Source organism: Mustela erminea, chromosome 1 (genome assembly GCF_009829155.1).
Source record: "Mustela erminea isolate mMusErm1 chromosome 1, mMusErm1.Pri, whole genome shotgun sequence".
NCBI lineage: Eukaryota > Metazoa > Chordata > Mammalia > Carnivora > Mustelidae > Mustela > Mustela erminea.
Genome location: NC_045614.1, coordinates 2,317,523 through 2,382,572, shown reverse-complemented (window position 1 = coordinate 2,382,572; position 65,050 = coordinate 2,317,523). Strand labels below are relative to the sequence as shown.

Sequence of the window (65,050 nt, the reverse complement as noted above, 5' to 3'; positions counted from 1 at the left end):
GGGTGATCACGGGCGCCCTCTGGTGGCCGCAGTAGGACGGACAGACTTTGGGGTGGGGGCGGGTAAGAGAATTAGCAGGGTTTGGGGCGGAAGGGACTTCGCTGGTCCGGGCAGGGGCGGGGGGCGGTGACGGAGGCTGGACCAAGTGGAGGTAGAGAAGGGGAGAGAAGTGGACAGGTTTGGGAAAGAATTTTGAAAGCAGCGGTGACAGGACTTGCTTATAGATTAGATGTGCAGAGAGCAAGCCAGGAAGAAGTCAAAGATAACATGGAGTATTTGGCCCCCGCCCCTGGAAGGATGGCACTGCCATGTGCTGAGATGCGGACGACATGGAGGAGCGGAATTCGGGACCGGACACCGTTCCGTCCTGAGGACCGTCCCCTTGGAGATGTCAGGTGGATTCTTGGATCACGGGCTGCGCTCATTGGAGGGTTTGGTGGGGGGCAGCCAGGCAGAGAAAGAGTAGGCCCTGGGATGAGGGCCTGGGGTTCTTTCTGGATCCTGTCCTCAGCACGCGCTCCGCAGTCCCCCCAGCGGCACAGGACCCTCCGTCCATCCGGGCCCTGGATCTGTCCACGACCCCCGGTGCTGAAGTTCTAGCTGCGCGCTGCAAACCCGCGGCTGGAGTCAAGTACTTGCTAGGGACTGAGCGCTCGAAGCCTATCCCTGGACTTCACCCGGGACGGCAATGCTCCTTCGGTGCTGTTGGTCTGAGCCGGTTTCTAATCCGGGCCCACGCCAACCTGCATTGTATAGACCTCCAAAGAGAGGCAGGTGTTTGTCACTCTAAGTTCCAGACTCCCTTCTCTATAGGTCGTCACTGTCCCTTTAAGGATTACTTAATGCGTCACTCACTCAGTCTAAAGACTGGCCCGAGTCCCGGATGAGGATTGGCTGAAGAGCTCATGAATATGTAGATTACCCACAGCCACCTCCCTCTGGTAGGCTCAGGAAAGAGAGGGGGCGGAGAGAAGGCGGGGCTGGGGGCGGGGCGCCGTGCTGGAAGCCCCCACGCGGTATTTTGTGCATTTTGATTCCTGCGGGGCCTCCAGTCCCTACCCAGTGTGCTGCATACAGCAGGTGCTCAATAAATCCTGTCGACGCCCGAATCCAGTAGGAGTGATGTCTGCGTTTTCGCTTTTCTGATTCGGGAGGAGGATCTGTCTTGTCTTAGTAGTATCACATTAAAATGGCCGCGGCTTTTATGTGCATTAATTAATCTCCCGTAGTCCTGCATGGTGCATATACCCTCACGAGCCCCATTTTACAGGTGAGGAAACTGAAGTTTGGAGAGAGAGAGGCTGCCAAGGACAAGCAGGCCTCGACTCCCCCCGCAGGTCCTGGGAACCAGAGGTGGGCGTGCCAGTCCACGTCCTTGGGGCCCGCGCGCCCCATGTCACCCTAGTTTGTCCGCCATGCACCCTGTTGGCGTCCTCTGAAGCTCTGAGGCCAAGCGGGCCAACGGACCCCTGTTCGTCCCTAGGACCTGGCTAATCCCTCGCTCTCCGCTTTGCCGGTGCTGTTCTCTGTGCTCGGAGCATCACGTGTGCCGCGGGCCCAGCCCAGCATCTTAGGATCCGGGGCGGGAGGGAGAGCCCAGGTCGGGCAGCCGGACCACATTCAGCCTGCAAAGGAGCAGGGCCAGACCGCAGGTGGGGCTGACCCCAATGGCTTTGAGGGGCAAGCTAAAAAATTTGGGCAGGGTAGCTTTGGAATCCCAGCAGAGAGTCCGGAGGTCCCTTCACCACCTCCCGCAGCCCCCAGAGCAGTGCGCTGCATACAGTGCGTGCTCAATAAATGCTTGTACCCTTTCGAGATGATGACGCCAGTCCTGAACAGAGGCGTGGGTCTTTGCTGCCCCCTGCTGGTGTCCTGGAATGAAGCCTTTGGAAAGGAAACGCAAAGGGATCGATTTTGACACTTGTGTATGTCTGACTCCAGGCTTTCTAAATATCAACTCGTCCTCCCCACAGCCGCCCTCAAAACCGGGTGCCCGGTTAGCTTCATTTTACAGAGTGCGGACACTGAGAGATCTGAGCCAAGGGACCGGCCTCTGTTCGGACAATCGTCATAACTGGGATTCAAACCCTAGGCTGAAGACCTCCAGACTTAACAATTGTGCTCTTGGGACATTCAGCCAACAGCCTCTATGTGCTGGGCTCTGGGGAGTAGGGAAGGAGATAAAACCCGCAGGCCTCCATGGCATGCTGATTAGGGAACCGTGCCCGGCAGGTAACGTGCCCAATGACCAGCCATTCGTTTTGGCACATTCTGGGCTGGCTTCCCTTACAATTCAATCATCTGCCTGACTTTGAGAATCAGGTTGCCCAGTTCTTTGGAAGCTCTTGTGGGGATCTGGACTGGGTCGAAGTTCCCTTTAAGATTGGGAGTCTTAACCTTAGTGGCTTAAACCATTCATTATCTGAGTTTCTGTGGGTCAGGAATCTGAGAGTGCTCAGCTGGGTTTTCCGTCTGCTTCCGGGCCTCTCCTGGGCTGCACTCAAGGGCTTGGCCGGGCAGGGTCTCATCTGAAGGCTCGATGGGGGAAAGACCCCCTTCCAAACTTGTGTGGTTGTTGGTGGGACTCAGCTCCTCGCTGGGATCTGGACTTTGCCATGTGGAGCAGTTCTGTGAAATGTTGGCACTTTTCCCCAAATGCTGCCCATACCTGCCTTTTCCATTCTTGCATCTTTACAAACTGTATTTAAAATGATTTTTTAACTTCTTAAATGATGCTTGACTGTATTCAGCTTGTGAAGATCACAAGTGAGGCTCAACTGTTCGTCCTCTAGCCCCCCAGTTCCTCACTCCCCCAAAGTGTCCCCCTTCAGCATCCTGGTGGAATCGCTTCTAGTCCTCCTCATCCTTATGATCATAAACGCGCCTCCCACCCTGGCCCAGCCTTCAGATGAGGCAGCCCTAGGGGGACCTATGGGCTGACCACAATCTCATGAGAGACCCCGAGCCAGGACCGCCCAGCTACGTCTGCTCCTGTGGTCTGATTCCTGACCACAGAAACCACAAGATAACCAATGCATGTTGCTTTAAGCTACTAATTTGGATGCATTTGTTATACAGCAATTACTAACCGATACACCCCACATGTTACTTAGTCTAGCCCCCCTGGATGAATGCCAACATCGCGGCAGGGCTCAGCTGTGTCATGCACACTCCTGTTCACTCCATGGAGACACCCAGCCAGGACTACTGTATCGTAAGTGTGAACAGTCCAAATGTTCAGCAGCTCGGAGTTACATCTAAAAGCTTCACTTGGGGGTGCCTGGGTGGCTCAGTGGATTGAGCCTCTGCCTTGGGCTCAGGTCAGGATCCCAGGGTCCTGGGATCGAGCCCCACATCGGGCTCTCTGCTCAGCGGGCAGCCTGCTTCCCCCTCTCTCTCTGCTTGCCTCTCTGCCTACTTGTGATCTCTGTCTGTCAAATAAATAAATAAAATCTTTTTTAAAAAACTTCATTTGGAGTATTACAAATAATAGCTTGAACTACAGTCTAATATATTTGACTTTTAGCCACTGCATAGTACAGGGAAGCAGGTGAGAGCCAGCCAGAGGGCCAGAGTTCCCTTCCTATGGAGCTGCCTCAGGCAGGCACTTAGCCTCTCTGGGCCTCGGTTTAGTAGTAACTGCTAGACCGGGGCGGGGCTCTCATCAGGACCTCCCTAAGAGGGTGGTGGTGGGTTACATGAGTTGAGTCGCAGAAAAACACCGCACCGCACCCCTGCCCCACCCCATGCTGTCCCCAGGAACTTTGTGCAGTGGTGGATGTGAAGCTCTCGAGCCACTGAAATGGGGGTTCATTTGGCCAAGGAAGTGAATTTATAATTTCGTAGATTGATTTAACTGTCAACAGCCACATGCGGTCCGTGTATGACTCGGGCTTGAAACAATGCATGGCAAACCATAGGTGCTTAATAAATGCTTGGTAGGAATATTTCCCTGCCACATTATCTTCCAGCGTGCTGATCTGCATCCCAGCAGCAGCACAGAGGTCACCCCGGTGTCCTTCTCCAACGCCAGTCTGATGATGTCTGTCCCCTGCTCAAAGCCCTCCTGTGACTTCTCATTGTCCTTAAGATAATGGCCCAGACTGGTTAACCTCATTGCGGTTACAACTTTTAGCACACTTTGGAACTACTTTTTCCTGCAGGGCCGGGTTTTTGCCCACCTTCCTCCTTGCCTGGGGCCTTGGGAGAGTGGGGACAAGGTCTGGCACTTGGTAGTTGCTTAATCACCAGAGGCCCTCTGTAGGACCCTACACCTCTGTAGGGCCTACACCCTACATCTTCTCCAGCCAGTGCTGCGTCTTAGCTGGCCATCCAACCTCCACAACATCTCAGCCTCTGAGCCTTCGGCCAGGCTGTTCCTTCCATCCAGAAAACCCTTCCAGGCGGACTCAGACTCAGCTTTCCAGCTCCCACCCCAACTGGCCTCATTCTGCTTGAGGTGCTGGAGCAAGGTGCTTGCTGTCTCTGGGCCTCAGTTTCCTGAATCGCAAAATGGGATGAGTTATTGATAAGACTAAAAGATGTGGCTGTGCCCCAGTGGCCCACCGGGGATTAAGTGGCTCCCGGATGAGTGGTTGGTATCAGCATGGGCGTGGCTGTCCCCACCATTCAGAGCCCCGCCCAGCCAGACCCTGCTCAGGGGGCCAGTGTCTCCAGCCCCAGGTCTAATTTTTTTTTAGAACTTCAAGGCCCCCTCATGAGCTGCACACAGTGTCATTTTTTCAGCCACAGTCATGTCACCGCTCCAGTGTCACCTCCTTCAGGCCTCACCTCTTCGGGACACTGCTGGGTCCTCAGCTACTTCAGGTCCAATGGGGGACTCCGTCCCGCGTCGGCAGCATGGGTGGGGGTGCAGAGAACGCGGTGGCTCCATCGGCGGCCCGGCAGCCCCGCCCCCACGCCCCGCCCCAGAAAACGCAGGCAGGCGCTCACACAACACACCTGAGTAAAGTGGCGCGCTTTTGCAATGGCCAAAAGGTAGCGACACCCGAAATGTGCGGGGATGGATGAATGCATACACAAAACGTAGTCCATGCCCCCACGCGCACATCCCGCGGCCACGAACGAGGGGTGAGGCCCCCGGGCGGGGGTCGCAACCCCAGCCCACGACGCGCAGGGAAGGAACCAGACACAGGAGGTCACGCGGGGTGTGAGTCCACGCGTGTGACACGTCCAGACCAGGCTCCTCCACGGACACGAAGGGGCTCGTGGGGACTGGGCGGGGGGGGGGCGGAGGTGAGGGCTCATGGGGACGGGGTTGCTTTTGCGGGTCTGAATGTCCTGGAATTAAGCACACGTGGTGTCTGCACTACCTTGTAAATGTATTTAATGCCTCTGGATTGTACCTTTTAAAATGGTGTAATGGGGAATTTCATGTTCCGTGAATTCTACCTCGAATTAAAGAAAATGCATCTTTTAGAGTGTCTTTCTCCTCTGGGGGCCACCTCCGTGAGGGCAGAGCCGAGAGCCACCGCGGCCGGGCACACAGGAGGAGGCGGGTGGGTGTTTGGGGAACGGATGAGCGAGTGAACCCAGCGCCACAGGCACCTGCTCTCCTGGAGAAGGACAAGTCCCATCGCCTCTGCTTCTGGACGACTCAGAGGGAGTCTCGGTGTAGAAATAGTCCCAGAATATCTCCTCCTGCATCCCCTAACCTGAAATCCGGGTTCTTCTCTTGCCCAGGCAACTCAGTGGGGCCAGACACGCTCTATCCACGAGAGGCGGCGAATAAGGGAGGACCCGGTTCTTTAGCAAGTAAAACTTTTATTAAATAAACTTTCAGTTTCTCCAGACCAAAGAGAGGCATTTGGACATTGAAATGATGGTTGCAGCTTCTCACCTGAACACGCCACAGTGACAAGGACCTCTCCAGCCAGAAATCCAAACCAAGTCAACCCAAAGTTCCCTCTAAGTCCCTTTCTTGTATTCCTTTTCTGTGTGTGTATGTGTATGTATGTGTGTGTGTGTGTGTGTGTGTGTGTGGCGGTTTGTCTCCAAAAGTCGGTTTGCAAGTTGAAACTTCATGAAATTACTCGTAGCAGAAATAAAGTACATCGTACAAATCACGCAGGTCTTCGATGTGGAGTATAAAAATGGTATTTACAGCCAGTAAACATGGGCCAGAGGGACACACGCCACTGCACACCCACACGCACTCCCAAGCAGGCCCGGCGGAGGGCTTGGCGGGTGCCGGGGACACGCACGAGGCCCCCTCGTGGCCCCTGGGCACGCGCACGCAGACGCACGGGACACAGGCACGCTAGAGTGTCTCGGAACAATTATCAAACTCTGGAATATCGAAACAAGTTGGTCATTAAGACTTTTTTTTCTTTTCTTTTTTTTTTTTTTTTTTGCAATGTGTTCTTTTTTGTTTTTTTTTGTTTTTGTTTTTTTCTGGGTCAGTCAACACATTTTGGTAGAAACAAAAGGGAATGCTTTTTTTTTTTTTTTACAAATTTTTTTTCTTGAGCTTATTAAGTTCTTCGGCGCCTCACTTGGCAAGAGGCCCCAATGACGTCCAACGAACTTGACTCTGTGCTTCAAAGTGGGTTTTCACGGTTTGAGTAGCTATACAGAGATGCCCCGAAAGGACTTCCCTCCCCGCCCCGACTAGGAAACAAAAATCCAGTCATCTGATTTTTTTTTTCCCCATTTTGTTCTCTTTTCTTCTTTGTATCTGCTCAGAAAGACCAAAATTAAAAAAAAAAATTATCTGTAGAGGTATTTCTGGTAAAGGGGTGCTGGGACGGTGCAGGTTGGCTTGTCCAACGCGCTTGGCAATCTTGGTCATGAGATCGTGAACTCCAGGCTGGTGATCCGAAGGCAGGGAGGGTGGCTGCCTGCCCTTGGGAGGGGGCAGGAGGGGCGGGGGGGCGCCCCGGCCCCTGTCTGCCCCTGACGGAAAGCTAAGGGCTATTGGTCACATGAGTAAGGCTATGACGGGGGTGGGGGGGGTGGAGAAGGTGGGGGGGGTCTCTTTTGTGCCTACGTCGGGGAAGGCAGGGCCCTGGGGTGAGGGAGGGGTTAGGGGGTCCGGAAGCTGCAGCTAAGACCAGGGACCCTCGAGCTGGCTGAGCCCAAAGGCCTGCGAGAGCCGTCGGCAGCAGGGGCCCAAAGTCCTGGAGGTGTATCGCGTTGGCAGCTGATTCCCAGTGCTTCTCGGCGCCCTGGTCTGACATGACAGCGGGAGATGGGGAGACACTGGGCGGCCCGGTCATCCTCAGCCCTTCTTATGTCCCTGCTGAGTGACCGGGCCAGGGTCACCATCTCTTGGATGGGAGGAAGTCGGAAAAGTTTGGTCCCATGATCTATACTCAAAAAATATATATACTGTCTATAGCTCTATATATATATGCATATATATATATAGGAAAAGTTGTGATTTAGTTTGGGGAGCCACCAAGGAGGGGGCAGTGAACCTCCTGGCCCCCAACTCAGAAGCCCCCTCCCCCAGCACTGGGGCAGATCACAAAGCCCCTCCCCGCTCCATGTGGCCTTTGTAGTGTTTCACATTAAGGGGGGTGGGCAAGGGCGACGGGAGAGGGCAGGGAGGGCTGGTGTCCAAACTCGGTTGTAATTTACGGAAAAGTCCGGGATCGGTTGGAAGCGGGAAGCCCTCCTGGGGTGGGAAGGCCCCTCACCTGGCGGAGAAGGGAGGGGCGTTAGGGTGGGGTGATGGGGGGCCTACGACATCGCCTCCCACCTACACCCCCTGCCCTGGCCAGGCTGGCTTCTGGGGACCCAAGGGCCCCTGTCCTTTCACAGAGAGTCCATTTCCAGATCCGGAGGCCAACAAACCGCCTGGGAAGGGACGTGGGGCCGCTGAGCCCATTTCCTCCCGCAACCCGGGGCCAAGAGTTGGGTTTATTCTGGTCTCCCCTGCCCCCTCGCTGCCACTGAAGCTCCACGGGGGCAGCTCCGCCCCCCAAGCCCCGCCCCGTGTCAGGTCATTCACCACTGGGGTGTGGCCCCAAGCGCGGGGAAGAGCGCCTAGCGCTTAGTAGGTGCTCAGTAAGGACTTGCTGTCCCGGAGCGTTCAGGTGCAGGGGGCATTAGTCGCCTGATCCCGTGACCGGATACCCGCGAATCTGGGGGTGCTGACTTGACAGTCGGAAAAGCATGCCCAGCCCCTAACTGAGCACCTACTTGGCGCCAGACCCCAGGCGCGGCGCTTTGATGACCACGGCGCTTATGATGGAGAAAAGAAAACCGAAATGAATGGTCAAGAGCTTTCCAGGTGGCGGGTCCTGGGCTTGGTGGGGAAAACACCGCATCCCCAAGCGGATCCTCCCTGTCTCGGGAGGCGACTTCCACGAACCCATTCCACGGATGAGGCTCGTCAAGGCTTGCGGTCAGTTACGTTTCCCCACTGGCCCCTTAGGCTCACTGTTCCTTCCCCAGAGAAGGTGTTTAGTTGTTGATAAAGTTGTTCTCTCTGATGGCAAAATCCACTCTTGGGGGTGTGTCTGGGGGTACCTTTTTCGGGGGGGGGGGGGGCAGGCTGGTGAGCAGGGCAAACATTCCGCTTTCTCACCAGCCCACAAAGCAGGAACCAGAGAAGAGTTACGACCCCAGCCCAGCTGCGAGACTCACAGGTCAGGACAGAATACCCTCCCCACAGCCCACCCCACCCCAGACCAAACCTGGCCTCTCAGTGAACTTCTATTCATCCTTCAAAGCCTTCTTCTGGAAGGATTCCCCAACCACCCCCGGACCCTAGTTCCACCTTCCGTCCCAGCCCTGACCGAAGGGGGGATGGGGGTGATCTAGTCTAGCTCTGTCCACAGCGACCCAAGCTGGGGACCCCTCATGGCCTCCAGCAGCATCCCCGGGGGCTGGGGAGGGCTCAGAGAATGAGGGGGTGTTTGGCCAAAACGGGGTGGGGGTGGGGGTGGGGGTGGGTGGGGCCGCCTGGCGGCTCACCTGGGCCAGGCCCGCAGCCTCCGGGCGGCTGTGGGCGCGGTCAGTAGGGGTGTCCCGGGTCTTTGGGCCGCTTCAGCTGCACCTTGAGCCTCTTCATGCCAATCTGAAAGCCGTTCATGGCCTGGATGGCGGTCTGTGCGCTGGCCGGGTTGTCAAAGCTCACGAAGCCTGCGGAGACCGGGGCGGACCCGCCATGGTGGGCAACGCGGGCGTCCTCCGCTTCCTGCAGTGCTGCGGCCCCGGCATCCCGGCTCGCGGGGTCCTGGGGGCGGGGGGGTGCGCTCGCAGGGGCAAGTGGGCCCGGGGAGGCAGGAGGGCGCACCAGGGCACGCACAGCAGCCCGGCGCCTGGCTCTGACACCCTCTAGACTTGCATGCCTCCGGGGATGGGGTGCTTGCTTCCTTACCCGGGGTCTGCTCTGCTGAGACTTCCCACAGGTGGAGGGAACAGGTGAGGCCCATGGGGGGGGGTCCCATGAGGGCCACTTTCTCCCTCCCTCCCCATCCTGGCTGCCTGCCTCCTTCCAGGCCCTGGATGCTGACCCTCTGCCCTCCCGACACTGCTGTCCATCTGGGATCTTGACTGTGGATCAGAGACTGTCTCTGCGTGAGTGTCCTGGTGTCGCTTCTCTCTGTTCTTCTCGCCCTCTTCCTCTCTCTGCCTGTTATCTCGTTCTCTGTCTCTGTCTCTGTCTCTCTACCCCCATATCCCCCGCAACCCTGCCCCACGCCCCACAGGCCATCAGAAACATCCTGCTCGGCCGCTCCTCAACCTTCCACCAGCCCCTGCCACCCCGGGCCACCCTGCCCCACTCCTGCCCCTCACCGCTCGGTCTTAGCAGGCTTCCCGGGAGGCTGTGGAGGCCACAGGGGCCAGGAGCCCTTTGGGGTGAGGGACTGCATGCCCAAGTATTTGAGGTGGGGATCCCCGAGCTCTGGGTGAGAGGCTGGGTGGGGGGTCAGGTGGAGAGAGAGTGGGGGCAGGGTTGATCGGTCCTGCAGAGGCCCACTGGGGAGCCAGCGGGGAAGGTGGAGCTGGGGGGCATAAGGTCTTCACGTCTACCAGCTGCCCTAACACCTGTCCCCCCGCTACACTGATCAGGAAACCGAGGCTCAGGGAAGGCACAGGACTCCTCACTGTTGAGAGGGATTGAGTGGGTTTTCCCCCACACGCCGCCTTCTTCGTCCCGCAAGTGGGATGCTGAGGAGGGGCCTGGGCACCGGCAGAGGACCCTGATCCAGGTGACCTCGAGTGCGCTGTTTGACCGCCCTGTGCCTCTCCTTCCTCCCGGGGTAAAATGGGGCCGCTCTTCCCTTTCATGGTTGGATACTGAGTATATACGGAACGCCCTGGCTAAATAGGCAAGACTTGGCCTTTGGAATACAACAGAGTGAGATTACGAGTCCACACTTCAGAGTCAAACGGACTGGTTCCGATCTGGGTTCTGCCTCTTTGCTGCTGTGTGAACTTGGAGGCCAAGGCCCTGTAGGACCGCCCCGTCCCCTCCCTGGCCTTCCCTCCTCCCACCTTCCCCCTCTCTCTGCTCCAGCCACGAGGGCCTCCTGGCTGGCCCTCCAACACACCAGGCACAGCTCTGCCCCAGGACCTTTGCATGTGTCGCTCCCTCTGCCCTGGAACCCTGTACCCCAGACATCCTGGGGCTGGGAAATCTCAACGTTTGAGTCTCAGCTGAAACATTACGTCCCACACACTGGCTTCTGGGTCCTTAGGAGCAGATGGTGACGGTGTTCTTCCCGCCATTCATAACCCCCTGACGGACGCCCTGCCTTGTTTATTTCCACCTCCCACCCGTAAGCCTGTGTTTTTCAACTCCGCAGTCGCTGACCAGGGGCGGTCATTTAGATCTGGATTCCTTAAAACTAAAACTTTTATCTCTTTCTCTATCTCTGTCTCTCTACCCCATCTCCCCCACCCCCATCGTGCCCTGCTCCCCCCAGGCCATCAGAAACATCCTGCCGGTTGAACTGCCCCTCTCGAGGTGCCTGGCAGCCACGCGGTGCTCATAGCTCAGACAGCAGAGGCAAGAAGAACATCTCTGCCAGTGGAGAAAATTCTGTGGGGCAGTGCGGCAAGACTGCAAGCTTTGGAGGGCAGGAATTTTGTTGGCTTCCTTTGCTGCCCTGACCAGCACCCAGCAGCATGCCTGGCACACAGCAGGTGCTTAATAAGTGCTCACTGCAACTTCTAAATGTGATTCTCTTGGACCACACCTGCCTCCTAGCTGACCACGCCAACCACGCCCTCCCACGTCCGTGTTCCTGGCAGCACGCGGATCAGGGGGACAGGGCTGGCCAGCAGGAAGGGGTGCCCGAAGCAGGTACTCACCAAAACATTTGCTCTGGTTGGTGGCCCGATCCATAAACACCTTGGAGGAGATGATATTGCCGAAGGGCAGGAACATCTGCGTCAGCTCCGTGTCTCCAAACTCCTGGGGGAGGTGGTAGATAAACAGGTTACAGCCTTCGGGACCTGCAGGTAGGGGAGAGAAAGACATAAAGCCCCCAAGGAGAGGAGGCGGACCCCCCCCCGGGGGGAGGGGCGCGGGACCGGAGCCCACCTCTGGCATCTCCAGCTGTTGGGGGAGGGCGCCCGTGACACAGGGCGTGGAGACGGCGCGGGGGAGGGGAGGCAGGGCGCCCTTACCCTGGCCTTTCTAATCCCACACTTGGGTACCCTGAACCTCTGATTATCCTCATGCCCCAGATAATTTACAAAACTCAGATGGTCCCTCCCCGCAAAACTGACATAAATCCCTCAATGCCAGACCCTGGGTAGTCCCCAAATTCCAGACAACCGGAAACCCCGGAAAGAAATCCCTAAACCCGGAAACGCCAGACCATTTATGACAGCGGATGCATTGTACGTGGGGTATGCGGACACTTTGTATATCTCTGCACTAATTCTGTAAATCTACAACTGGTTTTAAAATACGATGTTCATATCTTACAAGTCCGATGATCACAGAATAAGACAAGTCATTCCCCGGTCCCAAACTCCAAATATCGAGATAGTCTTCAAAACCGTGGATAATCCTCCAAGCCTTGAATAATTTTCAAGACTCAGATGACACACATAAAAAAAACCTCAATTAAGATAAAAAAAATTCTGTAGTCCCCAAGCCACCTGGTAATTTTATTACATTTTTATTTATTTTTAAGTAGGCTCCACGCCCAGTGTAGGGCTTCAACTCAGAACTCCGAGATGGAGAGTTGTGTTGTCCACCACTGAGCCCGCCAGGCAGCCCTCCCCGCCCCACCTCCACGTGCCCACCTGGGAATTTTAACATGATATACTACACCAACCAAGAATAACTTCTTAAAGGCACAGCTAACTCTCAAAACCATCCCCTCCCCAAAGAATCCCCAATGGAGAGATTACGTAACAGCTACAAATAACAATGAAATTTTAAAACCTTCGTTATCTGAAGCCATGAACAGTCACCAAAACCTGCCCCTCATCCCAAACCAACAGATGACCTTCGCCCATGCCCCCCAAAACCACGAACCCCCAAACCACCAAAAATCCCCCTCGGTCCAGAAGTGAGTATTCTCCATCCCAGGAAATAAAGATCCGGGATTGCCCACGGACATCCAACCCTTCTCCTCCTGGTTAGGACCACAGTCCCAAGAACGCTTGTTTTTAAAATGCAAGCGAGTTGCAACGTGATCGTCGTGACTGATGTGGACGGCGTGATCTCGACCGCCGCACAAACGTTACAGCCGCCAGAGCGCGATCCCATCTCCGAGAAACACGGGGTGAAGGCGGAAAGCCGCACCCAGCTGAGGGCACCCCGTGAGAAGACAACGCATGCGCACACACTCCCCACAGCACACAGCGGGACCACCGACCACTCCCTGGGCTCCCCACGTGTGTCTGAGCCACGCGCATCCCCGTGTGGGGTTGCGACTCCCCCTCTGACTTCAGACACGTCTCTCCCTGCGCGTGACAGCAGCCACACCCGCCACCCTTCCCTTCAATGCCACGTCCACGTGCAAGCTTGAGGTCTTTGCCGGGATAAAGGGCCATCCTGACCGTATTTTTTTAACCTGCCCGTGGGCATGACGCTGTCTACCATTTTTTATCAGGGCTCTAGCTTGTCTTTTGCTTTGATGTGTCGCGGACAAAGGTCTAGAATGGTGCGAGCGGGAGTCTTGTACATTGTTCCCCGAGGTGGGGACTCTCCAAAATGCTCATGGCGAGTGACAGCAGGGCTTATCACCACTGCCCTAGCTCTGACCGCCTCAGCCCTGGTGGAGGGAAGTTGGAGCAGGGATCAGGGAGACACCCAGGTCCGAGCCATCCACAGAACAGTGACCTGAGGCAGCTGGGCCGTGCTGGCCCGCCCTGGGTCACGGGGTGCAGGGGGTGTTGGGAGGTCGCTGAAAGTCGCACTGGAGCTGCCAGCACTGTCAAATCCTCATGCCTGCCGTCTGTGACTTTACCCACTGAGCCGCCAGAGGAATAAAATCTGACGGAGGACAGAGTAGCGGCTGGTTGGCCCAGCTGGGGACCGTTCAGCCTAGAGTTTGTCTCCAAAGCTCAGCTCGTTTCCTGGCAGTGGCCCCCTGCCACGGGTCAAGGGCAAGGGCCAAGTGGAGCAGAACCTCAAAGAATTCAGTTTGCAGGCCAGGACATCCACAGTGCTCCCCAGCCATGGGGCCAGTGGGTCACCTCCCCCTGACCCCTACTAGCTGGATGGACAAGGGAAAGGGCCTTCCTGGTGCTGAGCCACACTGTGCGTCAGGAACGGCCTTGCCTCCTTCCCAGTGACGCCTCTTGACCCAGATGGTCGCTCCTGTTGCAGAGGAGGAAACTGAGGCACGGGCAGTGAGTGCTTTCCTTACCATGCACAGCCACAACTGGGTGGACCTGAATCCTGGTCTGTCCGACCCCAGAATCTAACTCCTTCCTCCTTCCGCTTTACTGGGGAGCCTCAGTTCACCCGAGATATCCCACCACCACCCGCCGCCCGCGCCCGACCTCAAGATGAGCGTCCTTCCCCAAAATTCAGAGGCTTGTCCAGTCCTGGGAAGGGTGGCTGGTGGTGGCTGGGTCACCCCTAGGCCCGCTAGTCCTATGGTTCCAACTTTCCAGAGGAGCGAGCCGAGGCTCCGAGAGGGTGATGAGGTTCCCCCAGAGCACCCAGGGGCCGCGTCAGAACTCGAACCCAGGTCTGTCCCGCAGGCCGTGCTCTTGGCCGCGGTTCCCCGAGGTCCCGCGCCACGCCAGACCAGGCCAGGGGTCCTGGAGGTCGAGGGGGCGGTCAGAGGGCGGGGCTGGCGCCCAGGGGAGGTCGCGGCCCCCTCACCTTCTCGCTGCTGCTGCTGCAGGAGGGGCGGCGGCTGGGGGACGCTGTGCGCGATGGGCGTGATGGCCGCGGTGGGGTACATGGCTGCGGAGACCGGGAGCGAGACAGGGCGGAGGCGGGTGTGAGGCCGGTGGGCGGCGCGGGGAGGGCGGGGGCGGGGCCACGTTGGTCTTGGGAGGGAGGCGGGGCGTGCCCGCGGCGGAGGGCGGGCCTAGGGGAGGGGCCAAGGCACAGGGAAGAGTGAGGCGGAGCCATGGCTCGAGGGGGTGGGGCCAACGTCTGGAATGAGGGAGGGGGAGTGACCACAGCCGAGGGCGGGCCTGAAGGAGGGGCCAAGGCCGCACAAGATCAGAGTGGGTGGGACCAGAGTGTGAGGGGCAGGGCCAAGGCTGAGGGCAGGGCCCTGGAGGACTCGGGACAGGATTTGAGGGGCGGGACCAGACGCTGCGAGGGCCGAGAGGGGTGGGGCCAAAACCTGGGAAAGGACAGGGCCAGAAGTAGGAGGCGTGGCTAGGTACAAGAGAGAAGGCCAAACGAAAGGGCGGCCCCTGGGAGGCGGGGCCAGAACTGGGGTGCTGCCAGGGGGCGGGGCCAGACAGGAAGAAAGGCGGGGCAGAGGGGCGGGGCCACGCCCGAGAGTGGGCCGGACTGCCCGCGTACCTGTGTACTGCTGGACTCCGGAGAAGGCGGGATGGAGGGTCTCGGCTACCGTCGGGCTCTGAGCTGCGGGGTAGACGGAAGGGCTGAGTGGGACGGGGGCGGCAGATCTTCCATCCACCCCTGATCCTTAGCGCCCGGAAGGAGAGCAACAAACATCCGCCCAGCTTCATCTCTACATAAACGTTTTACAGGTATGGTCCCCATTTTACAGGTAGGAAAACTGAGGTTCAGAGAGGTGAAGCAACCAGCGCAGGGCCACTCAGATAGGAAATGGTAGAAGTCGAACAGGGCTCCAGAGAGGTTTAACCCCATCTCTCTGTCCCCATCAGGACCCCCTCGCTCTTCCCCTTTATTCTCCGGATTCTCCAGGACTTCAGGCCTCTGTTCCTGACCACCCCCTACCCCCATCCATTTCCCTCTCTCCCATCCCAAGCCTCACTCATCAGACACCTCGCGGATCCCCCAGGTGGCTGTGACCTCCTGGCTGCTCTCAGGGCAGGAAGTAAGGGGAGGAGAGAGGTTGTCCAGACCACTAGAGCTGCTGCATCAGGGGGAAATTTCAGCCAAAAGATTCAGCTCGAATGGAGAGAGGTTACTACAGGATGCGTGTGTGTGTGTGTGTGTGGGGGGTGACCATAAAGGGGTCACATGAATGAATCACCCCCCGGAGATGGAGCATTGTGGTGGTGGTTACACACATCTCTGCCGGTGAGAACATGGCACAGACCCCCACACACACACATGCACGGGTGCACACACAACGTGGTAGTGTCCATAAGGTGTCCAGCTCCCGTCGAGGTCATTGTACTGTACCAGTGTCAGCCTCCTGGTTTCAACAATGTGCTTTGTTATGTAAGCTGTTAGCATGGGTGGCGGGCTGGGCTGGAGGGACCAGGACCTCTCCGTACTTCTGAAACTCTCTGTGAGTTCCAGTCATTTCAAAATAAAAACAAATTCTCCTCAATGGTGGATATGCAGATGACTTACTTCACCCAAGCAAGGTGTTGGAGGAGGCTTGCCTGGGGACTGTGGTACAGAATGGGGAGAGCTGGGACCTCGGCTCTGCAAAGGCAGGGCCCAGCCAAATTCGGTGCATGGCGAATACTGCATGGCTGGATGTAGGAGTGGATATGGGTCCTGATATCTTCCTCAATAGTGACGGTTAATAATTAAGATTGATGGTGCTGTTCTTGGTACAGACAGTGTGCCAAGCATTCAACATGCTAATTTCGTCAGTGCAACCTCCTGAGATGACTGATGGCATCAGACCCATTTCCCGGGTAAGGACACTGAGGTCCAGGGACTCACAGAGACCACCCAGGACAACCGAACTGAAGCTTGACCCCAGATATATCTGGATATAAAGTTCCCATGTTTTAACCACCCTGCTATAGTCTCTTTCTCTGTGCCCACAGCTCATGTCTGTTGAGCTGACAGTCCCTCTGGTTCCCAGGGACCATGGCATGGGAACGCCTGCTTGTCCCAGAGACGCCCTCCCCCCCCACCCCCCCATAGGTCCCAGGGGACCACTCCAGTTACCTGGGTAGGGCACAAGGCCATTGGCATACACGGTCTCTAGGGCAGGGTGCCCCCCAGGGAAGGGCACAACCCCTGCGAAGCCATTGGTGATGGGAGCCACGAGCCCAGGCACGGCCGTGGTGCCAAGCAGCGGGGGTGAGTGCAGTCCTGCAGAATGGAGGAGCACCATGGGGAGCCTGAGCCTGGCCCTGGCCCTGGCCCTGCCCTGCCCACCCATCCTTAGGCCCCTGGCGGACTCTCACCAGAGGCAGGGGCGATGGGCGTGGCAGGCAGCCCGTTAAGGCTGACGGCGCCAATCTGCTGGATGTGGCAGGGTGAGAAGGCCACGCCGGGGCTCAGGTAGCTGCCCGACGTGGACAGGACCGTTGTCTGCTGCTGCATGAGCTGGGGGTGGAAAGGAGTCAGTGTGCACAATGGGGATGGCACCTGCCCTGAGGTCATGACTCGTGGGAGGAGGCCTGGTCCTCAAGTGACTTGAGTAGGGGAGGGGGTCAGCCTGGCTCTCTTGGCTCAGGCTGGGGTCAGGGCTTAGCTAGGAATTGGGGCTCAGTGTGGGATCAAGGGTCTGTCTAGGATCAGGGCTGAGTCAGGAATTTGGACTCCTCTGGGATTGGGGATCAGCCAACACTGAGCTCAGCCAGGGCTGGGTCTCAGTGTGAAGTCAGCCTCGATTTAGAGGCTCCTTTTGTCTTGGAGGCCCCGCCTAGACTTAGGGCCTAAGCATGGAGTCGTGTCAGCCCAGAGTTGGGGTTCAGCTCGGGCCTCAGTTCATGGCTGGGGGCTCAGCTGGGGTGGGGGGGGCTCAGGAATCAGCCTGGATCTGGGGACTCAACCATGACCAGGATAGGACCATGAGTCAGAAAGTAGGAAGAGACAGAAAGATGAGCAGAGAGGCAGAACCCCCAACAGAGCATGCATGGAGAGAGAGAGACTGAGCCGGACCCCCCCGAGTGGTGTGGGGAGCCCTGCTGGAGACGGAAGTGCAGCCGCTGCGGTCACTCACAGCCTGGGCGTAGGCACTGTAGGGGCTGAAGGGCAGGGTGAGGGACGGCGTCAGGATGCCCAGCTGCCCCACCATCTGCTGCATGCGCCGCAGGGTCCGCTCCTTGTCCGTGTCGGCGAACTTGACCACCAGGCTGGAGGAGGCACCCTGCAGGGGCAGCGGCAAGCAAGGAGGGAAAGAAGGAGGGAGGTAGCCAGGACTTTGGGGTTCATGGAACCACGCCAGCTCTGGCCCTTGGGGGAGCACAGCGGCCAGTCCTGCCCGTGGGCGCCGAGCTGCAGGACACGGACCTCACAGCGAGAACAGCTCAGAGATCAGCATCCTGGGTCTCGCACTTGACCGTGTACAGCTGCCTGTGGGCACAGGTGGGGCCTCCCCGCCCAGGGGGCCGCGTCTGGGACCCAGCAGAGGACCCTGACTATCAGCCACGCTCTCAAAAATGGAGAGTCCAACTGGTGGGACCCGGGTGAAGGACCCTAGAGCTGTCACTCACACCTGAGGACAGGTGAGACCCCAACCGGAGAGGGGACATGCCCCCTTTGCTGGAGAGCTCGCTCCCCGATGCGCCCCATCACTGGTCAGCTGCGAGCGTGGGAGAAAGCCTGACCTCCTGGTGAGCCCGAATCTTGCCTCCAGGGGCTACGACTGAGGCCCGAGTGCCCAGCGTGCGAGGCCTGGAGGCTCTGACGCTGCCCTGCTCCTCACTCCCATTTGAGTGCAGCTCAGAAGGGGGATGGTTCTCTAGCGCCTGTACCCACTGTGGCAGATCCGGCCTTTTCTGTACCGCGACTGTGGCTCCTGGCCCCTCCCCCAGGGGGCGGGGCTACTCCCAGCGCTGAGCCTGTCCTCCTCCGCCTCTCCCCGCCTCTCCGCGCCGCAGGCCTGCCCCCTACCCATCCGCGTTCTGGCCCAGGGGACATTTCCAACCGACCTGGCCCCTTCCCTGCGCTGTCAAAACCTTCCATGGCTCCTCATGACCCCGAGAACCCCGTGCTCCTCGGCCGAAGGCTGCAGCCCCTCCCGCCCTCTCCCCCGCTCCTCTGCGCGCCCCACCCCCATCCTTGTTGTCACAGCCCCGCGCCCCACGTTCCCCTGCTGGCCTTCACAAAGCCACACCCCTCAGGTCCCGCCATCCAGGACACCCTCTTGTACACTCATACACACATGCACACACACTCACACAAACTCACTCAGACACGAAGAGTCCGAAATGTGTGCACACATTTGCACGCACCATGCACGTCACACAGAGTTGCACACACGCACTCACACGGTGCGTTCAGGGGCCCATATCACACGTGTACACATGCAATCACATACACGCATATTCACACACACCCCCGCCCATCCACACACAGTCACATACGTGCCCTCACAGATGCCCACAGAAGCCTGCTGCGCTCGTTCCCGCCACATCAGCCAGGCAGATCCACACACTCACGTGCAGTCAGTACACACATGTAGAAACACACATGTGCACACACCTACATGCACGCTGCACAAGCCACTCACACAAACACACCCATTCGACACACTTACACGTGCAGCAGCACACACGTATCCATATTCCCACATATACACACCTCATTTGCACGTTAAGTCACCTACTAACAACCACACACACTCACATATCCTCTCTTACACACACACGCAGCCACATACTGGCAGTACCTCCAGGCACACTCCCACACGGACTTGCTCACACACGCGTATGCTCCACACACGCACAATCGCACACTCACCTGCATACCTGTGCCCACACCACCATCAGGGACTCCGCCTCTCTCTCCGCCTGTGCCTTACTGATGAACAGCAAGTGGCTACGGGATGGCGGGAATGGTAGAGAGAGGTTTTGTCCCTGTCCCCTCCCCCCTTCCGCACGCCCAGCTCCGTGGCCCAGGGCGGTCCCCACTCACCGGCATGGTCTGGCTGCCGTGCAGGGCGTGGATGGCTGCCTGGGCCTCGGTGTGGGAGGAGAACTTCACAAAGGCACAGCCTGGCCCAAGACAAGGAGCACGCGTGAGGGGTAATAGGGTCTTTCTGGGTGGGGAGGGGCCACAGGTTAGGGCACTGGGAGCCCCGCGCGGCGGGTCAGACGGTCAGAACAGACAGCCAGCCAGGCAGCTGGACAATAAAGGCAGTAAGAAGAGCACACAGAGTATGATGTCAGCCCGGTGGCCTCTCATTCGCTCAGAAAGCCACCAGCTTCACAGGTGGTGGGGCTCGCATGGCCGGACAGGCACTGTGAGGCAGTGCGCAGTCCGGGGGAGGGGCAGGTCCTGCCCGCTGGAACAAGTGAAGGGCACGGGCTTAGGGAACACCCCCCAGCCACCAGCCGCTGACACGGTGAGACCGAGTTGTAATCAGATATGCAGAGAGAAGGTGACAAACGTTCAGACAGAGGCACTGGGATACAGTCCTGTGGGCACACTCAGGCACAGATACATTCAGACCTAGACACGTAGGCCCATGTGACCAGAGTTGGAAAGATGGGGACAGAAAATAAATAAATAAATACCAGACATGTCAGACCCAGCGGCTGGCCACACAGGAAGAAATCAGAAATCACGCAGCCAAGGCAGCCAGGGACCATGAGACACAGGCAAATTCGGAGACAGAGTCATAAGAGAGGCTACTAGGTGTAGTTCCAGACGGGCATATTGTGGAAGAGCCAGGCCGACTGGGGGTGGGGTAGGACAATGGAATGTTCTAGAATTAGAGAGTGGCAATGGTTGCACAATTTCTTAAACATACTGGAAAGCACTTAGCTGTACGCTTTCCAAAGGTAGATTTTTCAGTATGTAAATATCAATTAAAAAAGAAAAGAAGGGTTCCTGGCTGGCTCAGTCAGTAGAGTATGCTACTCTTGATCTTAGAGTCGTGAGTTTGAGCCCCACATTTGGTGTAGAGATGATTAAATAAACTTTAAAAAACATTTAGAAATAAAAATAATTAAAGAGAGAGAGAGAGAGACAAGCAACTAGGGACCACGGGATACATTCTGTCCTTAGAAGATAAAAAGTTTCCAGGGCCAGAGACAGGCAAGGCAACAGTTGGTGCCTGACAGGTGAACCCCAAAAGGTAGGACAGGTAGACAGACAAAGAGCTCCAGACACACGAAGAGCTAGGCAGAAATAGTCATTTAGACACTAAGGCAGAAAAAGTCAGAGACTAAAGACGCAGGTGGAGAGATGCCCTTCGCAGGCACAGTCACGTGGGCAGACAGGGAAACAGGTCTCTGTGGACCACGAAAGTCTTTTCCAGATGCTCAGCCAGGATCATAGAAGACAGTCCACGGGAAACTGTCCCACAGTTAGGTGGGCACAGGCGGCGCGCGGGCCGGACCCGGCGGGAAAGGACGGTCTCCGCCCACACAGCCCACGCCTCCTGGAGCCAACCCCGCCTTCTCAAGCGCCCCCGCCCGTCCCCGGAAGCCAAACCCCGCCCCCACGTGCCCCGCCCCTCCCCAGAAGCTAGTCCCGCCTTCTCAAGCGCCTGGCCCCGCCCCGGGAGCCAACCCCCCCCCCCGTACCCGCCCTGCCCCAGAAGCAAACCCCACCTCTCACGAGCCCTGCCGGGACCGCAGGAGCCAAACCCGCTTGCTTGCTTGCTTGCTTGCTTGCTTTTTTAAAAAAAATATTTTATTTATTTGTTTGAGAGAGACAGAGTGAGAAAGACCATGAGAGGGGAGGTCAGAGGGAGAAGCAGACTCTCCCCATGGAGCTGGGAGCCCGATGCGGGACTAGATCCCAGGACTCCGGGATCATGACCTGAGCCAAGGCAGGCGGCCAACCAACTGAGCCACCAGGTGCCCCCCAAACCCACTTTCTAAAGTGCTCGGCCCCACGCCCAGGAGCCAAACCCACCCTCCCACGTGGCCCGCCCCGCCCCAGAAGCCAACCTCACCTTCTCAAGTGTCTGGCCCCACCCCCAGGAGTCAGCTCCGCCCACCCACGTGACAGGCCCCTCCCCCAGGAGCCAACCCCGCCGGCCCACGTGCCCCGCCCCGCCCCAGAAGCCCATCTGGTTTTCTCAAGAGACAAACCCGCCCTCCCACATCCCCAGGCCGCCCCAGAAGCCAACCCCACCTTCTCGAGGGCTCGGCCCCGCCCCCAAAAGCCGAACCCCCACCCCCGTCCCAGGTGCCCCGCCCCGCCCCGGAAGGCAACCCCGCCTTCTCAAGGGTCTGGCCCCACCCCAGGAGGCAATCCCGCCTTCTCAAGCGCCGGGCCTCGCTCCGGGAACCAACCCCGCCCCGCCCCGTGCCAGGCCCCGCCCCCAGGAGCCGAACCCCTCCTCCCGCGCGCCCAGCCCCGCCCCCGGGCCAGCCCCGCCCCCGGCCGGTCACCTTTGCTGCTGCCGTCAGGCCCGCGCAGCACGGTGCATTCGTCGATGACCCCAAAGGGCTGGAACAGCCGCAGCACGTCCTCCTCCGACTGCTGCTTGTTCAGCATCCCCACGAACAGCTTCCGGTCTCCTGTGGGCGGAGACACCCCCTCAGCCGCGTCCTGGCCTCCGGGAATTTCTCGGTCCCTCCGGCAGAATGGAGGCAGCAGGGCGTGGGGGGAGCACGGCTGGCCCCTGCTCTGCCTGCGTGGGGGAGGACACAGGCGCGCGCTTCCCTGCTCTGGGCCTCTCCATCCTCCCACGTGCCATGCTCGGCTCATCTCCAGGCCTCGGCTCACGCGGCACCCCCTCCTGGACGCCCTCCCTTCAACCCTTCAGGGCCTCCGACCGCTTCCCGGCTCCCACCCTCCGGGCGGAGATGTCTCTCTCCTCGCTCGCGGAGAGCCCACACAGTACTAGTGTACGAACTGCCTGGCCTGGCCTGGGTCCCTGTCTGTCTGTCTGCCATCTAGATTTCCCAGTCGGGGTGAGCGCTGATGGCCCCTTTCCCCTCAGCAGGGGCCAGGCAGTCCATGTCTGCTGAATGAGTGAAGGCACCTGTGCGCACAGGAGCAGGTGCGGGAAGCCTGGAGCCCCCATCTGCTGGGGTGGGGGTGGGGGTCTGGCTGGAGGCCTGGCTGGCCAGCCTCTCCCGTGTGAGGCCCGAGAGTCCTCTCCCTCTGGTAACTGGGCTGCTCCCCTGTAATCAGGAACATGGCAGCTTCATCTCCCAGGGATGGTGAGCTGGGTTACTATGGAAACCTGTTCTCTGGCAGCTGTCACTCATGGGGACGGAAGAGAGAGGCATAGACGCAGAGAGACTGAGAGTCCGGGAAAGAGACAGAGACAGAGAGAGACAGGGAGAAACACAGAGACAGAGACAGAGAGTAAGAGACAAAGAGAGACATAAAGAGTAGAGAGAGAACCAGAGAGACAGAAGGAGAAAAGATGGGCGAGAAAGAGGTATGGAGAGGGAGAAAGAGAAGTTGAGACAGAGAGAGACAGAAAGACAGACAGAAGGAGGAGGAGGAGGAGGAGAAGAGGAATTAGTAAGAGTGAGAGAGAGACGAGAAGAGACGGAGACATGCAGACCCCCCCCCCCCGTCCCAATCCCTGACCTACACGAGCAGCCTGCTCCGAGACTGTGAAAACAGGTCCCAGCCCAGATGGGCTGTACCAGGCTCCTACACATACACAGGAGTCCTAACCGCCCTGCCCCACACACCACCCCCAAGGCTGGATGCTCCGCCTCAGCCCCCAATCCACCTGAAGTGGGGAGGGGGTAGGAAAATCTCCAAGAGGGCTAGACTTGGGTGCCACTGGGGACAGCCAAGCATACTCCTATGGTCACATCCCCAACACAGTCCAGACGTACGCAGACGCCAGGCCTCCAGCCCACATACCCACACGCCCAGTCCGGAACAGTCAGGCACTCACAATCCTACACACACGCCCACGCCCAGGCCAGGCGTGCACACGTGCACACGTGCACACAGGCCAGCAGGAAGCCCCACCACATAAGCTACAGAAACACACGTGCACATGCACCCTGCTCACACACATCTGCATACAGGCGTGCCAAGGTACGCATGCTCACATATACACAAACACGCACGTGCACACACACACAGAAATCCCCCTGAGGGGTCCCTTCAGGGATCCCAGCCCCTCTGCCTCAGAAGACCCTCCAGTATTGCACCCCACGGGGAGTGGGGCATTTTAAGATCTAGGGACAAGCAACTGGACCTAGCCACCTGCCCCCCAACTCCTTCACTCCTAGGCCTGTGGCACTGTGGTTTGGAAGAGGGGACACCCCCGCCCCCCGCTCTCCTGTGCCTACCCTAGCCAGGAGACTCTGCCTCTCCCACCACAATGAGGTATGTGAGTCTAGAGGGGACAGCTACAGCCTTCTGATCAGGGGTCCCCCCCTTCCCCCATTCTTCTGCCACCCCCCAGCCTGGTGGCCACGGAGAGATGACAACTACCTCCGCGGCTTTCGCTGTCCGCCGGCTTCACCTGGATTGGCCGCGCCATCTGTGGAGAGAGAGGGGAGGAGGAGGTCGAGGCTGACAGTGGGGACATCAGGGGTGAGGGCTTCACCTGAGCTCTGCCAGGCACCCTGTCCACCTCCCTGAGGCACAGCATCCCACCAACTTCCAGCAGCAAACCAGTCAAACAAGTGACACATGGTCCCACCGACGGGGCTTTGCTCATTGCTGTCTGGAAAACTCTTACTTTACATTCAAAACCCGTTCACAATATTTCCTGCTGTAGGAAGCCCCCTTGCATTCCCAGGTGTAGTAGGCTCTTTGCAAAGTTGTCCAACACCTCTAGTCTCTGCATATTTGACTTTGCAGTTTTTCTCATCAAAAACTGGAGCCTGTTTCCCCACCTTTCTGTATCTGGACTTGGCTATGTGACTTGCTCTGACCCGTGGAAGGTCATGGAAGGGAAGTGGTGGGAGTTCCAGGCTCTGGCCTTGAGAGACTTTGCAGCTTCCTCTTTTGGAAAGCTGACATTGGGACAAGCCCAGGTGACAAGCCCAAGCAGAACAGGAAGACAGACCTCATGCCCTGAGAGGTCCCACTGCCAAACAGCGCATGGGAGTGAGGCTGGCCAGTCCTAGCTCATCCCGGCAAGCCCTGTCCACCACTGCATGAATGACCCCAGGGGAAACCAGCAGAAGAGCCACCCAGCTGAGCCCAGGCTGAGCTTACTAACCTGCAGAATCAACAAATAAAATGGTTGAGGTGTTTGTCACCCAGCAGTAACTGATACGAGGGCAGGTACTCTCAGTCCGTTTTCTGAGCCCTGGGTGCGAGGACTGTCATACCTGAGTGGACCAGCTTTCAATCTGGACTTGTTCTGGACGCTTCTGTTCTCCAACCCCCTGCTCCCCCAGCACTGAAAATGATGTTTAATGGAAGAAATCCTCCTCTAATCCCCACCCCCAAACTGACCCAGCCATAGGGGTGAGCTAACGTGGGTATTTGAGAAAAACTCAAGGGATGTGGGAAATGCGTGACATTGCTTCTCCACTGGTTTGAGAACAGAATCTCTCTCCAAGCCTTGTGGCTCCTGGTGAACTCCTATTCATCCTTCAAAACCCAGCTCAAATGTCCCCAAGCAGGCCATCTTTCCACCCCGCTGGGTTCCTTCCTCCCTCTGCCTCAGGGCAGGAAGTGTCTACATCTTGCTTTCTCCGAGCAGGCAGTTCTCTTCACACCAGGCAGGGAGAATCCTAGAGGCTTGCCAAATTGAATTGACCAGAAAGAAGTGTCCGGCACACGCCAGCATGGAAGGGTGGCTGGGATGTCTGTGCCCGACCTGAGGTTGGAACGAGGGCCCACCTCAGACCCCCTCCCAGGTCAGACCATCCCCATGGCCATTCAGAAAAGGTGCTTGAGGGGTGTCAGCTTTCTAGACGCTGTACAGACACCCAGCAAGCTCCGGAGAGAGGCTCAGTTTTCACCCGGCTTTACAGATGTCAACATCAAGGCCCAGACTCTTTGTCCAAGGTCATGGTGGGCGAGTCAAGGCACTAAGCCTTCCTAGACTTAAAATTTAAGGATCTTTCTACCCAGTCCTATGAGTAGAGACCCCTCTCCGACTCTGAACCCCCAAATCTCCTTCCCCTTGTCTTTGACCCTATCTCAGTTCTGAGCCTCCCCACGCCATCGGAGGCCCCTCCCTCACTCTGCGCCCTCTTTCCCTGAGCCCCCTTTCCCTGAGCCCCCGCCCCCCCAGCTTCCCTACCCCACCTGCGCCCCTCCCATTCTGAGTGTTTGTTCCCCAGCTCCTAATGGGCTGCCTCAATCTGAACTCAGCCTTGGGAGCCCCAGAAGCAGAGAGGCCTTCGGGCGTCCCCGATGCCTGCCACCCAGCCACACCTTCAGAGGGACCCAGACCACCTGCGAAAGACCAAACCACGTCTCCCTTCCCCCACCACGTGTGCACGCACACGCACACGCACACACCCCCTCTCCACCTGGGTACCACACCCAGCTAGCTGGAGGCACGAGCGGGGATTATTTTAACCAGACGGACCCGTTTCTGGGCGGGGGGCAGACTGAGGTTGTGAAGGGAGCTGGGAGGAGCGGGGGCACCTGAGCTCCGGCCTCCGGTTCGCCCCCTCCCCGCCCGCCCCGCCTCCGCTGGCCCTCACCTCCTCCCTCCTCCCAGCACCTTGGGCAGATGAGGATGGGGTTGCCATGGCAACGCTGATTCACCACACGGAAGCTGGCAATTGTTGTTGCCATGGAAACCGCCTCTTAGGGGCGAGCCCAGCTCCTGCCTTGCACAAAAGAGATATTTAAATATAATCTTCTGGAGATGGATGAGCTGAGGAGGGAGCGAGGGAGGGGGCCACGGGGAGGGAACCTGTCCCCATCACCGCACCCTCCACCCCCGCCCCACTCTCGCGGCCTGGGTCCCTGCGCCCCATCTCCCCCGCCCGCTGCCGAGCCTGGGACCTTCCGCTGCCTCCTGGGAGACCCCTTCCCCCTCCCGGGTCAGCTCGGGCTCGGGCCGGAGAGTCCCGGTGCGGTCCCGAGAAGCCAGGCGGGCAGTCCCCACCTCCCCAGTCTCCCGCTCCAAAGCCGAGGCTCGGAGGCCTGGCCATCCGCACCCCGCGGCCCGCCTTACCCACCGGCCTGGAGACGCGCGCCAGGCTGGCCTCCACGTGCCGCCGCCCGCCCGGCCGGCCCTGGGCGCACAGGCGCGCACACGCCGCACGCACGCACCGGCCCCGCGCCTCGCTCCCCGCGCCCGAGCCCGACGCCCAGGCGGGCGCAGTCGATCCGCCCGCCAGAGGCCGGGAGGAGGCGTGCGGCGCGGGGCGCGGTGGGGGGGGGGCTAGTGGGGGGGAGGGAAGCTGGGTCTCCCCACACCCACCCCTCCTGTCGCCCCTGCCCGCCCATCTGGCTCTGCCCACCTCCTTCCGGCTCCCTCTCTCCATCTGTCCCACCGAGGTCTCTGCCTGGTGCCTCCCTCCCTGCTCCACCTTCTCTGGCTCCCCATGGCTGCATTCCTTCCCTGCCCCCCCTTCCTCCTTTCATTTAGTCAAGAACATTCCTGGTGTGCCCCGTGCTGAGTAATTTTGCAGCCCTAAGGAGGACCCTCTCATCTGGAACCAGGGGAGACAGAGGCAGATACAGACACTCCCAGACCCAAGCAGTCAGGATGGAGGCAGAGGTGGGGACAAGCCCCTGGGAAACCAGAGAGCATAGAGCAGTGGAGAGCCAAAGGCTATCCTGGGCTTCAGTGAAGATGGAAAGTCTGTAGGGGGTTTTGAAGTATGAGTAAGAGTTTGGTGGGGGGGGGTAGTTTCTCACGTTGGAGGAATACCTACCTCCACCGACTCATTTAATCTCTAAACAACGTCATGAGATGGAAGCCTTCTTACTCTACAGATGGGCAAATCAGAAAGGGAACGGAGAAAATCAAAGCAGAGGCCGAATCTCCTGGTTTCCTCCGGGTCCAGCCAACCCTCCAGCCAAGGGGCCTGTGGGCCGGGGCTCTGGGGGAGCATCTGTGTCTTTGGGGTGGGCATGTTAGGTAGATGAGACCCAGTCCTTGCTCTGCCTCCCAACCTTTGCTGGGTGACTTCAACCAAGCCACGCACCATCGAGAAACCAGGGTCCCTCATGTCTGAACTATGTATTATTACAGATGGGGAAACCGAGGCCGCTAGGGGAGGGATGGCAGGAGGTGTCTCCGGCGGTCAGGCTGGGGTCCCAAAGATGGTCCTTTAGAAGATGCAAAGTTGTGCCTTTAGAGGACGTGGGGGCCCAGCAGAGGCCCCCGCTAGGTCGTTTCCGGGCGGAAGGGGGGAGAAAGCAAGGTGATGCCGGCCACTGGCGCTGCCTCCCCTTCGCCCGCAGCCCCAGCGCCAACCCAGCCTCCCTGCCAAACAGACCACGCCGCTGTCCGGCTCTAGGTGCTGTTGTGGCTCCTCCTGGCCTGGGGCTGGCACCCCGGCCTTCCTCCCCACTGGCCCCGAGTCCTGCAGGCTCCGCGTGTCTGGGACAGTTCCTTCATTCACTCATTCCTTCCTTCGTTCAGCATGGATTTTCCAAGCTCCCACAGCGAGCTCAGCAACGCGCCTTGTGCCCTCACAGGAGCCTCAAAGCCCCTCTGCAACCCCATTTCACAGACGAAGAAACTGAGGCCGGGGAGGGTCAGAGCCCTGGACATTTGGCACCGGAGTCAGGTCATGGGATGTGGGACGGGGTCTTGCAAGGGGGCCACTTCAGAAATCCCTGTGCACATAGAAAGGGTTTTCAGGAGGGGTCTGTGGGGGGACCCCCAGACAGACAAACTTAGCCCTTTCTGGGGTGCAGGGCAGATGCCAGATCCAGGATGTCCTTTGCCCCTCAAGACCCTCCCGAAGAAAGAGACAGTACCCGCGCTAGTGGCACAGCCCCTCAGAGACAGGGCTGGACCGGCCACCTGCCCCCCGCCTCACTGTCCCCACGGGCCTGTGCCATCTCCAGGAACCTCATCCTGGGGTCTGACACCCCCACAAAAAGCCTCTGCTGCAATCTGAGTCCTCTGCCCAGCGTGGATTCCAGGGGCCTGCGGTCCGTTCTGGGTTCTATTCTGGGATTCTGTTATTCAATTTAGGATCCTATTCCAGAATGCCGAGATTTGATTAAACCACATCCCCCACGGACGCCGCTGTCACACTCAGACATGGGAGCTGGAACTCGCTTCAGAAGCAGCATTTGTGGAGGGGGCTTGCCTGTTCCCTGCACTGTGGGGGGAGCAAGGAGCCAGCAGATGACCCAGCTCACCCTCCCCTCCTGGTTTAGAGATAAAAAGACGCAGGTGTCCACTCCACCCCGTCCCCCCCCACAACACACACACATGCACGTGGGTTTTTGAGGGGAGGCAGGGGACAGGAAGGATGGTGGCTGCCTTGGTCTCTCGCATGACCCCACTGTGGCCCCCTAACTCCCCGGGGTCCCTGTGCGGGTGTGTGGGGGCACGTGAGCCGCCCGGGGTGGGGGCTCTTCCCACACGGGGCTCCCCTCATGTGGCTGCTGCTCCGTCTTCTGGCGGAGATGCCTGGGGGGGGGGTGCGCTCAGACATCCCTGCTCCGATGCGGCTGACATGCACGGGGGACTCCCCCCCCCCAGCAGCCCCTGCCCGCACTCTTGCCGCCAGCCACGAACGAGGCTCTGAGTGTGCTGATGGCAGATCTGTGGGTCCCCTCGGGGTCGGGGGGGGGGAGAGGAGGCTCCCCCGCAAGTCCGACCCCTTCACTAGGCAGGGGGCCGTCAGCTCCAGAAGCCGAAGGCACGTGTACTCGGGGTGGGAGCTCCCGGCTGCGGCCGGAGGAAGCATGGCACGTGCCCACCAGACACAAAGCGCAGACGAGGGTCTCTGTCACGGCAAAAGCTGGAAAGGACGCGGGTGTCCACCAACGGGAGGATGGACAAGTCAACTGTGGCTTCGTGCGGTGAAATGCCAGCCAGCCGCGAGAAGGCACCCGCGGCTGGGGCGCGGCACGACAGGGGATGCCGACCCTCTACAGCATCGCGCTAAGTGAAAGAAAAATGCAGACGGTAAAGACTCCGTCCGTGTACTGCGGGACGGTCCGTGTACTGCGGGACGGTCCGCGTACTGCGGGTCCGTCCACCGTGGGGAAAGAGCGAGTGGGGAAAAGCAGCCCAGGGTTTCAGAGATCTGGTCGTAAGTGCAGAGAATGTGAAAATCGGGGGTCAGTTACCACAGAGGTCAGGACGGTGACAGCACAGGCTTGGGGACGTGGCAGGGACGGTTTCTGGGTATTGTTGACAATTCATTCCTCCCCTCCGTCTCTCCAGCCATGAGCTGGTATCAAACTGAGACCCACAATCTAGACATAATAAGATGACACTGAATCGTGTTCCAGAGCCTAGAACATTCTAGGTCTGCACCAAGATGGTAGTGGATCCGTGGTCTAGAACATTCTACATCTGTGGTATCCAAGACAGTGGCTGACTCCTAGTTTAGGACATTCTAGGTCTGAACTTACCAATACAGTAGGTGACCCCCCAGTCTAGAACATTTGATATCCGCGGTCTAACCCAGTAGCTGACCCCTGATCTAGAACATTCTAGATTTGAGGTGTCCAGTGTGATAGCCACGAGCCACATGTGGCGGTTTAAGTTTAAATTTAACTCAAACAGCATTAGAAATTGTTCCTGAGGGGACACCTGGGGGGCTCAGTCCATGAAGTGCTTGCCTTCAGCTCAGGTCATGATCCTGAGGTCCTGGGATCGAGCCCCATGTCTGGCTCCCTGCTCAGTGGGGAGTCTGCTTGTCCCTCTGACCCTCCCTCTGCTCAAGTTTTTCCTGAATCACACTTGCCACATTTCAAAGGCTCAGTAGCCACACTAACCTAGCGGCCACCAAGTTGGACAGCAGAGACAGAACATTCCATCACTCTGGAAAATTCTATCGGACAGCAATGGCCTAGAATGGGGATCTGCCAATTCCATTACTGACACACAGCCACACTTACCCATTTCTGCATTGTTTGTGGTTTCTTTTATGTGATGCCACAGAGGGCCTAGAGCCCATGAGGCCAAAAATGGTCCCTCTCTGACCCTTTACAGAAGAAGTTTGCCGACTCTCGGCCTCGAACGTTTTTGCGGGATACTGTCCAACATGGTGGCCACCAGCGCATGTGGACATCAGACCCTTGAAATGTGGATTGTGTGACCGAGGAACAGAATTTTAAATTTTGTTTAGGGGCGCCTGGGTGGCTCAGTGGGTTAGAGCCTCTGCCTTCGGCTCGGGTCATGATCCCAGGGTGTTGGGATCGAGCCCCGCATCGGGCTCTCTGCTCGACAGGGAGCCTGCTTCTCTCTCTCTCTCTGCCTACTTGTGATCTCTGTCTGTCAAATAAATAAATAAAATCTTTAAAAAAATTTTTTTTTTAAAGTTTATTTATTTATTTATTTGACAGAGAGAGATGACAAGCAGGCAGAGAGGCAGGCAGAGAGAGGGGAGGAAGCAGGCTCCCTGCTGAGCAGAGAGCCCGGTGCGGGGCTCGATCCCAGGACCCTGGGATCATGACCTGAGCCGAAGGCAGCGGCTTAACCCACTGAGCCACCCAGGCGCCCCCAAAATTTTTTTTTGTTTAATTATAATTAATGTAAATATAAACTTACATGTAAAAACTGATTTCTGACTCCATTCTTGGAAAATCTCTTAAGTATTTTAGAGCAAGCAGGTGTGTGGACCTGCTTCTCCAACTCTCCGTTTTATAGAACGTAAACAGCAAAGGCAGATCGAGCATTTCTGATCACAACTGACTGTCTGAATTGAGATGGACCGAGGGGTGGGCCCACCTCCGAGGGACAAAGGGCTGTGAGCGCTCCTTAACTACGCCGACTACCTGCTGCACTGATGATATCTTGGAGAGGTGTTGGGTTAAGGGGAAATCTAGCATGACAATTTCACCTGTTTCTTTTTAATTTTTCGCTGTTGCTCCTAGAAAAGTGGGAATGCCACTTGTGGCTTGCGTTCTATGTCCCTTAGCATTTGCTCTAGAACATTCACCAGCTCCCTATTCTCCTGACCATTGGACGCCAGGCATCTCTCCCAGTCAAGACAATCACAAATGTCCCCAGATGTCGCCCAGGGTCATGTGGGGTGCAGAATCACCCCCCGGGGTTGGGACCCCCTTGTGACCTGATGTGAACTCCTCCGTGAGACAATGGAGGCTCTCGTGCGTTCCTGCACTCAAAAATGTGACTGGCAGCCTCCCAGTGCCGGCACACGCGGTCCCCACGCTGCCCCCACCTCCATCTGCCACAGCTTCCCCATCTCTCCAGACATGGCGCAAACGCTCCGTCCTGCAAGAAGGAGCCTTGTTTGCCCGTCACCAAGTCCTCGGCAGTGGGCCGGGCCCCCTGCTTCCCCTGGGTCCCCTCCCCGAGATGTTCCCCCCAGCTGCCTCATACCCGCTGTTCATTCTGTGGCTTGAATGGGGAGCCCCCTAAAACATGTCCAAGTCCTAATGCCCCAGAACCTGTGAATGGGACTATATTTGGAACAGATGTCCTTACAGATGTCAGTAAGTCATGGATCTCGAGATGGGGTCATCTTGGATTTCGGGTGAGCCCTAAACCCAGGGACAGTTGTCCTTACAGGAGAAAGGCAGAGGGAGAGCGGAGACGTATAGACCCACGATGACAGAGGCTGATGCCTCTACGAGCTGGAGAACAAGGATTACGGGAGCTCCTGGAAGCTGGAGAGACGCGGAGCAGAGTCCCCCCCAGAAACTCTAGAGGGAGCACGGCCCTGCTGACACCTTGATTTCAGACCTCGGGTCCCGGAATTGAGAGAGCGTAAGTCTCCATCGCGCTAAGCCCCCTAGTGTGCAGCCCCCCATTCACTCCTGCCCAGGAACCCTTGCTCCCAAGGCATCGCAAACCCCAGACCTCTACCTCCACGATCCCTGCCCCAGTCGCTTCCCAGGCAACCACATCGCCCTGCTGCCCCTCTGAGCCTCGCTCCCTGCACGGAGCCATGTCCCCAAGCATGCTGTCTGAACAGAACCTGCATCCAGAGTCTGAAAATCCCTCTGAGCGTCCCCCTGCTCCTCGGTTCCCTGTAGTTCCCATCACTGGATGCCCTCTCGCTGGGCCCCGCGCCGGCCAAAGAGCAGGTGCTCTGTGCGTGTCTGCTGGACGCACCACTGGGTGCTGACGACTCAGCCCAGCGTCTGCCCTGGAGGGGCCCCCGATCCCGGCTGCTGATGGAACCCAGAGCCCATCTTTGTCCCCAACACGGAGGGAGCCGGGGCTCAGGTCAGGGCAAGGGAGGCTGGTTTTGGGTCTCAGAGACTCCTTCAGGAAAATCATGTTAGAGCTGTTAGCACATCTCTGTGAGGGTAGGGATTGTTCTGGACAGAAGGGTCAGAGCTTCCAGCCCAAATCTGATCTCACACACACGCACGCACGCACACACACGCACACACAGGTCCAGTGGACGCAGAAGGACTGGGTGCCTGCACAGGGTCCGCGGTCAGATCCCCGTTCCGCTGTTTGCCAGCCGCCGACCTGGGACAGCACCCACTACAGCACTGGTTTGTTCCTCTGAGTGCCCAATGCCCCCGGGGCCCTGGCGCCTGGAGACCCAGGCCTGCTGAGCATCCTCCTTGTGTCCTGGGGGGACCCGACTGACCTCTCGACGGTGACGTCAGGAGAGACTCTGAGCCAGGACGGTGCTGCCAACCCACTCCCTAATTCCTGCCCCGGGGCCCCTGAGATAACTCATGCCGGATGTGGGATCATTGTTCGGCAGCAGGAGATAACTAAGAAGATCCACAGAACTCCACTGTCCCCCCTGCCCCCCAAGTGCTAACCTGTCCCCCAGTTCCGGCTTGGTGTGGGGAGATGCTGGCACCACGTCCACGGGAGGGAGAGCTGTGAATTCTCAGATGTCACCGCCTCAGTGAGGACTTCCTTGACCGTGTTCTCTACAGTTTCCTCTCTCCACTCCCCCCTGTTATACTCTTCCAGTGCCGAAGATCAGAGAGGTTGAGTCACTGGCTCATGGACACACAGCAAGGATTGCTGGGGACTAAGCAAGGAGTCCACGGATGTGGCCGCCACGCCACTCTACCCTTCTTGTCTCCACTCCACGTCCCCCTCGCCCAGAGAGGGGCACCTTAGTCTTCACTATGAGGCTGAGGCCAACCCCAGGACCATTTTCGGTGCTTTCAGCATCGAGCCAACCCCTGCCATGACCTCTCATGTTGCCGGCAGGTGTACCCCGATTACCCAGCTAACCAAACTGCACACGTATTCTCAGCATTTGTGGCTGCAGATGCCACCCAAGCCGCCCCCAAAAGCCTTTGATGCTGAAGAGTCCCCGAGAATCCCAGAGGGAAGGGTGGGCACCCCCGGAGGTCACGGGGTGCCATGGATCTCACTGTGGTTCCTTCAATTTCCATCTTGAGGCACTGCCTGGGCTCAGTTGGTTCAGGGGGACCACCTTCCCTTCACTGGGGACAGGGACCTCCGGCCCTCCGCAGGAAGGCAGGGCTGACAAGGACAGCCAGCAGGGACAGAGCCTGGGCCAGCCCTGTATGACCTGCCGGTCCCCTCCCTACACTCCCCTACTCTCTTGCTCCCTCTTGCTCCCTCTGCTCTAACCACACAGGCCTCCTTGCAGCTCCTCCAACACTCCAGGCACAGTCCTGCCTCAGGGCCTTTGCACGGCTACTCCATTTGCCTGCTAATGCTTCTTCATCCTTCAGGTCTCAGCACAACAACACTAACGTGCAGGGCCAGGTGCCCTTGTGCCGTGTACAACCTACACGACCCCACACAACCACTCTGGTGGGGAGTACCGAGCATAGCATGCAGTAGGCACTCAGTAAATGCTCTCTCTGATGATCGCTTCTGTCTGTCTGCACCTTGTACCTCTTTCTGAGTCCAGAGGCAAGTGGGCTCCGCCGCTGATCCCAGGAAGGGCCTCAGCCTTCCCCAGGCTGAGAGCAGCCCCCCTCCCAGACAGCACCCCGGACTCACCCCGGGCAAGGTCTTCTGTTCGTGCAGGGCAGTCTGAGCTTTGATGGCGGAGTCCCTGGCACAATAGGTGAGAAAGGCACAGCCTGGAAAGGAAAGAAACATGGGTGTTACGAGAAGGGGATGTGTAGACCCGTGTTCACAGTCACATTGACCCCAAAGGCCAGAAGGTGGAAACACCCCAAATGTCCTTCAGTGGAGGAAGGATAAACACAACCTGTCCTTCTGTCCCCACGCAGGAACACGGTCCAGCCTCAGGAAAGAAGGGACCCTGACCCCTGCCACAACACAGAGGACCTCGAGGACACGGGGCTCAGCGAGCGCAGCCAGACCCAGAAGGACCCGTCCCGCAGGACCCCACTCCCGGGAGGGCCCCAGAGGAGTCCCGTCCGCACAGAGAGGAGAGGGTGGGAGCCGGGGCTGGGGAGTCTGTGCTTCGCGGGGACAGAGTCTCCGTGTGGGGACATGGAAAGTTCTGGAGACGGGGGGGGGGGGGTGTTGCAGGACAGTGTGAGTGTGCTTCATGCCACCGAGCTGTGGGACGCCTGGGTGGCTCAGTGGGTTAAGCGTCTGCCTTCGGCTTAGGTCATGGTCTCAGGGACCAGGGATGGAGCCTCACATCCGGCTCTCTGCTCAGCGGGGAGCCTGCTTCTCCCTCTCCCTCTCCCCTCCACCCCCACCCCCACTCACACTCTCTGTCTCAAATAAATAAATAAATAAAATCTTAAAAAAAAAAAATCTAAAAAAAAATGCCACTGAGCTGTGCAGAGATGGTTAATATGATAAATTTAATGTTATGTGTATCTCACCACAATAAAAAAAAATTGGAAAAGAAGGAAAAATTGGTTAGGATGGTGGATTTTATGTTCTTTTTACTAGAGGTTAAAAATAAAAAAGAGAGCAGCCTACTTTTTTGGGGGGGCCGGCAGCAGACGTGCAGTCTCCCACCCCCCCAAACCGGTAAGATAGGGAAGGGGAGAGACGAGCCCCAGCTGTTAATTAAATCGTGGCTGAGGCTAGATGAAGAGCTACTGGGAAGGCTGGGTGAGGTGTGGCGGGGGCAGTGGGACAGCTGCTGCCGCAGGGAGGGGGTGGGCAGGGCACCAGCCGCCCCAAAGCTGCAGATGAGGGGCACCGTGGCTCTGCCGAGACCTGTCTCGTGGCCTCGGACGGCGCCTCTCTTCTCTGGGCCTGCGTTGCCGCCATCAGCGAGGGTGGTCCGAGTGCAGGGGGGCCAAGGGGCGGCGAGGGGTCTAGCGGGAGTGCGGCCCAGTGGCCAAGCGCAGAGCCAGTCAGGAGAGGGCGGGGAGGGCAGGCCCGCCGTGAAGTGGTCCAGAGCCAGGCTGTGTTTGACTGGACCGCGTCTTGGGGTGGGGGTGAGTTGGGGGGTGGGTTGCGAAGCGTGAGGCCCGCAGAGACGAGAGACATGGAGAGAGACAGAAGCCAGGAGTGAGAAGTCTCCAGAGACAGGCCAATGAGATCAAAGGTGTCGGAAAGACATTGCCGGAGGCCGGTGGGGGGGTTGGGGGGGTGTGGGTGGGATGCAGGCGGGAGTCAGGTCCCCTTGCATGGGCGCAGGGGACCAGGCCTCAGCCCTGGGCTTTGCCTCTAACCTCTGGGGGCCTCGTTTTCACCGCGTGTGGAATGAGACCGTCGTTGGCTGTTCGGATGCTGTGGGACCCTGTGTCCACCCCGCCGCCCACCTCCCTCCCTCTGCCTCCCCCCCCCCCCCCCCGCCAGGACCCCCTGCGGACCCCCTGCGCAGAAGCCCTGGGAACAGCTTTGTGGTGCCCATTCTCGCTCCAGACAGGAGCTAATTAAAGCGTTTCCTTCCTTCTGGGATGCGCTCACCGATCGCCCACAGGCCGGCCGGTTGCTGGGGAGGGGTCTGCCGCAGGCCTGACAGGCTCGCTGGGAGCCCTGGGGACGAGGGCACCGCGCCTAGCGGAGGATGGTTTCTAGCATTTAAAAGACATTTGTTGTGAGAATGTAAAATGGTGCAGCCCCTGTGGGGCTGTTTGGCGGCTCCTCAAAAAAAGTTAAACAGAATTACCATAGGATCCAGCAATTCCACTTCCGGGTCTGTCCCCGAAAGGACTGAAACCAGGGACTCGGAGAGATATCTTGAACAGACACTGCACACACTCACGGCGGCGTTGTTCACAACGGCCGGACGTGGAACAACACAGGGTCCATCGATGCATGCACCGATGGCAAGATGGGGTCCACTCACACACTGGAATATTATTCTGCCTTAAAAGGCGGGGAATTCTGGGGCGCCTGGGTGGCTCAGTGGGTTAAGCCGCTGCCTTCGGCTCAGGTCATGATCTCAGGGTCCTGGGATCGAGTCCCGCATCGGGCTCTCTGCTCAGCGGGGAGCCTGCTTCCCTTCCTCTCTCTGCCTACTTGTGATCTCTCTCTGTCAAATAAATAAATAAAATCTTTAAAAAAAAAAAAAAGCGGGGAATTCTGACCCGTGTCACCACGTGGATGAACCTTGAGGGTGTTGTGTTCGGTGTAATAAGCCAGACCCACAAGGACACGTCCCGCAGGACCCCACTCCCAGGAGGTCCCCCAGAGGAGTTCTGTGCACGCAGACACAGAGGAGATGGTGGAACCTGGGGCTGGGTTTAGGGGGTGGGGAGTCCATGATTCGTGGGGACGGAGTGTCCGTCTGGGGAGATGGAAAGTTCTAGAGACAGAGGGTGGGGGTGGCTGCAGGACGGGGGAGTGTGTTTAATGCCACTGAGGTATGCAGTTCAAAATAGTTCGGATGGGGGGAGGGCGGAGGCGCCTGGGTGGCTCAGTCAGTTAAATGTCCGACTCATCTTGGCTCAGGTCATGATCTCAGGGTCGTGAGACAGAGCCGCCCCCCATACAGGGGGGGGGGCGGGGAGTCTGCTTGAGATTCTCTCTCTCCCTCTGTCCCTCCCCCACCCCACCCCACTCTCTCTCTCTCTCTAAAAACCAATAAATCTTTAAAAAATGGTTAAGATGGTGAATTTAGTGTTATGTGTGTTTTACCGCAATAAAAAATCATCACTGGGATATATTAAAAACATACCCCCCCCCAAAATTGCAGAATACGTTAAGTGTACAATGTAGCAAGTAATTATAAAATCATGTAACCATCTCCCAGGTCAAGGAATAGAACATGGCAGCCACCAGAAACCCCAGTGCCTCGCATCCCGTGACAGACCCCTCCATCCCCTAGAGGTGACTGCTAGACTGGCTTTTGTAATAGCCAAGCCATTGCTTTTCATTACGGCTCCCGCCCCATGTGGGTCACTACTCAGTGTAGCTGAGTATTTCCTGCTTTCGAACTTACGTAAACGGAATCAGAGCGTATATATACTTTGTGCCTGGCTTCTGCTACTCCACAACAGGTGGCTGTGGGAATCAGGGGTTAATTCCTTTTCGTAGCTGTGTAATATTTTCTTCTGTGAATATACTGCAAGTTGGCCATCTGTACTCTTGCGGGCTGTCCACCGTTAGAGGCTATCATGAACAAAGCTGCTTTGGGACACTCTTATACGAGTGCTTTGATGCACAAAGACATATCTGGGAACGGGACTGCAGGTTATAAGGTAGGCTTATGTTTAGCTTTAAAGGATTCCTTCGAACAGTTTTCCAAAGTGGGTTGTACCAAAGAATTCTCCAATCAACGGGTCTGACAATATTAATGCTCATTTTCACCAACGCTTTTAAATGTTAGTCATTACGGTGGGTGTATCACTGTATTTCATTGAGACGTAACATACATTTCCATAGTTATTAACAAAGCCGGGCACCTTGGTGCACTGTAGGAATTCTTTATGTGCTGTGTAAATCAAGAATACTTCGTATTCTTTTATGGCTCTATCTGATGCATACATCTTCCCCCAATCTATGGCTGGTCTGTCTACTCTTTTTTTTTTGTGTGTGTGTGTCTCTATTGTCTGAATTTAATCCACCAAGGTCTTCAGGGAAAGGAGAGGTGCTAAGACAACTAATCTAGGGCCGGAGAGAAATTAGGCAGTGCCGAGAAATTGGACTGCGGGGAGATGTGAGATAGAGACAAAACCCTTCTCCTTGGGCCCATTCTTGCCTGCGAGGCCTCATTTGCAGAACATGGAGTGCACTGGTCCTGGGAGGCTAGGACAGGACCCCCAAGCCACCTTCTAGGCCTCAGCCAGAGAGACGCAAAGACGCAACTGTGTGCCGCTGTCCCCGGTGCTGAAACGCTCGCTCGTTCTCCTGACCCGCTCTCTTCCCCATGTCTCCGTTCCTCCTTTCTAATTGGGGAAAATGTGTGATGTTCACCACTTTCTGGGGAAACACAGCCTTGATTCTCAGTTTCTGTTAGGGCTGAATTGGATCTCCCTCCCCCAAATTCATCTGTTGCTCTCCTAACCCCTCAGGACCTCAGAATGGGACCTTATTTGGAAAACGAGCCATTGCAGATGTAAAGAGTTAAGGTGAGGTCGTAGGTTAGGAGGACCAGCCCCAGCGCCGTAGGACTAGTGTCCTTTAAAAAGGAGGACATCTGGGCACCGAGACACACATTCAGGGGGAAGCCCATGGGATTATGAAGGCAGAAATCCGGGTAATGTATTCACAAGCCCAGGGACAGTAAGGACCTCCAGGGACAGTAGGGACTTCCAACAAACCACTAGAGGCTGGGAGACACCGGAGCCAGGTTCTCCCTCTATCTCAGAAGGAACCAGCTCAAGCCACACTTTCATCTCAGACTTCTGGCTCCCCGGACGGTGAGCAAACATGGTTCTGTTTTTGAAGCCCCCTGGTTTGTGGTACATTTTCTCAGCAGCCCTAGCCAACAAATACCGTCCCCAACCAGTACAGACTTTTACTGGTGTTAATAAAGTTCCCGGGCTTCTAATACTAATAAACTTGTACTCAGTAATGACTCACTCAGTCCTTATAACAACCCCACAGAGTAGCTGCTAGTATTGACTTCATTTTACAGATGAGGGTCTGGGGCACGGAGTGGACAAGTGACTTGCCCAGGGTCACACAGGTGGTAAGCGTGTGCTCACTCAGGCTCCACACTGGGGTACACTGCCTGGAGCTTGCATCTTTTTAAAAATTTACCCAGGGCCTAGGGGAAGATCTCAGGTCCCTGACTCACCCCTCCCCAAAAGGAGTTTTAAAATAGTGCCAGGATCAAATGCTGGGTCGAGGGCCATGGACGCCATTTTAATTGTTCAAGGTCTGTTTGCGGCATCCTAGTCCCAGAGAGACCTTTGGAGGGAAGCCACAACCCAACCAAAGCCTACACTGGGTGACCCTCTCAACTCAGTTTCAGTCCTGGCCACCTCTACCCACACATCAGCCTCCCCAATGACAAGGCGACCAGGCTTGGTGTCCAGTAGCCCTTGCCCCTGCTGGCCAAGCCCTGGGGTCCTTCCCAGAATGCTCAGCCCCTGACCGTCCCTTCACACCCACACCCATTTTCTAAGCCTGGACCAGGACGGACCTGGGGTGGGGGGCTGTCATTGCCCACAGATCTCTCTAGGCCCAAAGACAGAGCAGGGACCAAGATGGGAGAATCATTGGGGAACAAGAGTATGTATGTATGAAAGTTTCCTAATAACTACATCTGTGTCATCACAGCTCCCTTGGGAGGCAGGGAGCTCCCCGTCTCTAGAGGTAAGCAGCAGGGGCTCCCCAGAGAGGAAACTTCTTTGCCAGAGAATCCTGAGAGACCTTCCTCATGCTAAGATCCTCTGCTCTCTGGTCTGAGATCTGAGCTTTTGGGATTTCATGACTCAAAGTTGGAATGACAGTAATAGTCAGTGTCCACGGAGCACCACATCCTACGGGGCACGTCACCGCTATCAACCCTCAGTCCTCAGACTAGCCCAAGAGAACTGCATTGTTGTGTTCATTATTATTATTATTATTATTTTAAAGGTTTATTTATTTAGAGAGAGTGAGCACGGGGTGGGGGAGGGGCAGAGGGAGAGAGAATCCCAAGCAGACTTCCTGCTGAGCATGGAGCCGGGCACGGGGCTCCATCCCACGACCCTGAGATCACTACCTGAGCTGAAACCAAGAGTCAGACGCTCAACCGACTGAGCCACCCAGGGGACCCGGTATTTTGTTTATGATTATTTCCGTTTTACAGGTAAGGAAACTCAGACAGCAGCCACCAGGGTAACACAGTGACGGGGCCAGAGGCCAGATCAGAAACCCAGAGGACCAACTCCAGTCTGTTCCTCCTCGACCTCTAGCGTCTCCCTCTTATAAAGACAGTAGTAGTGGTGACAATGGCTGCTTCACAGAGCACCGGGACAGGGTGGCCACTCTCCTGGGGCTGGGCTCCACCCCCCTCGCCCCCGCCCCTCCTTGCAGGAACCCGGCAGGGCGGGTAACACACAGTAGTGGGGGGGGCGGGGGGAGCCTTGCCTAAGACGCACAGCAGGAAAGGGCAGAGGGGGAGTTGGAGCCGGGGCATCGGACACCACGGGTTTCACTCCCATCCACTGCACTGAGAGGCTTTGATCTCCAGGGTGTGCATGTGGAGTGGCAGGGGCTCCCAATTCTGCCATCTTCCCTGAAATTCACTCAAAACCTTGGATACGTTAAGACAAACGTGGCCTTAAGAGCATCGATGAAAAGATAACAGCCGGATCTGCAGGACCCCGTTGCCCAGGGCTCTCCCGCCAGCCCACAAGGACACTCCTCTCTTCAGCCCGAGATGCTGCCTCTGGGGCCGGGGGGCAAAGGTGGCCATGGTCCCTCTGTAGCACCCTGGGCTCTGGGGACAATGTCCTCATTAACGGGCAATCCTAAGACTCGGAGGTTGGGAAGAGGCATGTGTGGTCAGCCTGGGGCAGCAGACGGTGGGACAAAGGGCTCGGGGAAGCCCAGAGGACTGGGAATGGCTCTGTCTGGCGTTGAGGGTGTAGGGAGCAGGCTGGGGAGTGCGGCAGGTGCTGGGGGGCGGGGAGCATAAACAGGGCCCCAAGGACTTTGAGCAGCAGGTGAGGAGAATGAACAGAGTTGAAGGCAGTGGGGAGCCCCAGAAGATGTGCGGGCAGGGGAGGGCACAGGGCTGTGTGCTGGGAAGATCTGGGACCAGCCTGGGGGAGGGACTGGAGCACAGGCCAGAGGCTAGAGGTCAGGGGAGGCGAAGACTGAGCGGCCTTGGAGGCCTTGGAGGCAGAGAGGAAAGATGGGTGGGACACTCCGAGGGGGTCTCCGGGGGGCGAGGGGCTGGGGGTGGCGGTAAGGCGGAAGGCCAGGGCCATCGCTGGGAGGGTGCAGCAGATTGTGTGGTGGCCCTCCAGGAAAGACAGCGTACGTCCCAGACCCTGTGCGTGGGACCTCATTTGGAAAAAGGGACTGAGTCCATGTAATTAGAGATCCCGAGATGAGATCCATCCTGGATAACAAGGTGGACCCCAGATCCGATGACAAATGTCCTTGTAAGAGACAAGAGGAGACACAGAGAGAGGAGACACCACGTGAAGACGGAGGCACAGAGGGAGGGACGCGGCCACAAGCCAAGGGGAGCCTGGAGCCCCTGGGAGCTGAAGGAGGCAGGAAGAGCTGTCCCCCGGAGCCTCAGGAGGGAGCGCAGCCCCTTGATCTCGGACTCCTGGGCTCGAGGACTGGGCGAGAAGTCCGCTGTTTCAAGCCAAGTTTGTGGTCATTTGTGACCGACGCCCCAGGAGGCTCACAGAGATGGAGACCCAGTAGGAAGAGAGAGCAGTTTGGAAGAAAGATGCCGAATCTGGTTTGGGTCCTCAGACCCAACTGGGGGCTTGGGGGACATCAGGGAAAGGACCGCCCCCCCCAGGACTGGCTAAAAGTCCCCCAAATGGCCCAGCAAGGCAGTACCCACAGAGCAGAGCCAAGCCCTGGGTCAGACGCCACGGCCTCAGGTGAAACCCCCCTTCTAAACTGGTGGGTGTCTCTATCCCGCGTTACAGATGCAGCAAACCCAGATCAGAGAGGCTTAGCAATCTTCCTGAGGTCACACAGCAAGTCACACACTAGGCTTAGAACTGAATCCAACCTGGGGGCAGGCAAAGGGCTTCTGAGGTCTCAGAAAATCCCAGAGTGAGGGGGACTACTTGAGTGGCCTCAACAAAAACTGTTTTTTAAAGTTTTTCCCTTCTTAGTAGTCACGGTGGTTATTTTCATGCCTAAGTGTAGGATTTTTGTCACTTCTGGGGAGCCGGGCAGGTCTGGGAACTGGCCGCGTCCCCCGGCGCCCCGCGCGCGGCTCTCCGCCACCACCCTGGAGCTGGCCACGCCCCGGTTCGCGCACCCCCACCTTCATCTCTGTCTCCATTCTTCCTCCTTCAGCCCCGCAGCCGCAGGGTCCCTTCCAGAGGTGGGGGTCAGGCACCCCTGCAGCTCTCCCCAGCCTGTGTGCGTCTCTAACTGCCCATCAGGAGTTACTGTCCCACTGGATTCGGAGTCCCTGAGCTGAGCGTGGGAACCAGGTGAGCCGCCACCGACGTGTCCCCAGGGCCCAGCCCTGGGCCCAGCATGCTGTGTGCTCAGCAGAATTTGGCCACAGCTCACGGCCTCCACGCTGATCGAGCACCCATCCACGCCCTCCTGGACCTGCCCCCCCACCCCCGTCTCCCTGAGGGCACCGCTGCCGCCCTCGGCCCCACAACCGGCCCTCCTCCCGGGGGCCACCAGAGGGCGCCTGTGAGCACCTCCTCGGCCCACAGCCCTCCAGGGCTCCTACCTTCCTGGGGTACAAGCCCAAGTACTCCCCACACAGTCCCTAAGGCCCCACATGACCTGCTTTGTCCCCTCCCTGTCCTCCCCTCCTCCCTCTCTCCCCCTAGCCCGCTCTGCCCCAGACACACACACCGCCTCTGCTCCTCCTACACGCCAGGCCCTCCTGCCCCAGGACCTTTGCACGGGCTATTCCAGAACGCACTCTGCCAGATCTCTGCACAGTTCATTCCCTTCCTTCAGATCTTGCCTCAAATGTCAGCTCCTTAGTGAGGCCTCCTTTGAGCACCCTGTGTAAGGTTACGGCCCTCCGTCGCCCCCTCCCCAGCTCTATTTTTCCGGTGCCCTCATCACCATCTGCACGACGCACGCAGGTGTCCCTCATGCTCCAGAAGTTGAGCGTTCCTGCAAAACCTCCGACAGCCTAAATGGCATACAGCAAGGAAGCAACCACCATTAATTTACACGGAAAATTTCTTGAACATTCCCAGACTCAAAAAATAACCTCTTAGGCTTTTCAGATACTTCAGGACACATCTCGCTAATGGATGCACAGAATGACGAGACAACGCACAGATGCTCACACAATTCGGAGCCCTGGAGCCTGATGCATGGATGCCCAGCGTGGTCCTGGGGAAGGAGCCCGGTGGGGCGGAGTCCGCTGCCGGGGTAGGGGAGAGGGGAGCCTAGCCTCTGGGACAGCTCCCTGCAAAACCAGTGCATAAAACCAAAAATCCCCTTCAGGTTTCCTTCAGTTACCAAAAAGAGGTACTCACAGAGGTCTTTTGTAGGTTTTTACATGTTTGATTCGGGGGCTGGTGGGGGGGGGTACTTAGATATCACCCGGCACACAGTAGGTGCTCAATGGACACTTGTTGGCTGAATGCTTGCATTTTCAAGCTGACCTGCTGATATCAAGGCACCTCTTCGAGGGCAGGGACATTTGATTGCTTTCATCCCTCCCCTCTCTTAACATGCGTGGCACGGACTTATTCCACATTTCCTGAGCACCTATGATGCACCAGCTGTACAGCGGAAACAGACGGCGGAGACTCCCTAGTTCGCTGCTGATCACCAGCATCTCCTGCTTCCCTCGCCAGCAAGGACGCGACCACAGCTAGTTGTGCGAACCCTCCTCCCAAATCCCTTGGACCCCCAAGCCCCTGCCCCCCAAGTGCCCCATGTTCTTGGTCTTTAACCTTGGCTCTGTGATCTAGCCCGGCCCAGGGCCGCTTTCCGCCGTGTGCTCTTGGGTCACTTCTCTGAGGCTCCACTAAGAGCTACAGAAGACACTCCCCTGTGCTGTGGGGCCGCCCGCCACCAGCCACCTGCCCCTGGACGCCCTCTCTGCTCCCCTCCACCCTCTCAGCCCTGGGCTGTCCCCACTCGCTGAGGAGCGGGGCTGGCAGGCTCCCTCCCTCCCGCACCCCTCAGTACAAACTCAGGGGCTCAGTCTCCTGGACCCCTCCGGCCAGTGCACCAGCTCAGGGGGCACCTCCCCGCTCCCTGCCTGGACTCCTTAGCTGCCACTGCTGACTCCTCCTGTGCCCCAGACTTACGCAGTGGGGCTTCCCAGGCCTCGACAGGACACGCACCCCCAGCCTCCTGCCCGCAGCCGTCTTGATTTCTCTCACAGGCTGTCCCCACTGCTCCGCCACGGGGCCCTCCGTCTGTACACCCACCCCCCCACCTGTCTGTGCATCCGTCCGCCAGCCATCCATTTTCCCACCTGCTATGTTCCAGGCACAGTTCTAGGCCCGGGGGACATAGCGGTGAACACAAAAGGCAAAAAACCTCCGTGCTAATGGAGTTTGCAAAAAAAGTCCCCTAATGGACTCTCGGGGTGGGGGTGGGGTGGAGAAAGACAAAATCACGTAAGAAGCAAAACCTATGATCTGCGTTATGTCAGAAGCCTCCATTTTCACAGGGAAAAGAGGAAGGCAGGGAGGCAGGGCTTGGAGTGGGGACGGTGGCTGTGCTTATAAATCACGTCTGCAGGGAGGCGGCCCCCAGAAGGTGAGGGTTGAAGGGCGAGAGGAAGGCGGATGTGAGTATCTGGGGGGAGGAGGCTTCGTCGAGGAGGTGATCTCTGAGCCCCGACCTAGAGGAAGAGACAGAGGAGCCCTGCTGAGCTTTGGGAGGACAGCCTCCGGGTGACAGGGATGGCTCATGCAAAGGCCCTGGGGCAGGACTGGCTTGGTGCGTTGGACAAAAGGCAAGGAGGCCTGTGTGTCTGGAGCAGAGTGGGAGAGAGGGAGGCGGGGAGGGCAGGGAGGGGCAGGGCAGGCCATGCAGGGTCTTGGGGGCTGCAGAGAGGACTCTGGTCACTCTGGAACAGGGCCATCCCTGACACTGTGGGGGCACTGAGCAGCATCCCTGGTCCCCACCCACTGGACGCCGGGAGCACCACCAGTTGTGACAACCACAGGCGTCCCGAGCATCACCCAGTGTCCCCCGGGGGCACCCCTGTCTCAGGTGAGAACCACTTTGCCAGTTCCTTCCTCTTCCTCACCTCCCCCACCAAGAGCTGATGATTTGACCCTTTAACTATGTCTCCCCGGGACCTTCAGGTCAAAGCCAAGATTGCCGGCCTCTGCAGCCCTTCCCCCCCAGATCCACTTGTAACTCCCCAGACACGCAGCCTCCAGGTCTCAGGTGCCCGACCCTGGAATCCCAGCCCCTCCCCCATAGCCCTGCTCTCCCCACATCACTGTAGAATACACACAGCATAACTTCACCGTCTTAACCATGTCTAAGCGCACGCTCCCCTGGTCCTGCGACCACCCCCACCCTCCAGCTCCAGACCCTTCCATCTCCCCCCACGGAGACTCTGTCCCCACAAGCACGGGCGCACCACCCCTGCCCCAGTCCCGGCCCCCACCCCCTCCTCTCTGTCCCTGTGGACGGGACTCCTCTGGGGCCCTCCTGGGAGCGGGGTCCTGCGGGACGGGTCCTTCTGGGTCTGCTTCCTTTCGTTGAGTCCCGTGTCCTCGGGGTCCCTCCGTGTCATGGCAGGGGTGAGGGTCCCCCCCCTCCTAAGGCTGACCGTGTTCAAGCGTGGGGACGACCGCGCCACGTGTATCGGTTCGTCCATCGGCGGACACGGGCTGTTCTGCACGTTCGGCCGCCGTGAGCTGTGCTGGGAACACCCGTGGCAAACAGCTCTCGGAGACCTTCAGTCCTCCCGGGTGTCCGTGTTTTGAGGAACTGCCAGACCGTCTTCCCCAGCACCACCCCAGCGCGCGTCCCCAGCCGTGCGTGAGGGCTCTGGTCTCTCCACACCCTGGCGGTCACCCCTGTCTGCTCTGTTTTCGGACAGCTGTCCCGGGGGGCGGGCTGCTGCCTCCTTGGGCGGCTGGCACGCGTTCCCGCAGCACCTTCAACCCCAGCTCGTCCGCTCCGCCCGCACCCCGCACACACCACCACCGCTTAGGGCCCGCGCAGGCGTCTGTCCAACTCCCGGAGCCGTGGGCGCCCCGTGGACACAGAGCGGGGAGGTCGGGGTGGAGAGAGGAGCCCGCAGCCCTGACCGTGCGACCGTGCGTGGCCTCAGGGCGGTCTCCTCCCCTCCCTGGGCCTCCATCTCCCCCTGTGGTGAGCTTGCTCTGGGCCCCCCCCCAGCCGCCATGGGGGTCCCTCACCCGATCCTTCCCCCGAGCAGAGGGCCAGGGACAAGGACGCCGTCTCCCAGCTTTCCCACGTTTACCCTGACCGCGCCGCCGGGCAATCCACCATCCTCAGGAGGCCCTCAGCGGGGCTGGGGCAACATGACAAGGCTGGCGGAAAGCTCTCTCTGCTCGCCAAGACCCTCTGTGCCTTAGCTACCCCATCTGGAAAATGCAGATTCTGAGCTCCCTAAGGGGCCCCGTCTTTTCCCTGCTCACCGCCTTCAGGGGCTCCCACCTCACTCAGGGTAAAACCCACCATCCGAGCGTCCACAGGCCCACAGTCCCTCCCAGCGCAACTGGCCCCGACCCCTCCTCCCTCCCTCCCCTCAGGCTCTGCTCCAGCCACATGGGCTTTCTCGCTTCTCCTCCGACAGGGCACACTCATTCTGACCTCAGGGCCTTTGCATGTGCTGTTTCTGGTCCTGGAATGCCTTTCCCTTGGCTTCAGAACCACAGCTTCCTCATCTGTCATTCAGTTCGCTGTCCCCTCCAACACACATCCTACTCGATGCCCTTCGCGGCAGCGCAGGCCAATCGAAACCTCACTGATTTGCTTCCCCATTTGTTATCAGTCCCTCCTCTGCCCGGGATTGCTTTGCATCCCCAGAGCCCAGCGCAGTGCCTGACGCACAACAGAGACTTGGCAGACAATCGTTGACCCTACGACCGCCTGGCCCTGTGTCGAGGACCCCTACGATGCGAAGGACATTACTCAGAGTCATTATACTAATCACACGATACAGGCGAGCTCCAGTTTCTACAACCTAGTCTGGAAGACAGCTGTCAACATTCCTTCTCTTTTACAAACGAGGAAGCTGCGGCTCAGAAAAGGCGAGGTGGCTTGTCTAAGACCCCCCAGAAGCAACAAAGCAGAGGCAGGAACAGAAACCAAGCCTGTCCGACTGCAGACCTGACGGGTTGTCCCCACCCATCATGTGAGGAGGAAGGTGGGTATCAGGTATCCATCGTCCACACACGCATCCATCCGTCCGTCCATCATCTGCCCGTCCATCCATCATCTGCCCGCCCATCCATCCCTCCGTCCATCCATCTATCTGTCCGTCCGTCTGTCCATCCATCATCCATCCATCCATCATCTGTCCATCATCTGCCCGCCCATCCATCCCTCCGTCCATCCATCTATCTGTCCGTCCATCCGTCCATCCATCATCCATCCATCCATCATCTGTCCGTCCATCCGTCCATCATCTGTCCATCCGTCCACCCATCCGTCCGTCCGTCCATCCGCCCCCACGCCCATCCATCCGTCCATTCCGGCTTCCACTCACCCACCTGTTCGTGCGCCTACCGATCCGCTCATACACCCGCCAGCACACTGCCCCCCATCCACGCTCCGGTCCGCCCACGCCGGGGCCGGTCCACCCGCTGGCCCGTCCGTCTATCCGGATCGCAGCCGGCCTGCCCGCCCGGGCCGCCCGCTCCCCACCGGCCCATCCGCTCACGCCCCCGCGCCCTCAGCCATCCGCATGCTCACTTCCAAACGGCGAATAAGACACAGTCCTTGCCCTCCTAGAGCGTATGTATCAGTGACGACCCCCAGGACCCCAGGCCGACAGGACGTTGCCGGGTCAGTGTCTTCCAAACCTAGTAGCCCCTTCCTCTGGCACTGGTCGCCTTTGGCCCAAGGACCGCCAGCCTCCCTCGACGACCTTTACCCTGAGTCTTGGTCTCCGCAGTCACACCTCTGTCCCCGCTGCCAGAGGGTCAGGCCTCGGTCCGGGAGGCGGCGATGCCGCGATACATTGCTGCGTGACTCGGGGCTGAGTGCTACTGCTCTCCGAGCCCCGTGCCTCACGCGACCCGTGGTGGGGAGGGGAGCTTGCTTTTTCTGAGGACGCTCACTCCTCTTCCCCACAGTGTGGGCCCACCCCACGCCCCACGGGAAGCTTCCTCTCTTTCCATCCAGGTGCGCGGGAAGTCGGCATATCCTGAACGAGGCTGTGTGTGAGGCCAGGAAGAGGCCGGCTCTGGCAGGTAAAGACACACGAAGCGCCCTTTCCACACAAGTCCGACTTCCTCCCCTGCTCTACGTTTGTCCGTGGCTCCCCAGTGCCCTCCGTCTGGGCTCACAGGCCCTGCAGGCCCTTGCTACTCCCTGGCCTCATCTCCCACGCCTCACCTTATGCTTTCTGTGCTCCACGCGCCCCGGCCTCGGTAAACCCGCTGCCTCTGCCCGCAGGCACGAGCGCAGGGACGGCTGCCCAGCGCACTCTCTGTGTGTCTCACGCGCATCGCTGGGCCCGGGACACAGTAAGCGCTTCTGTGAATGGACAAATGAGATGTTTCCCCACCGCGCCAACTCCTACTCGTCTTTCAAAGGCCCTAAAGCCCACAGCAGAGCCCCCGATTCCCTGTCCCGTTCCCCCCGCGCCGCCTCCCTGTCTCTGCCCCGGCCCTGACCATCGGCTCTAGACGCTCACGGCCAGCTCTGTCCTGGGGCCAGAGGGCCTTCACCCGGCCTCACCGAGGACGAGACGAGGTCCCGGAGGTTTTCAGGAAGTGTTGGCTGCATGAACCAACAAATGAATGAACGAATGAATGAACGGGCTCCTGAGTGCGTGCGGCCTTCCTGAGCGTCCCTGGCGGCCACGTTCTCATCTGCCAGGGTCAGGGGTGAGAGAGAGAGACATGAGCCCGTGCCAGACACAGCTCCTGGGCCCACCCCCAAGGCCAGAGCCTCTCAGAAGAGCCCTGCCAGGTAAGTCCCATGTCAGAAGGGGAAGCTGGGACTCCGAGGGCCCCTTCCTGCGTTCCCCGCCAGGGCAAAACCTCGGCCCCTCCCCCACCAGAAGTTTCCAGAGTTAACACTGCTTCTGGGCCTTTGCACATGCTGTTCTCTGTGCCAGGAACACCTGTCCCCTTCAACAGATCCTTCTCACCCTACAGGTGTCAGCTCGGTCACATGATGAGCCCAGCCCGGTGCCAAAAGCCTTAACTGCCTACCATTCTGGTCCTCACCATCCCCGCCCTCTGAGGTGGGAAGCCCCACGGCTCTCCCATTCCTGTAGGGGCAACACGGTCTGACGGTCAGATGCACGGAAACCAGACTCATCTCGATGCCAAGCTTGGAACGGCTCTTTCACACTGACCACCTCCTCCAGGAAGCCCTCCTGGTCTCCACACCTGCAGGAACCAGGGCTCCTCTGGGTTCTCCCTGGAGGCGTGTGTTTCCACCATCACAGCCCTAACAGCAATGCCTTTGACCTCCTCGGTCCTCACTGTGTCCTCCTGCCAGGCTGGGATCTGAAGGCAGGTCAGGTCTTGGGGGACATTTTTGTCTGTGTTGTTCGACATCGTATCCTGGGTCTAGAACGGGGCCTGGTGCTCAGTAAATGTTGGTTATATGGGTCGATGGAGACGTGGGTCTCATTCACTCCATCGTGAATCCGGTTCTCCCAGATTCCCACGTCCCCACAAACGCGGCACACAGTAGGTGCTCAGTCAAGGCTCTCCGCCTAAAGGAGGGCAGAAGTGATGCCACAGTCATAGCCTGGAAGGCCCCCAGGGCCTCCTAAAAGCCTGTTAAATCAGGGAAGGATGGGCGGCTGGGGAAACTGAGGCACAGAGGCGGGGCGTGCCTAGCTCGGACTCGGGCCCCCAGCAAGCCCCAGGCGCCGCTCTCACCCCACCATCTCCTCCCTCGGCACCCCCGCCAGGCAGCCCTCCGTCTCCCGTCTCCCGGGGCTGGGCTCTCACGCCTCAGAGCTCGGCGTGCTCCAGCCGCCCCTCCTGCCGCCAGCCCAGCAGCTGGTGCTCCCATGGAAACCACAGGCCTCCACCCGGCCCCCCCACCTGCAGCGGCCCCCCTCGCAACCTCCGCTTTAAGACAAATATTGTCATTAAAATGCAAATGCATACACGATTACCATAAATGGGGGGCCCGAGGCGGCCGAGCCCCTATGGCGGGCTGGGGCCAGGGTAGGCACTGATGCTTGGCCCCCCTCGGGAGAGAGGGACCCCGTGGCCACACCAGGCACCTCCGTGAGCCCCCTCTGAGGGCGCCGTCCCCTGGCTGGGACCTGGTGGGGTGTCATGGGACACTGGCCCGTGGGAGACACCCACCCACCCACCCACCCCGCTCCTGGCCTGAGCTCTTGGTGAGGCACAGGTCTGAGTGGAGAAGCGGCCTTGCTCCCTCCACGCTGCCCCTTCTCCCTGGTTCTCCCTGCCTCTCCCTGGCTGGGGGGGGGGGGTCCTCCCCTGCCCCTGCTCCTCAGTCTCTGTGTCTCCTTCTCTCCCTCTGCTCTGAGTCTCTCTCTGTCTCTCCTTCTGTCTCTGAATCTCTGTTTTTCCGTGTCTCTGTCTCCATTCCTTTCTCTCTTAAAAACAAAACAAGCCAGCGCCCAAGGGCCTGCCCTCCCGAGGACTGGATCCTTCCCATCCTCCCCTGACCCCCTACCTCGCCACATTCCCAGAGCCCCGGGGCCGGGCTGGAGCATCCCTTGGTCTCAGCAGGGGACCCAGCACACCGTCCCTGAGGCCACAGCCCCTTCCCTCCCCAACACCATCTTGGAGGGCCCTGACTTGGCTTGGGGGAACCTGTCACCCCTCCATCACACAGACAGACTTTTGTAGTCCCTGGGCTGGAGGGAGACGGGGGGGGTGGGGTGGACAGCAGGGGACCCAGCCCCGGGCCCCTCCGAGCCTCAGTTTCCCTTCCGTGAAAGGCGCTGATGCTCACAGCCCACCTCAGGGGTGACCCCTTCCGCGGGTGCTGAACCGGCCCGGGTATGACAGTTACGGATGAGATGACCCTTAGAACGAGGGTGACGAGGACGACGCTGGGTGGCCCTTGCTGCATGGGGAGCGGTGGCACGGTGACCCACTTCACCCTCTCTGGCCCTCCCGCGCCCCTGCTGCCCCTCGTCATGGGATCCCCTAGCATTCAGGAGCCCAGAAGGCTCTGGGGGGGGGGATTCCCCTCCCTTCGCCCCCTGCCAGGACCACACCCCCCACCCCACTACTCTCAGCACCGACAGCAGGTGTCCTGTGCCCTGTTGGCTCCCCAGGAGCGAAACCAGATCACCCCCATTTCCCATTCATCATTCCGCCTCCCTTTGGCTGAGACCCAGAGAGGGGCAGCCACGGGCCTCAGGTCCCACAGCAGAGCCCCAAACGCTGTGGGTCCTCGAGACCCCCTCACCTCCAGCTGGCCCCCGCCCCAGCCCCTTCCCACAGGCGAGGCCCAGCCAGGCCCAGCACAGGTGGGATCAGGAAAGAGATTCATCCTTGACCCGCGGGCGTGGATGTGAGGACAGGTCCCCTGCCCTAGCCACAGGCCCTCCATCCAGGACCCCTGGGACGTGGAGGGTGACAGGCAGGTGTCTGTCAGGTGACACACTGTTGCCTAATTTATCCCCACCTGAGAAGGCCCCTGAGGTGTCCCTAATCCAAGAATTTCCAGTCAGAAAAACATAACCGCACATTCAAGGGGCCTTGCTCTGTGACAGTGGGGGAAACCGAGGCTCTGGCCACAGTCGCTCTTTTCTTCCTGGCCAGGGGGCGGGGGGGGGCACCAGGGGAGACTTAAAAAATGAGGCAAGAGGAAAGAAAGGAAGGACCACCCCGCGCGGCCGTCTCCAGCCCTCTGTAGGCTTCCTGGATCCAGAGCTCACCGACGGCCTTTCAGGCCAACATTCGGGGGCCGTGCGGACACCCCCTCCAGCCTCCATCAGAATCTTTCTAGAAATGGGCCCTCCAGGCATACTCAGGGTAGGGGCTTGAGGAAAGAGCCCTCACGCAGCCGGGGACCCCTGAGCGTGACTCATGGATGAATGGAACCCCCCACCCTGCTAGTTCACATAGAAGAATTGGATTTTCCAAGCCCGATTTTTTTTTTCTTTTCTTTGCTTGGCTTTCTTTTTTTTTTTTTTTTTTTTTTTTTTTGGTGATGGTTGGATTTGAAAAAAGGTGGGGGATGGGAGGGGTCTCTTTTCTCCCCTAAGGTACCAGCTGGAGGGTCTAGCTACAGTGTCAGGCCCTCGCTCCATCCCCCCAGACTCTCCCCATGGCCTGCCCGGTCCATCCATCCATCCATCCATCCAACAAACACGCATTCACGCTTCCCATGCCTGCGACAGAGAGCAGGACGGAGACAAGCAGGGTCGGAAATAGGTCATGGGTCCTGGTCCATCCCCAAGGCACCTCCAGGGTCTTGTCGAGGGTGTGCAGCACAAAGCCTACACCGTCCCCACCCTCAGTCGCCAAAGACAGCCGTCAAAGCTACCGTAATTCAGACAGCGGGCCCATGATTGGAGCCCAGGGCTGGGGCCCCAGTCCCCGGCCCCTCCCCCTAGCACCCCGTCGGAGAGAGAGTCAGGTGGGAAGGAGGCGGGCAGGCCTCCCCACCCCTCCTGCCTCCCCCACTGGGCTCCCAGGTCGCCCACGCCTCCCCACGCCTCCCCGTCCACCCTGGGATCTGGGCTCTGCCAGATGGACGGTCCGGGCTCATCGTCTTTGGCCTCAGACCTCAACACATTGCTAACAGGCTAGGCCAGTTTTAACTTGAGCCAAAGGTGGAGGCAGGGAGGGGAGGGCAGAGAAACGGAGGGGGGCACTGATCCAAACAGAGAGGATGGGCAGGCGAGGGCACACCACAGCGTTTTAACCACCCAAGGCTGGGGAGGCTGGCGCCGCCGCCGCCGCCACCCCCGCCTCGCTCAGCTCCCTGATACCCCCACCCCGCTTTCTTTGTAGTTACCGATTAGCCCGGGGTCCTGGGCATCCGTGTTCCCTGCGGCTGGCCGGACCTGCCCCACTGGCCTGGCTTTGTGAAAATGACCAAAGCAATGGAGTCCAGAGGTGCAAACTTTCCCGACGGGGCCTGGGGAGGCCCAATGAATGGGGTGGGGGGGCGGGGAGGGGGGGCGATGTGCAGGCAGCGCCCCCAGCAAAGGGGCAGGAAAGAGTGGGTGAGGGAGGGAGGAAGGGGTGGGGGTCCAGGGGGAATGGGAGGGAGAGGCAGAGAGAGAGAGAGAGAGAGAAGGATGCTGGGGGGGGGGAGGACGGGAGGTAGAGGGAGATGGAGAGGAGAGAAAAGGAAAGACAGAGGGAGCGGGCGAGAGAGGATGCCGGAAGGGGGGGAGGGAGCGAGAGGGGGCGGAGGAGGGGAGGGGGCCAGCTCGAATCTGTCAGCTGCACCCCCAGAGGGGGGAGGAGGGGTGGGTGGAAGGGGGGGGGAGAAATGATGCCGTGGCAGAGGCGAGCAGAGGGAGGAGGTGAGGAGGGGAGGGCTGGGGGGGGAAGATGCCGGAAGGTGGGGTGGGGAGGCCGACGGAGGGGAGGGGCGGGAGGGGAGGGGCGGGAGGGGGCCGGGGCGCCCACCTTTGTGCATGCCCGTGTAGGGGTCTTTGAGCACCGTGAGCTCGTAGATGCGGCCGAACTGCTCGAAGAGCGGCTTGAGGTCCTTCTCGTCCAGGTTGCGCGGGATCTGGCCCACGAAGAGCTTGATGGCGTCCAGGTCCTTCATGCCGTCGGGCTGCCCCCCGGGGGGCTCGGGCCCGCTGCTGCCCACGGGCGAGGGCCGCGTCTGCAGGAGCTGCTGCTGCTGCCGGCGCGCCTCGCTCTCCGTCAGGCGGGCCATGGCGGGCGCAGGCGGGCGGCGGGCGCGGGACCGAGCCGGCGGCGGCGGCGGCGGCGGCGGCGGCGGCGGCGGCGGCGGCGGCGGCGGCGGCGGCGGGCGGCGGGCGGACTCGCAGCTGGAGCGACGGACGCCGCCTCCCGCCTCCCTCCCGCCCCGTCCCCGCGCCCTCCTCCCTCCTCCGCGCGCCCGCTCGCTCCAGCATCAGGACCACAAAAGGGCGGCTCCGCAGCGGCCCCTGGCGGCCGGAGCGCGCCTCGCCGCGGCGGCGCCCCCCGCCCCCCGCCCCCCGCCCCCCGCGTGCCGGGCGCCCCGCGCGGGCGGGGACACCGAGGGCAGGGCGGACCTGGCTTCCAGGGCGCCGCTCCTCCCGCCGCCGAGCACAGGAAAAACCACCCAGCGTGGCGCGCGGCTCTCCAGGGTGCCTGCCTGGCCTTGACCGGCCGTCCTTGGCCCTCCTGAGCCTGTAGCAGTACAGGAGGTCCTGACAGCACCAGCGACAAAACCCAGAAGGAAGCCTCTGCGCACACCGTGTGCCGGGCACGGTGCTCAGCACCTTCAGGTTTATAACTCACTGGGCAGAAACAGCCATCCTCGCCCAAAACCCGTGCGCGCGCAGACACTCAACACCAAAACAGAAAACAAACAAACGAAAAGAGACTGCAACCCTGTGTCCCCACCAACAGCAACCAGAACTAACGGTCTTTCTCACACTGGCTATGTGCAGGTACCACTCAAAATATATGAAAGGATGTTGACCCATCGGGTCCAACCGCTCGGAGACTATCACGTTATCCTACCTTAAAACTCTCCAAAGATGTCCCCAAATTAGAGCCCGAATCCTCCCCAAAGCCCCTGTAGGGCCTGACCCCCCCACTCCCTGCTCTCTCACCTCCCTCTCTCCCCTCGCTTACTCTGCCCCAGTCACACGGGTCTCCTCTCCTCCTCCAGCACACCATGTACGTTCTGCCCCAGGGCCTTTGCATGGACTGTGCCATTTTCCTGGAATGCCATCTCTCGTGGCATGGTGCACGGGGGGGCTCACTCGTTGGATCCTCACCACTTTCCCTGTCCGTCTTATCTAAAATCACTCAGCCATCATCATCTCCTTTCTCTGGCTTGCTTTTTCCTCCATGGCATGCATACCCTTTTAACTTAATTCTAATGTGCTACATACTTATTTACTAATTAACCATATAGCTCTTTCCAGGTGTCAGGCTTTATGCTAGGTGCCCAACACGTAGGGACTCATCCAGTCCACACAACCCCCTGGGTGGGTGCAAATAGACAGACGCTTACAGACGTGTTTGGTCGGTGAAGCGTGGGATACTTGATCTTGGGATCACAAGTTCAAGTCCCATGTTGGGGGTAGAGATTACTTAAAAAAAAAAAAATCTTTAAAAAACACTTAATGCAGGGGATCCTGGGTGGCTCAGTTGGTTAAGCATCTGACTCTTGGTCTTGGCTCAGGTCATGATCTTAGGGTCCTGGGATAGAGACCCACGTCGGGCTCTGTACCCTGCTTGAAATTCTCTCTCCCTTTGCCCCTCCTCCTGCTTGCGAGGTCTCTCTCTCTAGAGTGAATACATAAATCTTCTTTAAAAGCCTTTCTAAAAAAAATAAATAAAAAGCACTTAATGTGCTATTTAAAAGATCAAAATGCAAAAAATTACAATGAACAGGGTACCATAATTTTTTAAAAGATTTTATTTATTTTTTTGATAGAGATCACAAGTAGGCAGAGAGGCAGGCGGGGGGGGGGGGAAGCAGGCTCCCCGCTGAGCAGAGAGCCCGATGCAGGCCTCGATCCCAGGACCCTGGGATCATGACCTGAGCCGAAGGCAGAGGCTTTAACACACTGAGCCACCCAGGCGCCCCCAGGATGCCATAATTTTAAATAAACACAGAATTAGTATTACTGAGTTTTCTCATTGCTCAGCACGGCACGGTTACTTGTCCTGGTTTTAATTTTTAATTTTTTTAATTTTTATTTTAAATTAAAAATTCTGTTTTAAAACAAAGACAGGACCCGTCACAATGCCAAGGTGAGCCAAAACGGAAACTCAGGATCACTGGTTCTATTTAAAGGGTTGACATTTTGTTCAATTATGGATTTGCTGGTCATCCGTGTAGACTTTTTAAAATTGCATTAAAATAATCTTTATCTTGATGACTGGGTTTTTTGGAGCCCCCCCCCCGCCCCCACGCTTAAGCTTTCTCCCCACGTGAGCTCACCCTGGTCCCTCCAGCACAATCCTCAGAGCAACCAAACGTAGGAGGGGAGTACTGTTTCTATACCCGCTCTGCAGAGGGGGAAACTGAGGCTCAGAAAGGTCCAGTCACACACAGAGGGCTGGGATTTGAGCGCAGCCGGCTGACTCTGGAGCCCACCCGCTTCCCACGATCCCACACTGTCTCCCTTACCCTAAGGGTGGCTAAGCCTTGCTTTCCTTATCTGCCAAGTGACACCAAGGAGTGAACAGGGGGCTGTCCCTGCATGGATCCCGTGAGCTAACTGGTGAGGCTTCGTGTAGTGCCTGGGACATTCTTAGCACTCAGGGAACCGCTGTTTTCATGATCATCGCCAGTAGCCCCTGTTCAACCGCAGACAGAAGCAGGACGTCACGGACGGGGCAGGACATCAGGGTTGGCTGAGAGGCAGAGGTGGGGTGGGGTGGGGTGGCGGTGAGTCAGGGGTCTCCTCCTACCGCATCCCACCCCTCGGCCCTGCCCAGCCCCTGGTTCTCGGCTCAGCCCCAGGACCGGCTGGTGAGCAGGGCTGGAGACAGGTTCCGTCTCCATGGAGACCAGAGCACGGCGCCCGAAGCCCTGTGGGCCTCTGATGTGCCAGGAGAGTTGGTAAAAAGGACAAAAATTAAACCCAGCAGGCACCCTGTGAGCTAAAGATGCATTTTCCTCTTGCTTCTACCTACAATGAACTGGCGTGGGGAGGGAAGGGGCTGGAGAGAGCCCAGTCCAGCTCCCGGCCGGCCCTGGGGAGCTTAAACTCAGCCACCCACCTTCCGAGCCCCGCTCGCCCCCAGAGTTCATTCGCTTCCCCGGGCGGACGCAGCTCAGCCCAGGGCAGGGCGGGAAGAGCAGCCGGTGCGTCTGCAGTCCCCACGGCCGCTTCTCTGACTTGCTTCCAGCCGCGGTGCAGGGGGACGTGGTCGCATCGGCATCACGGCCGGGGTCCCGCCGGCGGGGACATCACTGGGGAAGCAGAGGGTGTGAGCACAGCCTGCCGCAGGGGGCGGGGGGGGGGCTCCCAGCAAATCACTGGGCTCGTGCGTCTTCAGGGCCCGTCCACGCCGCGGCCGGTGTCTCTTCCACCATGAGGACGCCTGGGCTGCTGGGAGCGTGGGTATCTGTTCAAGTCCCTGCAATCAGCTTTTTTAGAAGATTCTGTTTGTTTGTTTGTTTAGAGAGCGAGCGGAGGAGTGAGCACGGGGAGGGCAGGGGGAGGGAGGGAGAGCATCTCAAGCAGACGCCCCGCAGAGCGTGGAGCCCGATGCCGGGCGCGATCTCACGACCCCGAGATCGTGATCTGAATCGAAACCAAGCGCTGGACAGCCCAACCAAAAGAGCCACCCAGTGGCCCCCACCAGCTCTTTAAATACAAAACAAAACAAAGCAAACTTACATAAATTGATCTTAAAGGCTGGGGCGCCTGGGTGGCTCAGTGGGTTGAGCCGCTGCCTTCGCCTCAGGCCATGATCTCAGGGTGCTGGGTTCGAGCCCCGCAGCGGGCTCCCTGTGCAGCGGGGAGCCTGCTTCTCCCTCTGCCCCTCCCCCTGCTTGTGCTCGCTCTCTCTTCCGACAAATAATCAAAGCTTTACCAAATTCATCTTAAAGGCAAAACTACGTTGCTGCCTTAAAAGGGAATGAGGTTGATCAGATCTATGAGATATTAGAAAACTATACTCATCCGTGGGTTTAAACAGGACGCGGACGCTCTCGCTCTCGGTTCAGAAGGGCGACCGGCAGGCATCAGAGGCGCGGAAGACCCCCTGGCTCCCGAGAGACTTTCTCCTGACTTCAGCGGGACGGCCGTGAGCTGGAAGAAGTGGGCGGTTCTCACGCGAGAGTCTTTCCATCAGCGCCGCCCCCCCCAATCACGGTTGGAGTCCCACCTTTTGGGAAACCGCGGCTGAGCGGACTGTGCTCTAAGCCTAGCAGAAGGTGCTCTGTGCTGTGTGGCCCTGGGTGACGCCCTGTGCTCTCTGGGCCCTGGGGCATCATCCGCACGCGGTGGGGAGGGGCAGGGACGGTCCTGCCCAGCGGAGCTGTGAGGCTCCCGTGATACCCGGGACGGGCAGCGGGCTAAGCCCCAGCCCCAAAATGACCCTCAACCTTGAAATAACCAAGAAACACCGAGTTTTTAGACTCTCTACAAACTCACTTAAATCCCTGTTCTTGCCCCCAGTCCTTCCCCTGGCTGGCGGGAAACCCTGGGGACGGACATCCTTGTGTCAAGACCTCCTCGTCGGGACGCCCGGGTGGCTCAGTGAGTTAAGCCACAGCCTTCGGCTCGGGTCATGATCCCAGAGTCCTGGGATTGAGCCCCGCATCCGGCTCCTTGCTCAGCGGGGAGCCTGCTTCCCTCTCTGCCTCTGCCTACTTGTGCGCTCTCTCTCTCTCTCTCTCTGACAAATAAATAAATAAAATCTTAAAAAAAAAAAAAACCTCCTCGTCCCCAAACATGCAGGAGGTGGCCCTGAGCACTGCCTCCGGCCCCTGCGTGGACCCTGAGAACTCCCCCACGTCTGATTGGGGACCTGTCCCTCGAGCACCCAGCAGCGTGCACTTTGCAAACCGTAAGGACACGTCAAGAGGGGGCTGGAAGGCACCGCAGTAGCTTTCTAAGGGGCGGAGAGCAAAGCCCACAGGAAAACCCCGATGCCAGGCGTGAGGGGGACACCTGCTCGTCTCGCATCAGCTGGCCAGGGCCGCGTGACCGCCTACAGCAGACTCAGTGGCCGGAAACACGTTCACAGTCTCACGGCTTCCCTGGGCCAGTCCCTGGAGCACAGCGAGCCCCTGGGCTCTCTTCCGAGTCTCACGAAGCTGCAGTCGAGTGGGTGGGCCGGGCGGCGTTCGGAACGCGAGACCCTCGACCAAGCTCTGGGGCTGCCGTTCCCACGGAGTCGCCCAGCTGCGTCCTCACCACGCGGCCCCCTCCCCGGGCCGCGCCGGGGGCAGCAGGCGACGCGCAGAGAATGTCCATGTGCCCATCTGCGCATCCTGCCGGCAGTGTGGAGCCCGCGCCTTCCGAGGCCTGGGACTCTGCATTCCCAACGAGCCTCCGGGGAGGGGCCTCAGGCCTGGGGCGATGTCTGCGCTGTTCCCGACTGGACTTTTCACTGCATGTGGGCATGAAGAGGGCTGAGCCCCAGGAGGAGGAATGAGACATGGCTCCTTGTCCTTTCTGGGTACCTGCCCAGCCCCGTCCCCCGTCCCCTGCTGCCAACATCCCGGCTTTCTGCTGGTGGGGAAATGGCCCGTCCGCGGGCAGGGGCACGGCGGGCGGGTGACGGGCAGCCTCACCTCGTCCCGTTGGACCCCAATGCCCTTCGGTCCCGCCCCCTCCACACCCCCAGCACCCCCAACCCCCTCCCCCGCAGTGGGCCACAGACCCTGGGTCCGGGGGTGGCCACTTGCCCCACCGGCCGCTGAATTCTCCCGCTGGGAATCTGAGTGTGAGCAAGAGGAGCCCTTTACGGGGCCGGGTGCGCGCCGGGCTGAACCTGGGAGTCATTGATGTTGGATTTGTTGTGTTTTTTTTTTTTTTTCCAAGTCAGAATGAGGAAGATGGATAATAAATTCTCTTTTCTGAATGAGCCTGCCCCCGTGTGTTCGTGGACTGGTCATCGGAACCACGCGGGCTCGGAGCCGTAGGATCCTGTGCCTGCAAGTGTCCGCGACGGCAAATCCGACACAGAAGGGGAACCTGCGGCTGCTGGGGGGTGGGGGTGGGGGCAGGGCGTCCCTTGGGGTGATGGAAGATTCTGGAATTAGGGCTGAGGGAGGCGCGACTCTGAGTATACTACACACCACTGCGATGTACCCTTGACATGGGTGAATTTTACGGTCAGTGATTCGGTCTTTATGACGCTGTTTTGTTTTGAATTTAACCTAAAAGCCAGCCCTGTCTCCCATTTGCCGTTCGACCTCAGGGCAAGACACTTCCCGGGCTTGAATTTCTCTTTTGTCCTCTGTAAACTGGAGACACAAGTGGTCTTTTAATCCGGCAGGTAAGCGTAGGAGGGACAGAGGGAGAAGCGCCCCGGCTTGTCGGCCGTCAGAGCTTCTCGGTTTCGGGCGGGCATCCCCAGCAGCTGGGTCCTTGGAGGGTCACGCCCCCCCCACCCCGACCATTGCCTGGCCACAAAGGGGACGACGGTTACTCCCCGGTGGGGAAACCCCAGATGCCACATCATCCCCGCCGTCGGGGTTCATGCCCTGGGAATGACACGGCATCTGAGCTGTGACCCCCGACACAGAAGCTGACCCCGATCGTGTGGGCACACCGGGACACTCAGCCTGTGGCCATTGTACAGACACCTGACCAGGACCCCTAAAAGGGTCCCCATCATAAGACACAAAGACGGGGGAACATTCCAGGGTAGAGGAGGCTAAAGAGACAGGACCCAGAGTGCAGACGTGATCTGGAATGTTCTTTCCCACGGAGGACGCTGTTGGGGACAACGACCAATGCTTGTCTGTCATTAATCTGTGTCCACTTCTTGAGCGGGGCGAGTGCTCTGTGAGGAGGGAGGGGTGCCCTGCAGTTTAGGAAATGCCCCGGGACAAATTTAGGAGTGAACCCGGTGGGGACAGACAGGGAAAGGGAAAAAGCGATGACACAGATGTGACACGCTCGCGTTCCCAGAGCACACGAAGAGATTAAAGAGTTCTTCGTGGCATTCCTGGAACGTTTCCTGAATCTGAAATTATGGCCAAATAACAAGTTAGGAAACAGGGTTTTTTCTTAAAGCCCCGGGCGGCGTCCCCATCTGTCCCTCGAGAGCCCATCTGGTTTGAGCCCCTCTCCCTGCTCCTCCCAGAGGTCTCCGGTCTGGGGGCAGGTGCCAGGCGTGGACGCAGGATGCCCCTTGTGTCCTGGGCCACCGGTGGAGACATTTCTGCGCCCCCTTGGAGCCACGCGTCCTTGAGCGACCCCTGCCACCCCTCCTGGAGGGGTCAGAGCGGCTCTCGGAAGCCAGGAGTGTGTGTTCTTGCCAAAGGACCAGAGGTCCACTCTGCTCTCTGGCAGTGGCCGGTCCCTCCACAATGAAAGAGAGGAAAACCAGAGCGCAGATGGGGGATCACAGGCTGTTCCTGGAAAGAGCTGGGTGGCAAACATTTTGGGTTTGGCAGGGCACAGGGTCCCTACTGCTCAGCTCACCAGCAGCTGCAGGGGAGACATAACCAGGTGGGCGGGCCACGTGCCAATAAAACTTTATTTAGAACCACAAGCAGCAGGCTGGACCGGGTCCGGGGCCCTCCCGGTGCTCCGAAAGGCCCCTGTGAAGGACTGTGTGGTGGAAGTTGGGGAAAGCTGTGTGTCCATCAGCAGGAAATTGGGTGCGTAACTCCAGGCACCTTCTGGGGACAGAATACCATTCGGTGGCAGAAAGGGTGGTGTATATAAGGAAAACTATAAAAGCCAAGTTAATACAAACCACGGACAGTATGATATTTATGCAAAACGTTTAAACCGTACACAGAATAGTCCTGAATACGGTCCGTGTGTTCCTAAGGATGTATGTAAAAACGGTCTTTTAAATTTTTATTTTATTTTATTTTTTTAAATTTTAAAAAATATTTTATTTATTTATTTGACAGAGAGAGATCACAAGCAGGCAGAGAGGCAGACAGAGAGAGAGGAGGAAGCAGGCTCCCTGCTGAGCAGAGAGCCCGATGCAGGGCTCGATCCCAGGACCCTGGGATCATGATCTGAGCTGAAGGCAGAGGTTTTAACCCACTGAGCCACCCAGGCACCCCTAAATTTTTATTTCTTAAAAACATGTTAAGTCCTCTCGACCCGCAACATGGGCCTCAAGCTCACAACCCTGAGATCAAGAGACCCACGCCTCACCAGCTGAGCCAGCCAGACACCCCTAAAAGTGTTTTTAAAGAATAAAAAAGGGGCACCTGAGGGGCTCAGTCGGTTCAGTGTCTGATTCTTGATCTCAGCTCAGGTCTTGATCTTAAGGTCATGAGTTCAAGCCCCACACTGGAGAGTATGGGGGGGAAAAAGGAACAGAAAAGACAGAGATGGAGAACAGTGTCTCTGGGGAGAGACAGAGGGGTTTGGAAGGAAGCTCACTTTGTTTTAACGCCTTAAAACACAGACCCCCGGGGAGAGGTCAAAGCCACCCCCTTGGGGTCCTCATGGAGGCCACGGGGCCCTTGCTGGAGCACACCTTGGCCCAAGTCATTTGCTGCCGCTGCCCAGGGCTGATGACATTGAAGTTGAAGCTCATCGACCCTCATCTTCCTAACCGTCCAGGAGCCACTGACCTTTCCAAATGCAGGTCAGGCCGCACGGCTCCTCCCCGTGGCCTACCTCCTCCCCACGGTTCCCCATCACACTGCGTGAGTGGCAAACGCCCTACCAGTTCCCGCCAGCCTCTGCGTGGCCCTCCCCTCTCCCCGACTCCCTCTCTCCCCACGGCTCACTTGGCTCCAGCGACACCCACGAGGCACAGTCCTGCCCCGGGGCCTTTGCACAGGCTATGCCCAATGCCTAGACCGCTATCCCTAATTTCCACATGGCTTAATCCCTGTCATTCCAATTTCACTCAAAAGCCTCCTGCAGGAGTCTCACTGTCCACACCCCATCTGTTTTCACTTGTTCGCCATCTTCTCCAGTGGACAGCGGGGCCCCTCGCGTATCCCCAGGCCCAGCATGGCCTGTGGCATGGGGCAGGGGTGGCCAAGGGCAACGAGGCGACAACTGTTCGAGCGTGACTGGGCCGTTCCCCGCCCCGGGGTGCTGACAGGACCACGTGTGCTCGCAGGACACGACACCCCCACACGCATGCCTCTCGCGACACGCCCGCCTCGCCTGCAAAACGCCGTCTCGATCCAAACGTGGGTTTGGACGGCGTGGGGCCGCCTGTCCTGGACCTTTTACAGGACGGCCCGGGGATGGTTTCCTCCTCCTGACCGGTTTGGTAACTCTCTCTAGCTGCTTCCGGGACCCGGCAGGTCACGCACGGGCCGACCGACGGCTCGTGCCAGGGCGAAGGCGGACTCTGGCTCTCGACAGCCAGTGCTAAGGCTCAGCCGTACCCAGAACCACGCGGGAGCCCTGCTCTCCAGATGAGATCCCGCACACCCACCGGCGCTGAGCAGCTGGACGGAAAAAGCCCAGCCGGGGTCACTGGTGGCTTGTTTTCCTGGCGTCAGTCAGTCAGGGGAACTTTCTGGGTAAAAAGGAAACCTGTGTGTATGTTAACACGAGCAGGTCTTGGCTGGTTTTCCCTCCGAACTTGGGGAGTTCGACGCAGGGGGCCGACGCCGCCTTCCAGCCCAGGGGGTCAGAAGGGAGATGGCCTGAGTAGAGGTGGCTGTGACCCCGGGGGCGGGGGACCCAAGCCGCCCCGCCCCAGGCCCCCAGCCCGCGCACCTTGGTCACCCAGCGCGCTCCGGGAATGCAGAGGCTGCCCACCTCCCCCAGCGCCAGCGGCCTGCCCGGCCCTCAGCCTGCAGCGCGGTCACTGGCGTCCTCCCCGCGGCGGCCACCGGAGGGCGCCCGTGAGCACCCCGCAGGGGGAGCGTCGCACAGCTCACCTCCGGGGTCTCCCCACCGCCCCCCGGAAACCCCAGCAAACCCCGAGACCACGCGTGGTCTGTCCTCCCCCGCACCCAGAACGTAAGCACCGAGGACAGACCTTTCCTTGTTCTGAGTGTCACAGAGCTGGACACACGGTCACTGCCGGAGGACTGACAGATCAGGGTGACCCCGAGAGGGGTAAGCCCCAGATGGGGGTCCTCCCCCAGCAGCGGGCAGGCAGTGGGGGCTCCCAGGCCTGGAGCAGAGCGCCGGGCCCCGGACACCCCCTCCACCAACCTTGAGTGACCGCGCCCTGGCCACGACCTCCCTGGAGCCTGGTTTGCGGCTGGGGCGGGCCTTTGCACAGCCTGCTGACCCCGTCCCGGGCGGAAAGTGTTCCCCCAAGACCATCTCCGCCCGAACATCAGTGCGTGACCTGACCAGGAAGGAGGGTCGCAGGTGCGATGAGTGCAGAGGACGCGGTGCTGCCCGCAGGTGGGCCCGACACCATGCACGGGTCCCTACCAGCGAGACAGAGGCTGCCTCGCAGAGCGTGGACGCGGAGGCGGGAGCCCAGTGCGCCGAGAAGCCCCACGGCCTCGGAAGGAAGCAGGCCTGCCCGCTCCCTGACCCCCCGACTTCTGGCCTCCCACACTGGGAGCAGCAACGTCTGTGGCCCGGCGCGGTCCCAGGGGACGACGAGCTGGTCTGCACCCTGACCTGGCAGCCGGGGGCCAGGAGGGGGTAGGAACTGCCAGACCCTGAATGCCAGCCCCGGACAGGACACGCGAGGCTCATCGTTCGATATGGCTTTATTTTCTGATCGTCCAAGTGCGTCCCACACCCAGCCGGAGCCGAAGGACACCCACTCGCCAGCAGCCCGCACGGGGGGCGACGAGCCTAC

The 65,050-nt window shown here is 58.9% G+C and overlaps 1 protein-coding gene across 14 annotated transcripts; it reads right to left on the bottom strand.

Annotated features, from left to right (window-relative positions):
* Nucleotides 1-5,957: 5,957 nt before the first annotated feature.
* CELF5 (CUGBP Elav-like family member 5) lies at nucleotides 5,958-54,512 on the bottom strand. 14 transcript variants are annotated; one of them, XR_004277072.1, is made up of 14 exons: nucleotides 54,107-54,510; nucleotides 34,395-34,477; nucleotides 23,843-23,894; nucleotides 21,823-21,951; nucleotides 19,391-19,470; nucleotides 17,475-17,621; nucleotides 16,714-16,855; nucleotides 16,472-16,618; nucleotides 14,933-14,995; nucleotides 14,273-14,356; nucleotides 11,290-11,433; nucleotides 8,944-9,111; nucleotides 8,167-8,496; nucleotides 5,958-7,661 (listed from the first exon to the last, which is right to left on the bottom strand). XR_004277072.1 is itself a non-coding variant. In XM_032305868.1 (13 exons), the coding sequence occupies exons 1-12, from the start codon at nucleotides 54,363-54,365 to the stop codon at nucleotides 8,984-8,986; spliced, it is 1,458 nt and encodes a 485-aa protein (XP_032161759.1). In that variant the 5' UTR covers nucleotides 54,366-54,510; the 3' UTR covers nucleotides 5,958-8,496; nucleotides 8,944-8,983. The 14 variants fall into 14 exon arrangements, 12 of the variants coding, with proteins under 12 accessions (XP_032161759.1, XP_032161767.1, XP_032161775.1 ...); XR_004277081.1 differs by having other exon boundaries at nucleotides 8,167-8,208; XM_032305868.1 differs by having other exon boundaries at nucleotides 5,958-8,496.
* Nucleotides 54,513-65,050: the final 10,538 nt, after the last annotated feature.

What these genes read in the sequence shown, in the direction of transcription:
- CELF5 (XM_032305868.1), bottom strand. Translation starts at nt 54,365, where the DNA reads ATGGCCCGCCTGACGGAGAGCGAGGCGCGCCGGCAGCAGCAGCAGCTC. An exon ending in CTACACGGGCATGCACAAAG is followed by an intron (nt 34,478 to 54,106) that starts GTGGGCGCCCCG and finishes TTTCCTTTCCAG; the next exon opens with GCTGTGCCTTTCTCACCTAT. An exon ending in GCCCATCGCCCCTGCCTCTG is followed by an intron (nt 16,619 to 16,713) that starts GTGAGAGTCCGC and finishes TCCATTCTGCAG; the next exon opens with GACTGCACTCACCCCCGCTG.